The sequence below is a fragment of the Gossypium arboreum genome, chromosome 9 (assembly GCF_025698485.1).
Source record: "Gossypium arboreum isolate Shixiya-1 chromosome 9, ASM2569848v2, whole genome shotgun sequence".
NCBI classification, from domain to species: Eukaryota; Viridiplantae; Streptophyta; class Magnoliopsida; order Malvales; family Malvaceae; genus Gossypium; species Gossypium arboreum.
The window spans coordinates 62,616-117,550 of record NC_069078.1 but is presented as its reverse complement, the minus strand read 5'-3'; the positions used below and the strand labels follow the sequence as shown (position 1 = coordinate 117,550).

At 33.9% G+C, this 54,935-nt stretch overlaps 4 protein-coding genes and 1 long non-coding RNA gene across 5 annotated transcripts; 2 read left to right on the top strand and 3 right to left on the bottom strand.

Annotated features, from left to right (window-relative positions):
- The first annotated feature begins 10,366 nt into the window (after positions 1–10,366).
- LOC108454240 (inactive TPR repeat-containing thioredoxin TTL3-like) lies at positions 10,367–14,073 on the top strand. The gene is made up of 7 exons (XM_017752630.2): positions 10,367–11,444; positions 11,958–12,153; positions 12,245–12,426; positions 12,511–12,844; positions 12,937–13,141; positions 13,217–13,323; positions 13,412–14,073. Exons 1-7 carry the CDS (start codon positions 10,585–10,587, stop codon positions 13,562–13,564), a joined length of 2,037 nt encoding a protein of 678 aa, XP_017608119.1. The 5' UTR covers positions 10,367–10,584; the 3' UTR covers positions 13,565–14,073.
- Positions 11,007–11,698, bottom strand: LOC128280933 (uncharacterized). Its single transcript, XR_008271151.1, has 2 exons — positions 11,314–11,698; positions 11,007–11,203 (listed from the first exon to the last, which is right to left on the bottom strand). It is a non-coding gene; the product is annotated as an uncharacterized LOC128280933 (long non-coding RNA).
- Positions 14,074–35,162: 21,089 nt separating the features above from the next.
- LOC108456514 (uncharacterized) lies at positions 35,163–35,859 on the bottom strand. The gene has a single exon (XM_017755073.2). The coding sequence runs from the start codon at positions 35,742–35,744 to the stop codon at positions 35,331–35,333; it is 414 nt and encodes a 137-aa protein (XP_017610562.1). The 5' UTR covers positions 35,745–35,859; the 3' UTR covers positions 35,163–35,330.
- A 1,131-nt stretch (positions 35,860–36,990) lies between these two features.
- LOC108456234 (uncharacterized) lies at positions 36,991–37,808 on the top strand. The gene is made up of 3 exons (XM_017754833.2): positions 36,991–37,141; positions 37,210–37,251; positions 37,327–37,808. The coding sequence occupies exons 1-3, from the start codon at positions 37,055–37,057 to the stop codon at positions 37,609–37,611; spliced, it is 414 nt and encodes a 137-aa protein (XP_017610322.1). The 5' UTR covers positions 36,991–37,054; the 3' UTR covers positions 37,612–37,808.
- Positions 37,809–41,245: 3,437 nt separating this feature from the next.
- LOC108456860 (phosphoenolpyruvate carboxylase 2) lies at positions 41,246–47,223 on the bottom strand. Its single transcript, XM_017755581.2, has 10 exons — positions 46,628–47,223; positions 46,169–46,560; positions 45,922–46,006; positions 45,040–45,262; positions 44,697–44,800; positions 44,493–44,580; positions 44,133–44,287; positions 42,748–43,746; positions 41,860–42,246; positions 41,246–41,740 (listed from the first exon to the last, which is right to left on the bottom strand). Exons 1-10 carry the CDS (start codon positions 46,793–46,795, stop codon positions 41,444–41,446), a joined length of 2,898 nt encoding a protein of 965 aa, XP_017611070.1. The 5' UTR covers positions 46,796–47,223; the 3' UTR covers positions 41,246–41,443.
- Between the last annotated feature and the right edge of the window lie 7,712 nt (positions 47,224–54,935).

Sequence of the window (54,935 nt, the reverse complement as noted above, 5' to 3'; positions counted from 1 at the left end):
TCATTTTCTTTTTATGAAAAGTCCCTACATTCCGTTATTTCAATCCTCTTTTCGCGTTTTGGTAAGTACGGTTAGTGTATTATTATTTTTGGAATGATAAATCGTTGTTTATTGAGTTTCGATTGGTGTTTAGGAGACAATCAGAGGGTTGAAAATCTTTAATTGACGGTAATTATGCGGAATCCCCCTTGTGCGATCAGAAGTAACGTTGTTGTTAGTTTAGAGTTCCATTATCTTATGCGTTGTCGTTTAAGTATGGCTATAAGTGACTAAATTGGTGAATTATTGGTCAAATATAGGTTCTGGTTGTGTTGGAGTTACATTGGCTGCAAAATCGATATATGTGTGTACCCGAAATGCAGGAAACGGGATTCAGCGAAAAGCTGAAAAAGTATTTTGTCGACGCTACACTAGCGTATGGTCGTCCATGTGGTAGGCCGTATGACGGAATACGAGCGTGTGATCGACGAGCCAGGCCATGTGCGTAGGACACGACTGTTTGATGGTCAGGTGGACCGTGTACGACTCTCGGGCTCAACCAATTTGGGTCGTGTGGGCTACACGAACTTGTGGGCCCACACGGGTAGACCGTACGGGTGTGTGAGATTTTGGGCCAGACCCTGTGATCCACACGGCCAAAGCCAATTTGGACCGTGTGGGCCCATACGGGCAGGTCACATGGACGTGTGAGCCCATGTTTTTGAAAAGTTTCTTAAGGTTGCACAGGTCACCCAAGTCGACTATGAACCTACTATAGGGTCGGTAAGCATTACTTAGACCCCTAATTGTGTGAATTGTCTATATGATATCTAAACTGGGTATGTATGCTGATTTGAATGTATAGACTGTGACTGCATAATGGCATGACATCTTTCGTATGTTGCATTGCATCAGGGCGGGTTGTTGTTATTTGGAAGAAGTGTCTGAAAGGCTATTAAACCTGTTATCTAGCAGCTTTGCTGCAAATTTCAGATCATGTGTCGCATTTCGATACAACATGGTGTGTAGGGATGGGTGGGTTGATTTAATCCCCATATGGTATGTAGGGATAGATAGAGATGGTGAGTGGAGGCTAGTGGGTAGGATTTTGATTTCCTGGTATTGTATATTGTATTTGAGATGGGCCCAGGCCCTGACATTATATCTGCTATTGTATTTGATTGGGCTAAGGCCCAAACTGAATTTGTAATGGGCTCAGGCCCAGCCTATATTTAACTGTATTCTGATTTGTATCTGTATGTATGTTTCTATGAGGATTACACACTGAGTTTGCAAAAACTCACCCTTTTTATTTAATCTGTATAGGTAATCCTCAGACTTAACAGATCAGTACAGCGAATGACTCGACAGTGGCCACATGTAAATTTTGGTCTGCTTCCGTTAACTTTTTAAATTTTATTACTTATTTGGGGTTTTTGATGTAACTTTTAAACTTTGGACTGTCTGGTTTTGAGTTTTGAATTTTTAACTGCTTTACGGTTTTAGCACAGCTGGACGGTAAAAACTCGATTTTGCTAAAAACAAAGGTTTCTTCAACATGAACAGTTTCCAAAAATAAATGTTTCCAAAGCTTCCGCTAAAAAGATAAGATTTTAGATATAATGGGGAACATGCGTTTTACTTCGAACTAAGATAAAGGCTAATTTAACTGGAATAGTTTTAACTAAACAAATTCGTTTTCGACTTCCATTCTATGTGACATCACCAGATTCGGCCATAACGTCTAGGCTGGGTTTAGGGTGTTACATAGATATAATCCCAAAGTATCATGTGTGTAGAGATTAAGGAAAAATAATGATTAAAGGTGGAAATGTGATATTATATGAGTGGAAGATAAAACGAAATAAGAAAAATTAGAAAAGGGAAGAAGGATGTAGAGAATTTTTATATTTTCAGCGAGATGGGCGACAGCAAGCTAAGGAGAAAGAGAAGAAGAATGAAAGAAAGAAAGAAAGAAAAGAAAAGAAAAAAGAAGAGAAGAAGGGAAAAAATTTCATAAATTTTTCTTGAGTTTCATACGTCAAAAAACCCTGGCTTAATTACATATTGTGAAGTGTTATGAGATCATTTTTTACCATGAAAACTAATTAGTTAAAGGAAAAAGTGAAAAAAAAAGCATAGGAAAGTTAAGAGAAATGTTAACTTCAAGTGAAAAAAAATAGATAAGTATTAAATTGAATTTATGTTTGCTACTTTAATTTAGATGTTTGAGTATTTAAATTTAGTATGAAGTAATATTTTACTTTGAAAGTATATTATGATGAATGAAGTTTAGGAGTTGTGTGATTAAGTTAAACTACTGTAATAATTATAACTAAATAGCGATAAGTCATGAATGTTAAAATACAAAATGAATACAAATGATAATTAAATATATTTATGAAATAGAATATGATTATGATTACTAAATATGGATACTAAATTTAATGGTGAATATATATATATATATATATATATATAAGCATGTTAGTAAAATAGGAGAGAAATGAATTTACATGTGCATATGTATCAAAAAGAAAATAAATAAAAGTTAGTATATGTTTATATGTAAAGCTAAATGTCAAGGAACCAAAATGAATAAATGGAATAATACATGATATGGTTATGGTATGACGAGGGATCAGGGGTTTGGTTGGGAATAGGGTTGATGAAACAAGGATTATAATGGGTGAAAGGGATACTGGAATTCTATTTATGATATGTTCATGCTCTTTGGAACATGGTATACAAGTTGGATACTAGAGTTTTGTTGTAACAGCCCATTTTCAGTGGTGTCAAAAATAATGGTTTCGGGACCATAATTCTGACAAGTGAGTTATTATTTTATTCTTATTTTAATGTCTTCCGAATTATATTAAGTTCATATTAAAATTTCGTTAAGGAATTTTAATGTTTAAATACTTAATTAGGTAAAAAGGACTAAATCGTAAAAGGTGTAAAATGTTGAGTTCTCTTAGTTAAATGGTCAAATGACTATGGAAAGGAAATCTAAAGGATTTAGTTAGTAATTATACCATCCTTAATATTAGTGGACAAATATGGACATGCTTTAGTTGATTTTAAAGTTAATAACTAAGGTTAAAATGGCAATTTAATAAATTAACTTAAACTAAAATAAGGTAAAATTTTGTATCATCTTCCCTAATGGTTTTCTCCACCAAAATTAAGGGAATAAGAAGCTATTTTTGTGCTTTGAAGTTTCGGCTAGTTCAAGTGCTTGCATGGTATGTGATTTTAGTTCCATTTTTAATGATTTTTATGTTCTCAAGTCTGTTTTAGCTTAATCTAGCTAGTCCGGGGATTAATTTGAAAATATGTTAAAGGTTTAGGGACTTAAAGTGGATTTTCTTGAATAGGTTTTGATGTTAATTGATAGATTATTAATCTTTGTTGTGAAATAAACATGTTTGGTTAAATGATTTTTAATGAATTTTGGAAATAGGGATTAAATTGTTAAAGGTATAAATCCTAGGGTTTTTTTGTGAATTTTTGATAACTATGAGTTTCTTTAAGGTCTCTTGCAACACGATTTAGGTGGATTTAAGTTAAAATGGTTTGATTTTAAGTTTTGAGCTTAAAGACTAAATTGTGAAAAGTCAAAGTATTAGAAGCAATTTTGTAATTTTGCATAAATATGAATTATGGATTAAATTGAATTCTAAGAAGGAATTAATTGAATGAAATTATTTATTTAGATCAAGATAAACGGCAATCGGACTTAAATCGAGGAGAAGCTCAAGCTTCAGATTAGTTTGATATTGCTACTACGCCTTTAACTATCGAGGTAAGTTCGTATGAACTATAATTATTTTAATGTTAGTTAAATTAACTATTTACTATGTTGTTGTGATATAAATGAATTGGATAATAAATGTATCAATGATATGATACATTGATGGATAAGAGTCTCGGTTGAACCTTATGAATTCTTAGGATACAAATGACATGTCATTAGGGGTTTCATGTTTCAGGTGCTGGATTTGAATGTCCTACTGATGGATGAGGTTCTGCATTTGTTGCGGATTCTCCACAACTCATGTGAGCAGCATCATATAGCTGACATTCTGACCCACAGCTCGTGTGAGTAGGCCCATTTCACAACTCGTGTAAGCATTGATGTAAAGGAAAGGTTGCAGTTATATGTTAAGGCACACTATGTGTGAGCTTTCTCAAGTATCCGATGTAATTCTAGATGGTTCAATGGGTAAGAAAAGGGACGGAATGGTAAGTATGCAAATGGATTGAATCATGACTTTATGAAAGGATTTATGAGCTAAATGATGTTAGTACATATGGAAATTTACATATCTTATGGTTGATTTCATTTGTATTATGGACAAGTATTCTAACTTGTGAATTTGATGATGTTGTATAGGCTTTTATTAAGCTTATGGCATTGGTAATGATTTGTACTTAATCTTTGAATTGTATAAATGAAATAGTAAGTTAAGTTTAAGTTTATACAAGCTTACTAAGCACTCGTTGCTTATGTAGTTGTTTTCCATTGTTTTATAGATTATCGGAAGCTCGATTGGTTGAAAGCTAGTCGGAGATCTATCACACTATCCAACAATCGATTCAGTAGTTTTTGAGCATTTTGGCCAAGGTTAATAACGGCATGTATAGTTTTTTTTTGTTTTTTTTGTATTGATGGTTCATGTATGTATAAAATAGTTGATTTAGTATGCTTATGTCTTTGAAGTTTATGTTTAGTTGATGGACTTGTAAAGCTTGTTAAGTAAGGTCATCTTGTTAAGTAAGGTCATCTTGACTACTTTTAGGTAATTGAAATTCATGGTGTTTTGGTATGCTTGTAATGAGTTGAGACTAGTCATTTGTGACTTTTTTTGTACATATTTGATCTAGGCCATTAAGCTTGGGAATATACCATGTTGACTTGTTTTGGTATGTAATGTTTTGGGATATTTGTGGTGCTTTTGAATGGAATATTGGTTAGGTGATTAAGGATGTCTAAAATGGCATGTTTATGTATGTTTGAGTGGTGTTTGAACCCCTTGAATGTGTGCCCAATTGGTTTGAATGGTTTGGCATAAATTAAACTTGAAAAGGTTTGATTTTAGGTAAATTTTGGATTCACACGGGCTATCACACGGCCATGTATCATTTGAGATTTCTTAGGGTTCCAAGTTAGTGAATTACATGGCCTAGCACACGGCCTGACACACGAACGTGTGTGGCAACTCAAAGAGTTACATAGCCTAGCACACAACCTGGCACACAGGTGTGTGGGGCATCTCAATGAGTTACATGGGTGAGGAGACGAGCTCGAACACAGTCGTGTGTCCCTTGTTCGAAAGTTACACGGCCTAGGGTGGTGTCACACGGCTATGTGACCCCTATTTCAATTTTTTGCAACTTTTTCCTAAACTTTCTGTTTTGTTTCAAATTAGTCCCGAATTGCATCAAAGCTATTTTTAGGGCCTCGGGGGCTCAATTTAGGGACAAAATGCATGTAATTGATTGGATTATGATATGTTTAGTTTATTTAAATGTTAAGATGTTAAATGTTTTCGATTGTATGGTAATGCTCTATAACCCTATTTTGGCGATGGAGACAGGTTAGGGGGTGTTACATTTGTTATCAAAGTTCTGTTAATAATTTATACCACATGGTGAAACTTATATTTATTTGTGCCTTGAAAGTTCACAGGACTAACACTCCCACCATGTTTAATTGCCCATTCTTTCACAAAAGAATATTATGATATCTTTTGTACAATTATCAATTTACGTAATATTCAAAGTCATTATTTTACTTTTCTTTTATAATGATAGTTTCATATTTGGCTACTTTATTTATTTATTGATACACAATAAATTAATTTCACAATCCAAATGTATGAAACTATACACCATGTCTTTTTACCAAGTAAGCTGTTGTAAGGAGGCATGAAATCCCTTCGTGAAACAAGACAACATATTTGCTATTTATCATAACTTCTCAACATTGTTAACATAAAAAGACTTAAAAAAAAACCATATACATATAAGGGTGTTTCATATATTTTAAGAACATAATCATATTAGAGGACCACCAATTGTCCAATCTTTTGACATTAACGTCATGTTTATATATCCTTTTATCATGGACATTATTAGTGTAACAACCCGATTTTCAGTGGTGTCCAAAACAGTGGTTTCGAGACCATAATTCCGACAAAATATTTCGTGAATATTACTTAATTAGTATAATTATGAGGTCTCTAGAGTCATATTAAATTTTGGTTGAAAAATTTAATTGTTTGGATAGTTTAATAAGTAAAACGGATTGAATTGTAAAAATTGTAAAGGTTGAGAAGTTAAATTAAAGGGGTTAAAAAGATAATTAAACCATGGAATTGAGTTAGTGGATTGGAATGATGATTTTTTTAAAGTAAAAATGGTTTAATTAGGCTTAAGCATGGTTAATTAAGAAATTATTTAAGAAAGTTGAAATAATTACAAAAAAAACCTAGCTATATAAAACAAAATTAGAAAATTAAAAGATGAAAGCTGATGAAATAGTTGACCTTCTTCACGGAAAATGTGAGAACTTTAGGGTTTTAGTTTCCAAGCTTTGAATCTTCAATTGTAAGTGAAATCTAGCCCGTTTTTAGTAATTTTTATGTTTTTGAGTTCGTATTAGCTTGATCTAGCTAACCCGATGATCAATTTGTGAAACTTTTAAATGTTATGAATGTTTCCATTGATGAGTTGAGCTATTCTTTGAAGTTTATGATGGAAATATGAGACTTTATTGTTTGGGTGGACTATTTTGTAAAGTAATTTTTAGTGATTTTGATATTTAGGGACTAAATTGATTCAAATGATAAATTGCTTGTACTTTAGGTGAAATTATTGCAAATAGGAGTTGATAAGAAGATAGGGAACAATCAGCTAACATGGGTGTTAAGGAAAAATGGATAATTTTCATGATTAGGGCCTAGGGATTAAATTGAATAAAAATGAAAGATTGAAGGGTAAATATGTAAATTTACAAAAGAGATTCAATTGCATGAAATGGGCCTTGTGACACGGCCGTGTGTCACCTGATGGTCCTTTGTATGCAAGCCAGTGAGTTACACAATCTAACACACGACTTGATACACGAACGTGTGGGACAACTTCAAAAGTTATATGGCCTGGCACATGGGCGTGTGACACGGCCGTGTGACCCTACTTAGAGAGTTACAGGAGTGAGAAAATGGGCTGGGACACAGCCGTGTGTCCCTAGTTCGAAGCTTACATGGCCAAAGACACATGCATGTCTCTCAGTTGTGTGAGGCACATGGCTGTGTGTCCTGTATTTTCAAATTTTGCTACTTTTCCCAATTTTTTCTAAATTGATTCAAATTAGTCTTGAATTGTTTGTAAGTTAGTTTTAGGGCCTCGAGAGCTCGTTTTAGGGGCATTATGCATGTATATGAACATTATATGTTGTGATTATAATATTGAATGATCTAATGTCCAAATGTTTCTAATTGTTTAGTAATACTCCTAACCCTAATTCGGTGACGGAGACGGGTTAGGGGTGTTACAATTAGACATTTTCTGACTATGCATGTCTATCATTTAAATGGTTCTGCTATTTTCATACTCATGAGGTTTTTTGATTTATGGATTTTAAAGTAAATTTCAAAAATTTTTACATAAAAATATATGATTATCATGTCAACATTCTCACTAGAAGATATCATATCAGAATAGTGATATTATCGTATGAGTCAATGCTTTCCAATATTCTACTTTTATAAGAAAAATTAACTATGCATATTACATATGACTTATTTCATTTCTTGTCAAAAGCACTACTAGTCCAAATTTTATAACATAGACTAAAAAATGTGTGGTATTATATAAAACCATTTAAGTTATGGTTATTTTAAATTAACCAAGATAATTCACATTATATGATCATCTATATGATCGTTTTGATTTAATGTGTCATTTATTGATCAATACATTTAAATAATGTCTCGTAAATAACATTCAAATGCTAGTTATTAATATCATGATTTGAATAAAACAAATTATTAAGTATATGAAGTTCATGAGAAATAAAGAAAACTTTTGTAGTGAAAAATTCACTCACAATTTGGATAGAATGAATTAATTATTTCAACTCCAACCAAATATCTATATATAGTGTACCAATAAGTACATAAGTGTCTTTTTGAAAAATCATAAACTTTCATATTTAGAAGTTTACCAAATAAACATGATTATTGAAATTTGAAATCACCAAATAAATATATGTTTTCAACTTAAGGCCCCAATTAAAACATTATTTTCTTGCATTGCTTAAAATTTTCCTTAATTTTCTTTCTTTCTTTCTCTTTTCATGATTTTAAAATGTATGCATATCATATATATATATATTATAATTATGTACTAATCATAATCATGTGTATAAAATATCATGTATATAATAAACTTGTAACATCTTCATAGCCGACCCAAACACCAGGTGAAAGCACCGAGATGTTATATTCGTTGCTAAAGCAACTTCGGTGATTTCACATCAACTAATCATTATAAACCTCAAATTATATCAAAACACTTGCAATAACTTATGTACATGTCATATTTTATAACCAAAAAATCAAATCCGTACCCTCTTCAAGCCTTAGTGATGAAATGATATGAGATGTGTTGAAATCCAAAGTTGAATCTAGAGCTTTAGTTCAATCTTTCATGTACGCGTTTAAAACACACCTTAAGCTCATGAAAGCTTAGAAAGTACCCAAGAATCCAAATATCATTTTTTTTGCCTTGAATTCTATATATAGAAAATATTATTAATACTATAATTCCTGAATATATCTTAATAATCAACAGGGTATATTTTGATAATCAACAGATCATTTTGTATTTATAGGATTCATTATTACGTAATTAACAAATTTTATCTTTTCATGGATTGACAGGAATAGAACTTTTACCCATCTATCACTATATTATCACTTCAGGGTTTAACGTAAATTGTTATTAGAATCCTTTAATTGTCATCTCATTATGTAACAAGAATTTTTCTTCAGAATTTGCTTACTATAACTTTTTACTTTATCATTATCTTCTATTATTCAACAGAGGCTTAACACAGACTTAAACATAACGCTTAGGAAATATGGAAACAATATAGTAATGCACTAAAGTGCAATAACAGAACAAAGTAGCATCGAAGTGTTATGTCAGAATAGGACAACAGTAAGTGCGTAATCAGAATAGAAAGCACGCTAAATTTTTCCTTAATGGCATGTTATCTATATCTTATTATCTCATATCTTGTCTACTTGGGTAACCACATCAGAGTCAATTTAATTTTCTCATTTTCAAAACAACATTTGCATATTTTGAACTTATTTCAGTTTAATCCTTTTTATCATGAAATTCACTATTTTTTGTAATTCAATCTCGCTTTCACTTCATACATATATTATTCCATCACACTTTCTTACACATTCTATTTATCAATATAATATTCACAATTTAACTCCAATTTTACACTTTTTCAATTTACTCCTTATATTTCCACAACTTAGAACAATTGTAATTTGAATTACAATAATCATGTATTTTGCATTCTCAGCTACATTCTTCACTTATCAAAATTTTTGTAAACTTTCATAACTTCTCAATTTAGTCCTATTTTGTCATAAAAGTTTAACATTCACTAATTAATCATAATCATCGATTTTCTTTCTGTTACACTTTAATAACATAATTTATCTTAATATATTATTTTCATATATAAACTTTTTATGTATTTTACTTCTATTATTTCATCCATATATTTTCTCGGGTTTGACAATTTAGTCCTTATCATCATAAAAATTTCATATTTTTCCACAATTTCACTTTTATAATACTTTATGCATAGTCCATCATCTCATGACACATTCGTTAAACTTTTATCATAATTTCGTATTCACATATTAAATTGTTTTACATTTTATTTTACTAATTTACCATAAAACTTCGTTAAGTTTACATTTTAATCCTTAAATAACAAGAGAATTTATAGGTACCAACCTTTTCCAAATTCAAATAATTTTCTCTCCTTTTTCCTCATCACTTGATTCACTTTCTCAATCTCTTTCTTCAATATCATATCAAAATATAAAACTTTACATGAGTAATCTTCACTTTAACATCTTTTTATACTTCTTTAACATGAAAACAATATAAAACTTTAACATTTATACCTTGTTCTCTTATAATCAAGCTTTATATTTATATCAACTGTTGAGATAAATAAACTATTTGTAATATTAGATTTATAATTATAATTTATATATAATTAATTAATCTTAATTTAATTAGTATCGATATAAAAAAATATCGTTTATTAACTGGACTTGGCATGACATGTCACAGTGGAGTGACATTCATATTTAATCTTCCCTTTAGATCCCTTCTCTGCTTAATGTTTGGTTTACGTAAGTGTTGGTGTTTTAGTATACCTAATCTAAGACATTAATTCAACATTAAACACAAGAGAGGGATAGAAATACTAACTACTTCCTTTTCTTCTCTCTTAATTCAATCCAGATTCCACTACCAATACCCATTTCTGCTGCTAATATGTCTGGACGACAAAGCTTTGATTCCCGAACCACTCGCCACCGTCACTCACTCAGTTTTGCATCTACCGACCACACTGAAATGAACAAACCTGACTTCAAACAACTCGATCTGTTGGCTTCACCTGTTTCACCATTGCTCCCTACCCGTCTCTCTGCCAACAACAATGGAAGTACTTCAGCCCTCACTACAACATCTGGTAATAGCTCTACCTCATCCGCCGGTTCCGTTTCCAGCAAAAACAGTACCCATTTCTCAGGGGAGTTTTCGGACAAAACTACATCTATACCCGGATCTGTCTCAACAAACCGGAATCTTAGGCCCGGTCATAGGAGATCCGTCTCTGCTGGGCCTCCTTTAATCTACTCTGGTTCAAGCTTCAGTGGAGCAACCTCATCATCTTCTTCTTCTTCTTCTTCATCCTCTCCTGTTTGTTCTATCCCAACCACGACAAATATTTTACCCAGTGGTAACATTTGCCCGTCTGGGAAAATCCTAAAAACCATGGGCTTACGTACCTCTAACAAGACCGATACGCTTGGTGCTGGCAAAGGAAACTATGGACATGGCAGCATAATTCGCGGTGGTGGCGGTGCTAAATTGGGGACTACTGCTGATCCTGAAGAAATGAAGAAAGCTGGTAATGAGATGTATAAAAGAGGAAATTTTTTGGAAGCATTGGCATTGTATGATAAAGCAATATCTATTTCACCGGAAAATGCTGCTTACCGAAGTAACAGGTCAGCAGCGTTGGCGGCGGTGGGAAGGTTGGGAGAAGCCGTCAAGGAGTGTGAGGAGGCTGTTAGATTGGACCCTGGTTATGGCAGAGCTCATCAGAGGTTGTCTTCCCTTTATCTTAGGTGAGTAAGTTAAATTTTCTTATTTAATTTATCATCTTGATTAATGTGATGGGTGGCTTGCTTTATTTATGTTCTCTTCGGTGTTGCTGTGGATTGGATCTGTTTAGTTTCTGTGGGCTTTTATTTCTCTCTCATTCTACCATTCGTCCTTGTTTGTTCTTTTTCATGTTCATGGGTTGTGATTTTCGATGCCATCTCTTCTTTCAACTCTCTGTTCCAATGTCCCTGCTATTACTTTGAGATTGCTTTGTCTCTTTGTTGCTAGCTTGTCAAGGTGTGCTTTTCATATATATGATAGATTTTAAGGGATTGTACTTTTTGTTGTCTATAATCATCTTATTATTTGATTGATTTAGTCCTTTGGCTTCTTCTATTTGAACCATTCAAGTTCTTACTACATCACTTTCCTTTCTCAATTTCCACTAAAAAGGAAAAAAGCCCTTTGGATGGATGTTCAAATTGGCAATGGATTTTGGACTGAATATTAACAATCCTCAAATTTCTTACTTCCAGGTTAGGTTTTCCTGATAATGTTAGACGCCACCTATGTTTTCCAGGGCAACAATCAGATCCAGCTGAGTTACTTAAGTTGCAGTTGTTGGAAAATCATATTAATCGATGCGCAGATGCTCGAAAGATTGGTGATTGGAAGACTGTAATAAGGGAAATTGATGCAGCAATAGCTGTTGGTGCAGACTCGTCTCCCCAGGTATGGCTCCTGGCCTTTGTATATTTGCACTAGCTAGCTGCTTATAGAAATTAAGTGCAGAATTTCTGAGCCTGTTGAAATGAATACACAGCTCATTGCTTGTAAAGCAGAAGCCTTTTTGAAGCTCCACCAAATTGATGACTCGGATTCCTGCTTATCGAACATTTCGAACTTGGAGAAATATACTCCCTCTTCACAGATTAGGTACTTTGGCATGGTGGCTGAAGCTTATGCCCTTTTTGTTCAAGCTCAAGTTGAGATGGCATTGGGAAGGTGAGCTTTGAAAGATGAAGTTACGATTTTTGATTTGGTATTGTTGTTAGGGTTGAGTGAAAATGCATTATAGATTTCTTGCAGATTTGAGAATGCAGTTTCTGCAGCAGAGAAGGCTAGACGTATTGATTACAACAATGTTGAAATTGCAGTGGTATTAAATAATGTGAAAATGGTAGCAAGAGCACGGTCACAAGGCAATGACTTTTTCAATGCCGGAAGATATGCTGAAGCCTGCTCTGCTTATGGGGAAGGGCTCAAATATGATAGCTCGAACTCTGTTCTATACTGCAATAGAGCAGTTTGTTGGTCTAAGCTTGGACTCTGGGAAAAATCTGTAGAGGACTGCAACCAGGCTCTTAGGATCCAACCAAATTACCTAAAAGCCTTACTTCGAAGGGCTGCCTCGAACGCAAAGGTGAAATGACGTTTGTATGGTTACCTTTTGGTATATGTGCTTTCATGTTTCATTTCTGTTGATTAGGAACTGACACATGAGTATATGTTTAGCTTGGACGGTGGCCAGATGCTGTGAGAGATTATGAGCTCTTGAGAAAGGAACTTCCTGGAGATAATGAAGTGGCTGAGTCTCTGCATAATGCACAGGTTGCACTGAAGAAATCCCGTGGAATGGATGTTCTTAACATGAAAATCAGCGGTGAAGTAGAAGAAATTTCTAGCCTAGAGAGATTCAAAACTGCAATATCGACACCAGGTGAGATTGATATGCCCTTGTGTGGATTTCATTTCCCCAAGTCGGGTATCTGATTTACAAATTCAAAACTTTCAGGGGTATCAGTGGTCCACTTTAAAGTGGCAACCAGTGAACAATGTGAAGAAATATCCCCATTCGTAAATTTGCTTTGTGTTCGGTATCCATCTATACGTTTTTACAAGGTAATTTTGTTCTTTACTTGTTGAACTCATTCTGTCACTGGCATTCTAAACCAACTCTATGCCATGTCTCATTGTTTTGTGATTGAAGGTGGATGTAGAGGAAAGCATAGCAGTGGGAAAAGCAGAGAGTATAAGAATGGTCCCTACTTTTAAGATTTATAAGAATGGAAACAAAGTGAAGGAGATGATCAGCCCTACCCATCAGTTCCTGGAGGACTCATTGAGGAACTATATTCTATAGAGAAAAAAGTAAGAGTAAAATGAAATTGCCTTTTCTTTGTGGCTCAAGTCACCCCCACAAACAGCATTGGATGATAATTGTCCAAAGTATTAATTTCCATTTCATTTCATTTTATTTTTTTTTTTGGGTTGAAGATCGTTGTCATTTCTCGATTCATGCTAGGACCAGCAGTTTTACATGTGACATAATCGACTACATAATTGTTTCATAGAACTCCAGGGAGGCCAAATAAAGCCTCAGACTCTGTGAAAATAGCTTCTTAGTTTTACATTTATGGAATTGCGTAATGCTTTTCTATATCTTTGATTTCTACTTTTGACCTGCACTCCCACTAAACCTTTTTACTTTTAAGAGAGAGAGTGATGTCCCCCATGTCTCCTATGACATGAAAAGGTGGGATAAAGTGTGGAATATAATTATTTTGTCTCTCCAGTTGGGTTGGCTGGTTGGTGGCATTGTATGTCTGCTGGATTCTAGGCTGGAAAGAAAGCTTTGTTATTAACCTTTCATTCTAATTTCTTTGCATTATTTATTCCCCTAATTTGACTCAACCTTTTGTTCTTTTACATTTACTGTATTTTGTTTTCTCTACTAAAAAGGGATAATTTAGTATTTGTATATTAGATTAAAGAGAGAATTAATTATTTTTGTTAAAAATTTCATCCATTTGTACCGTAAAAAATTGGTTTGGTTGACGGGTTATCAGATAATAACACGTGACTTGTTACGTTTACGTCATGTTGATATATAATGATTAATTTTAATAGTAAAAATAGATGAAAATTTTTCCAAAAGATTTTATTTGCTTTTTGATTTAACATATAAAATTAATTTATTTTTTTGACTCCTAATATAGTGATTTTTATGGTTGAAAACTTTGTTAATATTAAAGCTTCATTACATTACTTGATCAAGCAATGGGATCTCTTAAATTGGAAGGTTTTGAGGGTTCCTTATTATATCAACATACAGAGTTAAGCTGGTATTTGTGAGACATCATTTTTAGAACAAAATCGTGGGACTTTTATGCTGAAGCAGAGAGATTTTTATAAGTTTGGAGTGTGATTGGCTGTGTGAAAAAGTGGGAGAAAAATAAATTGAGTATGGTTGGTTAAAAAGAAAAGCAAGAGGTCCATCTTCCAAATTGGAAAAACAAGAGAGATGAATATATTAGTTCAAAATTATGTATTTTTCAAATTATTTTTCAACTTTATCAAATAATAGATAAAAAAAATATTTATTTTTTTCATTTCTTCTATCAAGCTTAATTTTTATTCTTTCTCTGAAGTAGTGTTGCATGGTGGGAGCAATCTCTATAATCCAATCCTCTGGTGTGATGTTGATTTTGAATATTTTTTGTTGGGCTTAATGGAGATGTCAAGCTTTAACGAGAGAAGTTGTGGCACCTTGGAAATATAAAAATATATAAATTTTTTCAGCACGTTTTGAATTCTAATTCGTGCAGTTTTGTAGTAGTTTTTGTTAAAATTTATATTTTAATTATAAAATAAATAAATTGTACTAAAATTATTAACATATTGAATTTTAATTATTTTTATAATAAATTTACACAATTTTAGTTTATTTTTTTACAATTTTGTACAAAGCGTGAAAATTAGCTCGACAGACACCTCGAGAGGCTTGAACCGTTGCGGCAGTGTTGTGCATCAAGTGATCAAGAGCAAGGCAAATAATATTTTCCAACCATGGATGGTCCAAAAATATATATTAAAAATATTTTATAATGAATTTTGATCTAAAATTAAATGGGTTAAAAATTAATTATAAACCTAAAGATAAAAAGAGGCCCAATTATGTTAAAAAAAGAAGACTGATCTACTTAGCAAATGGAGCAGCCCAAATCGTCCATAGAGCTAATCCAATCAGTTGATTTTAGTTGATTTCCACACTTGCACATTTCTATCATTCCAAACCTCAATCTTAGATCGAAAAATTCTAAAAATTTTCCATTTTAATTACTCTTTAAATTTTTAAAATTAACAAATTTATGTTATCTAAATAAGTGATTTAAATTAATTAATATTTTATATAATTAAGTTACTTAATATTTAAAAATAGAGCTCACATGATATTAATATTTATTGACCTAAAACAGTTGTTAAGTTTACAAGATTCAAAGTATCAATAGAAGTGAATGCAGAAGTGGGCACTCTGCAGTAACTGGGACAACCATAATGAAAAAAAGGGGACCTCAAAGTTGTTTACATTGTTCAATGTCTCTATGTTTATAGAGCCTACCTATAATCTAATATTTTCAAAATAAATACAATTAGTGATTTTAGTTCTAACACACCCTAATGAAGATTCCTTACCTCTTGTATTTTAAAGATTAGATCTTTCACCATTAAATTCCCCCTATAAACTTAACCCGTAAAACTAACCATACAAAGGTTTTACAATTCAAATACACTCTCACAAATGATATTCCTTACTAAAAAAATAAGTACTCTAAAACAATACTCAGTTCAAAACCTATACAAATCTCTCAATTATATAAAAGTTATTGAGATTTACTAACATATTTTCTAAAAATAGTTAAAATAGCTAAATACAATATAATATTCAATAACCAAAGTAAAACGAATTGTTGACAAATAAGTCTTTAAGTTTCGACCTAATCTAACTTCCTTAGTCTAAGGGATTCAATATAAACAATCCGATCATATCTTTTAAATATGTTTCTCCAAGTGAATTCATATTCATTGATGGACTTGAATCGTTCTACTGTATCAACACAACCCAAAGATTTGGTTCAATAAATTGTCAATCTTCCAAATATGACATCTTGTTTTTTTGTCACAGTGGTAAAAGAAGTGGCACACCCACTTTGACAATTTTTTAAACAAAACAAATTTAAAACATGAAGCTTAATCAACAATCAAACAAAGCTCCCCTTCAACATAATTCCCATAATCTAACAATGTTTGAAATTTGCATTAGTAATAAAAACACCATAATTATAGCTAAGTAAGTTGTGGCTCAAGTAAAATCATTCATTCAATAACTTGCAGTTCATCAAGGTTTAGAGTTCAAATTACAAAAACCCCAAAAACGATTGAAAGAGATTAACAAATTAATAAAATAAAGGCAAATACAGCAACAACATCAGTTTCCCCCTCAGCTAGCACAATTATCTCCCCCCTTTTTGCCAATTCAATTTTTATAAAGAAGAAAAAGGATATCAGTATAGAGGGCCTTTTGTCTATCTCTTATCTTTGAACAACCTTGGCTTCTACTCTAAATTTGGAAATATGTCGATCATTGGCTTTGATATAGGAAGTAAGCTTGTTAGTTATCCTCTTTTAGATTCTAGAAAGAATAGGCTTGGGCCTAAGGAAGTAGGCACTTTTCGCTTCTTAGGCACTTCTTGTTGATCATCTTTTTTAGTATTCATTGGTCCATACCTTCCAACTACTTGTATGAAAACTTGATCTTAGGCATTGACTTCAGTGGCAGGGAAAATGCAAGGGTCTTGTTTGAAAAGGACTTGAAAAATTAAGGATGTGTTATGTAGTTATGATCACTAACCCGAGAACCAGATAAGGTTTGATTCGCCTATTCGCGACTCGACTACGCCCTACCAGATGGATGCGTACAAGCCTTATAGTGAGAAGTTAGCAAGGGGAGCTCGTGGTTTTAGCTCGCACATGCCAGGGGTTACTCGCAAAGGGAGCTCGTGGTCTCAGCTCGTATATACCTAAGGAATTCGCATATAGGGGCCACGAAGTCCAGCAAGCAGCCCAGGACAGTACATGTATCCAACATGAATATAGTCTACTAAGAACATCAGTTCCATGAACCATAACCATGTATATAAATATTCGATTATCCCCTATAATAAGACACAACGAAAAATTACTCAGCAATTGGTACAGTGAGCATGGATAGATTTTAAACCAGCAGATTTCTTTCAGTTTGAGAAAATTTTTTCACAAAAATTACAATGGCTCACCCAAATGAAAACTTCCTTGTTAATCTTTCATCCAGACAAGTTGTAGCCTTGGGTTCCGGTGGTCAACTTAACAGGGCAGACCTGTTTGCCAACTGGTTTGTCGATCGACCAGAGAACTTTGGCAGTGCGGCTTATCAGGGAGTTTTTGGTCCGTTGGACTTGAACATATCCTCTGGTCACGGTCTAGCACTCCCTTCTAACCAGGAAACATTGCCACAATAGTTTCTTGCTCTTCAGGAGTAGATGAAGTTAACGAGAGAACAAATGGCTACACAGGATGCATGGTTCGAGTAGCAACTGACTTTCCAACAAGAGTTACTAAAGCAGAACGAGGAGTTAAGAAGGAAGGTGCATTCTGACAATTATTATTTCTACAATAATGTGAATACGCAGAACGAAAGTTCAGGCATGCATGCGAAAGAATAGAAAAACGAGATAGATGAGTTACGATGAGATGTGAGAACGTTGCACCCCGAGTCTCAAGACATGGATTGACTTTTCTATTCTAACAATCTGTTGGCCCTTAAGATAGCAACAATGAACTTGCCACGTGATTTTAAGGTCTCAAAAGACATGTTCAAAGGGATGAGAGACTAACGAGCCCACCTGATGTAGTACACTGATTATATGAACATGCTAGGAGCATCAAATTCGGAAAAATACAAGGCTTTTTCCACGACACTTAAAGGAAATGCGAAGGATTGGTATTTGTCCCTTCCTCAAAGCTCAGTTTGAAGTTTCTCCCAGTTGGGCCAAATATTCCTAAGAAGATTCAGGGCCTATAGGGCGATGATGAGCATGCTTATGGGGTTGATATCTGTGAAACATAGAGAAGGCGAGTCTCTCCAAGACTACGTGAAACGGTTTCATGTAATGAATTTGAACATGAAAAACTTAGAGGATCAGTGGGTTATCGATGCTTTCATTATGGGGGTACAGAATGACCATGTGTCGTACTCCTTTGCTGATATTAGACCCAGAGTTTGGTAAACCTGTACGAACGAGCCCATAAGTTCGCAGAGCTAGAGGAGATTAAAAGGGCGTCGTGTAGCATCTTTCAAAGAGAAGGCAGATAGTTTAGGAATCGTAAGAGAGCTCAGAACAAGTAGGCTCCCTAACCAGTTATTGCAAGCACGAGGTGATAGGCAGCAGAAAGCACAAACGCAAGGTAATTCTTTCAAAGCTCCTCAAAGGTCTCAACCAGAACATACCAGGAAGTACATTCCCTAGGGTAGGTTCAAAGTTTACACTCTTTTGAATGCTACCTATACTTACATTTTGAACTAGGTGAAGAGTCTCAGTATCCTGCCCAAACCATCTCCAATAAGGCATAGGACAAGAAGGTCAAATTCAAAAGACAAAAGTGCCTTCTATAATGATGTTGGGCATATGACTGAATATTGTTTCACTTTGAAGGATGATATTAAAGAGGCAGTGTGAAATTGTGAACTCATAGAATTTGTTGATCAAGGTACTTACCAGTAGGTTCAGGGTTCGCGTGGTGATCCTTAGGGTAAACAAAAGGCCAAATGCACCATTCATGTGATTATAGGTATAGATGAATATTGGTAGGTTATAATGCAAAGAGAAAGGCTCACATAAGAAGTGTAATGTCTGTTAGCGCCCCTAAGAGTTCATGTTATCAATGAAGATGGAGTGTTGAATTTGGTAATAATGATGAAGAGTTTGTCTGTGATAAAGACGAAAATGATCTGATGGTTGCTTCTACGATGATCACAGGTTTTGAGGTCAAAAGGATACTTGTAGATAGTGAGAGTGTAGTGGACGTGCTATCTTGGAAAGCATATCAAAAAATGGGGTTGAAAGAGTAAGCTTTATCTAAAGCAAGCACGTTTTGGAAACAATCTAGTCAAGGTGAAGGGCTTTATCACTTTGCCAATCACCTTGGGGGATGGCAAATATACGACTACGAAGTACGTTCAGCTTTTTTTGTAGATCATCCCATGGCGTACAATGTCATCTTTGGGCGCCCAATAAAGAGGATGACAAAAATGGTAGCTGTAATATACTGATTTTGGGCCTAGTCGGAATAGTGGTTTCGTGACCACAAAATCCGAGATATAAATATTTATTTTATGATTATTTTAAGGTCTATGATATGATTGCATGATTGTGTGAAAATTTTGTGAAGAAATTTTATGCATAAAGTGCTTAATTTGAAATTTGGGACTAAATTGAATAAATTGCAAAACTTGTGTTCTAGAAGTATTTTGCATAAAATTGAATTAGATTATTAATTAGAGGTCCTTAAAGAGTAATTTTACCAATTTCTAAGTCTATGGACAAAATTGGACATGGATGGAATTTTTGGAAAGTTTAGTAGTAAGGGCATTTTGGTCATTTAGGGTAAAATGAATTAAAATACAAAATTAAAAGCCAATTTTGCTCATCTTCAACCCCATGGCCGAATATAGCAAGGAGAAACCATGGCTAGGGTTTTCAAGCTTCCAAGCTCGATTGTAAGTCCGTTCTACCCTCGTTTTAATGATTTTTACGTTTTTGGAGTCCCTAGCTCGATTTAGCTTATGCTAGCAATAATTTAACCTAGGTTTATATTTGGAAAAATACCCATAGGTGAAATTTGTGTATTTTGGTGTTTTATGATAGAATATGAAGTTTTAGATTATGTTAGACAACTTGTGCTACTCGGTTTTAAGTGAAAACGAGCAAAGGGCTTAATCGGTAAAAATACCTAATAGTCATAAGTACATGTTAGAGTGAGAATTTGATGTTGCCATAGAAGGAAAAATGATCAGCATGTCATAAAACATAAGAAAATAGGCTGAATTTTAATTTACGAGCTTTGGGGCAAAAGTGTAAATATGCAAAAGTTTAGGGGCAAAATTGTAATTTTCCCAAAATATGATTTTGGGTCAATTTGAATAATGTGAGTCCTAATTAGACTATATTTTAAATGATAGAGCAAGGTAAACTGAAATTGGGCTAAAATGGGAAAATACCAAGTTGTGGACGAAATGGTAAAATAGCCATTTTCATACATACGAGGTAAGTTCATGTGTAAATAAAGTAGCATAATTGTTATTTTAAGTTATTGATGTTAATTATATGCTATGCTGAATTTTATTATGAAATGTATGCTTTGTGGTTAATTTCAAATAATATGTAAATTATGTGAACTACTTGTTAAATATAATTGTTACCGAGTATTGATTTCGGCATTCTACGGAAGACGGCAAGGATAAGTGTTCAAGGAAAAATCCCGTTTGAACCTTAGGAATAGATTAGGATACAAGTGACATGTCACTAGGATGGTTGAGCATCCGAACTCGTTGAGTTGAGTCCAAGTTCACTTATGGATGCGAATGTCCGAACTCGTTGAGTTGAGTCCGAGTTCGTGAGATGTAACTAGGCATCCGAACTCGTTGAGTTGAGTCCGAGTTCACTTATGGATGCGAACTCCCGAGCTCATTGAGTTGAGTCCGAGTTCACTTATGGGCGGGTTACATGGTAGCTTGGCTACATATGTGGCACTTATGTGCAAACTTTCCATGTATCCGAATTATATTCCGATGTGTTCAACGGGTAAAGTTCTACTTAAATGGAGGAATACTCAAGATGAAAGGGACGTATTGGTAAGTGTTGTGAAATGGATACTTTGAACAGGTATGTACTTAACCCTCGGGTTGAAAACTCGATATAACAACAATATGGTAAGATGATAAATGAAAAGGTGATATGAATGTCTTGGTGATGATTATGCAAATGATGTTTTATGTTTGCTTATATGGTTATGTTACTTGCTATTTGCATGTGAGCTTACTAAGCATTTATGCTTACTCCTCCTTTTCATTCCTTGTAGTGTTGACAAGCCAGCTCGGAAATCGGAAACGGTCGGAGGCACGCCACACTATCCGTATACCATCTTGGCATAATGGCTTGTATATTTTGAGTATGGCATGTATAGCATTATAATCATTTTGTATATATGGTCTTATGATATGGTTATTGAGTGGTATGGAAATAGAAATGCTTGGTAATGATTAGCCATTGGAATGGCTAATCATGATCATATTTGGTATTATGTATGTCAAATTGCTAGCTAATCCATGGAAACCATGAAATAGGTAAAATTTACCATAAAATAGATTCAGACAACAGCAGTGACATGAGTTTGAAAAATCACTAAAAATAGTAGAAATGGAATTAAATAATGAATACATTATGGAATCGAAGTTTGATGAGTCTATTTTCATATGGAATAAGCAAAACAGGTATATGAGCTATATTTTATGAGATGTTTAAATTTTTGTGAAACAGGGCCAGAGCGATTTCTGGATCCCCTGTTCTGACTTTGGAAATTCACCATAAATTTTACAAAGATAATTAGAAGTCATGATTTATATGTACAGATTCCTTATTGAGTCTAGTTTTATTAGAGATAAACGGCATAGTCATTGAAGCTCTGTACAGGAGATATCTGATTCGTAATACACTAAGGTCAGAGTAGTTGAACCCTGAAACAGGGAGACTTTAACTAATAAACTGTACTAATTGGCCCAACCAAAATTCTAGAAAAAATTAGTAGATATATATATGAGTCTAGTTTCAGGAAAAATTTACGGAATTGGATTTCGAGTTTCGTAACTCGAGATATGATTTTTAAAGCGACTGTGATGCAGTTAGCCAGCTTGTCTGGAAATTTTAAAATGAATTGTATGAGCTGTTTAATTAATGAATTAAGTCCGTTAACATCTCGTGTTCGACTCCGGCAACGGTCTCGGGTACGGGGTGTTACATTTAGTGGTATCAGAGCAGGTTTAGTCGGTTCTCAGACTAACCTAGCATGTGTAAAAGTTTAGCTATACATGCCACTGATCTGTGATAGTATGATGTCTTCCGACGCGTATAAGTACCGTCTTATTTAGACAGGGTACTCTCCAACCGAGCTGCGCCAACCATGTTCAATGTTAAGTAAAGGTATTTGAGTAAAATTATGATTATGATAAGTCTCGGTTCAGAAAAGTATGAATAAAGGTTTATGATACATATGTGATAATATGTGAGATGAAAGTTCATGTTGTGATAAATATTCATATTTGCTTAATGCTCATATGATGTAGTGTATGTGGCTTACTTGATAAGATGAACGGAATAAATAGAAAGTAGTAGAGGTATGAATAAAGGTCATAATATTATGATACGAATGAAAATGTCCTTGTCTTGATTGGATGTCGAATGTTGATGAATGTTAATGGTATATAATTTTTATGAGGTAAAGGATTATAATGAAATGAACTTATCTATGTTAAATTGTTGGACTGAATTGTATGATTGTAATGATATGTACATGATAATGCACGAAATGAAAGTTGTGATTGTGATGCAAATATTTATGTTTGTTTGGCCTTATATAATGTCATGAGCATGAATTAATTTAATTAATTGAATGGATAAGTAAAGCTGTCTAGAAAACATAGAATGTATGCATAAGTATATTGTCCAAATGGGACAATAGGAAAATTGGTGTAAGCCAACATGAATGAATGACATGATTTTGATGATGTTACTATGATGATGGAAGTTGTGTCATATGTGTATGTATAAGAAAGTCGAGTCGAGGTCCTACAACCCTCCCCTTATCAAGTGGTACTTATAATGGAATTTCATGAGATTTGTATTGAATAAGTTTCTGTTGAAAACCCAAAGAGTTCAAAGGATAGAATAATTATAAGTATGATCCGAGATTGAAAATGAGCTGATAAGTAAAGTTAGAGCCGAAAGTATCGGATTGACGTAAAAATTATTGGAGTTATGCATCGTCCTAGTTAGAAAAGGAATTCTCCTTGGTAAATCGAATTACTCAAGTGCAAGGTCGAGAAAAGTGTAAATCAAATTTATTCAGAATTGGCCTTTTTAGTGAATGGTTTAATATAAAATTTGTGACGGCAGAACTAGTTGGGGAAATGATATTTCAAATGTGAATTATCCGAGTGTGACAGCTTATGACCGGACAGATTTAGCGATCTCTTTTGAGATGTTCTATGTGTTCACCCGTTCTCGAAATATTTCTATGGCTATTGATCTTCAAGAAATTATTGTTATATGGGAATGTCTTCTAATTCGGTGTTGGATGAAAGCATTGGTAGTCTGACTGGTTTATAATTTATATTGCTCTATTTTATCGGGTATTCTATTTCATTTTGTCTGATAAGAATTGATGAGAGAATTCATATGATATTATGATTTTGTTTCTTCTACTTGATGCTTCATCTGATATATATGTATGGGAAGATATATTGATCTTGTTATATTTGATTTTAGTGGGATTAAATGATGTTTTCTTTTGGACTTTCTTTTTGATTTCAGTGGGATTAAATGATGTTTTCTTTTGGACTTTCTTTCTTTGAAGAATTATCAGGGTATTCTGCATTTTCTCTATGAATTTGGTTTTCGATTCTCCCAAGCATAGTATCGTATCTTGGGTTTCTTTATCCCGGATCTCTTTATTCGGATTTCTTTATTCCGGTTTCTCTATCTTGGATTTCTTTATTCGGTTTTCTTGTTATCTTTGTTCCATAATTTGTCAATTACGACTCATGTTCGAAGTACGTTCTTCAGCTCGTGATAATCATGTCAAATATGACTATACTTCTAATTTGATCTTGGTAATGTGGTGATTTTAGTATTGGGATTTTTTCTAATTTCGTAAGGATTTGACATCGAGAAAGGCATAGGTGATAAAAGCGCGAGTTTTAGTCGGTATGGTAAATTATTTATTTTAAAGATTACATGTGACAATTATGTCAGGATTATTTTTCCCAAGTTTGATAATAGAATTTCATTTTGTACGGATAAAAGAGTAAATAGTTTGAACGAGAAGTGTATATTTATTAGAAAGAGTTGAATATTAGTTTAAGTCACTACGAATGATAAGGTTTCCATCTTGTGAAAGCTGAAAAGTTTATTACATGTTGACAGAGTTCGGATAGATGAAAATATTGGTAACCGAAGCGTCTGAACTAGACTAGTCTACATTGAGCAATGACTTTCTGAATTTCAGTAATGTATTATTGTATGAATTGTGATGTGTTTCAAGACAGTGAGGTAATGTGATAGTTTAGAGCATCTGATGTTACATAAAATCGGAGTTGTTAAAGGGGTTAAAGCCGAGCATTGGGATCTATCAAAATTATCCTTGTCAATGTTGATATTGGGATGGAAATGAGAAGGATTATTCTTGAGGCCATATCAGAATTATTTCTATGGCGGAAAAAGGAAAATGGGATGTATCCTATTGTTAAATGTTTGGCGAGATCTATAAATCACATCTGTATTGAATGAATTCCTACTCATCAGATTCATGGAATTTCAGGTCTCTTTGATTGTTGGATTTCTTAGAATTCCGGTCTCCATTAAATCAAGTTGAGATTCGGGTTTTATGTCATGATATCATGGGAAATTAAGAAGGGTTGAAAATTTAAGAACAGTTGAGAGTTGAGACTGTAAGCTTTTAGATCATATGAGAAATTGAAGAGATGTATTGGAGGTACAGTCTAAGTGCAAGTTCTTCGGCACCAAATATGAGATTAAAAGTGAAGACCACTTTTCTGGTAAGATTTTCGGGGACGAAAATCCCTGAAGGGGGGAGAGTTGTAATATCCTGATTTTGGGCCTAGTCGGAATAGTGGTTTCGTGACCACAAAATCCGAGATATAAATAATTATTTTATGATTATTTTAAGGTCTATGATATGATTGCATGATTGTGTGAAAATTTCGTGAAGAAATTTTATGCATAAAGTGCTTAATTTGAAATTTGGGACTAAATTGAATAAATTGCAAAACTTGTGTTCTAGAAGTATTTTGCATAAAATTGAATTAGATTATTAATTAGAGGTCCTTAAAGAGTAATTTTACCAATTTCTAAGTCTATGGACAAAAATTGGACATGGATGGAATTTTTGGAAAGTTTAGTAGTAAGGGCATTTTGGTCATTTAGGGTAAAATAAATTAAAATACAAAATTAAAAGCCAATTTTGCTCATCTTCAACCCCATGGCCGAATATAGCAAGGAGAAACCATGGCTAGGGTTTTCAAGCTTCCAAGCTCGATTGTAAGTTCGTTTCTACCCTCGCTTTTAATGATTTTTACGTTTTTAGAGTCCCTAGAGCTCGATTTAGCTTATGCTAGCAATAATTTAACCTAGGTTTATATTTGGAAAAATACCCATAGGTGAAATTTGTGTATTTTGGTGTTTTATGATAGAATATGAAGTTTTAAATTATGTTAGACAACTTGTGCTACTCGATTTTAAGTGAAAACGAGCAAAAGGGCTTAATCAAGAAAATACCTAATAGTCATAAGTACATGTTAGAGTGAGAATTTGATGTTGCCATAGAAGGAAAAATGATCAGCATGTCATAAAACATAAGAAAATAGGCTGAATTTTAATTTACGAGCTTTGGGGCAAAAGTGTAAATATGCAAAAGTTTAGGGGCAAAATTGTAATTTTTCTAAAATATGATTTTGGGTCAATTTGAATAATGTGAGTCCTAATTAGACTATATTTTAAATGATAGAGCAAGGAAAACTGAAATTCGGGCTAAAATGGGGAAAATACCAAGTTGTGGACGAAATGGTAAAAATAGCCATTTTCGCATACGAGGTAAGTTCATGTGTAAATAAAGTAGCATAATTGTTATTTTTAAGTTATTGATGTTAATTATATGCTATGCTGAATTTTATTATGAAATGTATGCTTTGTGGTTAATTTCAAATAATATGTAAATTATGTGAACTACTTGTTAAATATAATTGTTACCGAGTATTGATTTCGGCATTCTACGGAAGACGGCAAGGATAAGTGTTCAAGGAAAAAGCCCGTTTGAACCTTAGGAATATATTAGGATACAAGTGACATGTCACTAGGATGGTTGAGCATCCGAACTCGTTGAGTTGAGTCCAAGTTCACTTATGGATGCGAATGTCCGAACTCGTTGAGTTGAGTCCGAGTTCGTGAGATGTAACTAGGCATCCGAACTCGTTGAGTTGAGTCCGAGTTCACTTATGGATGCGAACGCCTGAGCTCGTTGAGTTGAGTTCGAGTTCACTTATGGGCGGGTTACATGGTAGCTTGGCTACATATGTGGCACTTATGTGCAAACTTTCCATGTATCCGAATTATATTCCGATGTGTTCAACGGGTAAAGTTCTACTCAAATGGAGGAATACTCAAGATGAAAGGGACGTATTGGTAAGTGTTGTGAAATGGATACTTTGAACAGGTATGTACTTAACCCTCGGGTTGAAAACTCGATATAACAACAATATGGTAAGATGATAAATGAAAAGGTGATATGAATGTCTTGGTGATGATTATGCAAATGATGTTTTATGTTTGCTTATATGGTTATGTTACTTGCTATTTGCATGTGAGCTTACTAAGCATTTATGCTTACTCCTCCTTTTCATTCCTTGTAGTGTTGACAAGCCAGCTCGAAATCGGAAACGGTCGGAGGCACGCCACACTATCCGTATACCATCTTGGCATAATGGCTTGTATATTTTGAGTATGGCATGTATAGCATTATAATCATTTTGTATATATGGTCTTATGATATGGTTATTGAGTGGTATGGAAATAGAAATGCTTGGTAATGATTAGCCATTGGAATGGCTAATCATGATCATATTTGGTATTATGTATGTCAAATGCTAGCTAATCCATGGAAACCATGAAATAGGTAAAATTTACCATAAAATAGATTCAGACAACAGCAGTGACGTGAGTTTGAAAAATCACTAAAAATAGTAGAAATGGAATTAAATAATGAATGCATTATGGAATCGAAGTTTGATGAGTCTATTTTCATATGGAATAAGCAAAACAGGTATATGAGCTATATTTTATGAGATGTTTAAATTTTTGTGAAACAGGGCCAGAGCGATTTCTGGATCCCCTGTTCTGACTTTGGAAATTCACCATAAATTTTACAAAGATAATTAGAAGTCATGTTTTATATGTACAGATTCCTTGTTGAGTCTAGTTTTATTAGAGATAAACGGCATAGTCATTGAAGCTCTGTACAGGAGATATCTGATTCGTAATACACTGAGGTCAGAGTAGTTGAACCCTGAAACAGGGAGACTTTAACTAATAAACTGTACTAATTGGCCCAACCAAAATTCTAGAAAAAATTAGTAGATATATATATGAGTCTAGTTTCAGGAAAAATTTACGGAATTGGATTTCGAGTTTCGTAACTCGAGATATGATTTTAAAGCGACTGTGATGCAGTTAGCCAGCTTGTCTGGAAATTTTAAAATGAATTGTATGAGCTGTTTAATTAATGAATTAAGTCCGTTAACATCTCGTGTTCGACTCCGGCAACGGTCTCGGGTATGGGGTGTTACAGTAGCTGCAACGACCTTTCTTAAGATCAAGTTTCCAATAAGAAAAGGGGTAGGGTTCTAGGGATCGGATCAGAGAATTGTGAGGCAATTTCACATGTTATCTTTTAAACAGGAACGAGAGCTTGCAACTGGGGGACATACTTCGCAGGGGGCAGAGTTAGTGAGTTAAGCCTTGGACTTAGACAACTTGGATACGTGGGATGAAGAGAATGCTTTGATTGTGTATTGGTAGATTGGTACTTAATAGGTGAACTTGATAAATGGTATGCATGTTATATTTTGGCAAGATAATGGATATATGTAATTGACCATTTAGGTAGTTTTTTTAGAGGTGATTTTGGCATATTTTTAAAATGATCATTTGAGATGCCCAAGAGCTTAGGATTTTTGGTAATGAAATTGCATGATATAGACTTGGTTGTGATTGGTTTGAACGCCTATTGATGATATGGTCATATGTTGTTTGGTATGTGTAGGTTGATATTACATTGGGTGAGAATAAGGCTTGGAAAATGGCCTATTTTTGTCCACAAGGGCAGAGATACGGGTGTGTCTAAGCCTTGTGTGACATACGGTCAGGTGACACGGCCATGTGTCCTCTTATACTTATTTAAAAACCAAGTCAATAGCTTCACACGGCCTAGCACATTGGCCCTGTGGCACAAGCCAGTATACCCTCCAGTTTTTACACGGCCTGGCACACGAGTGTATGGCTTGGCCTTGTGGCACAAGTCAGTATACCCTCTAGTTTTCACACGACCTAGCACACGAGTGTTTGAGTGTAACACCCCTTACCCACATTCGATGCCTGAATAGAGTACAAGGCATTACTAGACTCACACACAACAAATCATACAATTTCAAGTCATAAATTTGCGTCTAAATTAAAACCATTCACACATACTTATAACGTCCCTATACGAACCTATGAGGCCCAAAACATGTTTTGGGAATGGTTTGGGACTAAACCGAGAACTTTAGAAATTTTTTTACAATACTTAGATTTTTTTGCCCAAAACAAGGGTCACGCTCCCATGTATTTTGGGACACGCCAGTGTGGGCAGGCCGTGTGGTCACACATGCTGTGTCCCGACTTCGTGTAACTCTCTGACTTGTAACCCATGAACAAATTAAGATCACACGACTAAGTCACACGCCCGTGTGCTAAGTTGTGTGGAAAATTAATTTTTATAAAATAGGTGTGAACTTCATATGGCCAGGGCACACGCCTGTGTTCGAGGCCGTACCATCCACACGGCTAAGGCACATGCCCGTGTCTCTGCCCGAGTGCTTAATTCTGAGCATTCTGTTTCCCAAAATTAAGGTGCAAGGGGCACACGGCCTATACACATACCCATGGGGCAGACCGTGTGCCGCACAGGGCCTAGACACATGCCCGTGTGTCTATCCGTGTGGACAAAAAAAGGCTATTTTTCAAGCCATTTGCCACTCTTATTCACACATACACTTACACCAAATCAAATATACAAAACATGGCATACTTAGGCAACCAAACATCTATAATCATGGTTAAATCATATCAATACAATACCATCCACTATCATACTCACAACATTTATCATGTTCCAAATTAATCATGCTAATTTCACATATACAAAGTATCATTAAACTACTTTCATGACACCTATTTGTGCATAAGATTATCATCTCACCAATAAAGTGTATTTCCAAACATTTCACATTCATGCTAAAAATCACACTCCATCATACACCAAGCATACCATGACCATAACACCAAAGAAATTGGCACATATACATATATAAATGGGCTTACAACCATTTTAGCCAAAATAAGCCAATTACATGGCTAAATACCAAATCAACTTAAACAAATATAAGCCAATACATTTGGCCAAATCAAATGACACATATAACAAAATGACCAAGTCCCTATACATGCCATACTTTCAAAATACTAAGATCATCAAATACCCAAAATAACAGTTTTGATAGTGTAAGGCGAATCTCCGACTATCTCCAATCCGAGCTATCTTGGCAACACTATAAAAACATGAAAAATAAACGGAGTAAGCTACATAGCTTAGTAAGCTTGTATGCAAGAAATAAACAACTTACCATACGTGTAACATTCAAATAATATAACATAATTAAATGTACATTTACCATAGTCTCATGATCATAACTTATTCCATCACAAATCTTACTTCATATTCATTATTTCAAGCATTCAATGGATATGAGCTTTATGTACATACCTGTACTATCTAGAAATGAAGTTACACATAATCTTATCTTTGATATACTCATGAGCCATTCGAAATAAAAATGTTGGATACTTGAGATTCTTGCACACTAAGTGCCACATATGTAGCCAATGCTACCTCAATCTCATATTACATAGTTGCTCGCTATAGAACTATCATCGAGCCTGCTCACACAATCTGTCAGTCAAGACGTAGCTACGCGGTGCTGCTCACACAAGCTGTCAAGTATCCGCAACATATGGCGGTATATTTAGCCACCGATAGGACGTACAAGACCAGCACTCGGATCACATAACCACATAACACATAATGACCCTAGTGACATGTCACTTGTATCCTACCCTATTCCTAAGGTTCAACGAGATTTCTCACTCGTTGATTCATCTTCGGACTTGTTAATAAGATTAAGCTCATCCATATTTATCAAACATACAATTCATGCAATATTAAAGCAATAAAATACAATCATATTAAAGCTTATTTTTAACATACGAACTTACCTCGGTACAAAATGGCTAATTGTTCTATTTAGTCCACAACTTTGTTCTTTCTCTGGTCTAGGTCAGAACCTCTTCTTGATCTATAATATCAAATTTAACTCATTCAATTATCACATTATTCAATTTAATCCCAAAAACAACTTATGGCAAAAATTACATTTTTGCCCTTAACTTTTCAACTTTTTACATTTTAGTCCCTAGGCTCGTAAAATAATTTTCATTCGATTTCTTCATTATCCAAGCCTAGCCAAATATTATTAGTACACATATCAGCCCACATTTTTCATTTATTCACATTTTTACACATATTTTACAACTTTTACAAATAAGTCCTTATTTGACATTTTCATCAAAAATACTTGGTAAATGTTGTTTATCTAACACCAAACATACATTTTCTACCATTAGCCATCAAAATACACAAATATTCAACATGGTTAAAAATTTAGACTTCATCTTTCTTTCAAATTAGTCCTTGAAATAGCTAGATTAGGTTGAGACAACTTAAAAAACATGAAAATCATTAAAAACGGGGCAAGAACGGACTTACAATCGAGCTTAAAAGTGGCCAAAACCCTAGCTATGGAGACTCTTCAAGTTCAACACAAGGGGGATGAAATTAGAAAAACGAACATCTTTTATTTGTTAAATTTTATCTTTATTAGCCAAATGACCAAAATGCCATTCATTTAAAACTTTGAAATTTTATCTAACCATGTCTATTTTTGTCCAACTTAAAGTATAATGGTATAATTACCATTTAAGGATCTCCAATTTAAAATTTCATAGTAATTAAACACCTCTAGCTTCTAGAACACATATTTTGCACCTATTGCAATTTAGTCATATTAGTCAAATTGGACACTTTATCGATAAAATTTCTTAACGAAATTTTCACACAATCATTCAATCATACTGTAGACCCTAAAGAAATAATGAAATTAACATTTCTACTTCGTATTTGTGGTTCTGAAGCCACTATTCTGATTTAACCCAAAAACGGGTTGTTACAGTGAGGCCACTTCATAGGGTACATGGCCTGGCACACGAGCGTGTGACTGGCCATGTGACCTAAGTCAGTGAGTTACACAGAGTATGACATGGGGTCAATGAGTTAACAATGAGTAGCATAAATTGTAGAAAGTGATGAAGCATGGATTGTACCTTTCTCTAGCCAGGTCAGGTGCACATTATTAGTGATTGTAGTAGCAGTTTGGTTCATGGTCTCATCAGACGACCATGTTTTAACAGTAGCAATTTAGTATATTCTTGACTACTGATGGGTAAACTCATACCACCACCTCTTACAACCATATTTTTGACAAGGGTTTAACAAACCTTACAAATTATATCAGCCCATTGTTCTCAAGAATTGTGTCGATCTCATAGTCAGTAAAACTTGTTTCATCAATGTTTTGCTCTTTAATATAACTTTTCTTTGCTAGAGACAAATACCTTTTAGAACAAACAAGGGATAAGAATACTTGGTTCCTCTTTTCCATCAGTCTTTCCTCTTCTTTTCTGGAAGCATCAGCAAGCAGCTTTGGCACTTTAGCTTGTTTCATTTTCTTGTTCCTCTGTTGTGCAGAGAGAGGAATGTTAGGGCGCTCAGTTCTGGTACTCCTTGTAATGACATTCCTCAATGGTACATCTTCATCAAAGCTTCACTCAGTGGATAGTTTTTGAATAATTTGTCGAATCATCATAGCTATATGTGATAATCTTTCTTTTATTGCTTGGTTTCTCAACAACTAGAGCCTTTCCATTATATTTCTTCTTGGCAACTGTTATGTCGGCAAACTTCTTTGTCATGATAGAGCGAGTTCTCCTTCTAGTGGAAGGGGTGCTTCCGAAAGTGCATGTGATAATAACTAATATAAAATTCTAATCATATCAACTCTTTTTGAGACAATGCCTAGAACTACTCATAGCCCATCCCCAATCCATAAATAGGAGAATAATGTGCTTCAGCGCACTTGAACCTACATCCTCCTGCATTGGCAACAATGCTTATACCAATTGAGTTAAGACTCAATCAACTATTATATTATTTAAACTTAAATTGATTAATATTTAAAAATAGAGTGCATGTGATAATAATCAAATTCAAAGTTAATAAAACTTAAATAAGAAATTCTAATTACTTGAATAAAATAAAATTTATTAAAGGAAACTTTTCAATATTTAATAATATATAAAGGAATAATTATATATAATTTTAAAATTCTAAAAAAACTATTGATATAAATGATAAAGAATTCTTTAGGTTTAATAGCATAAAAACTTTTAAAAGACTAAAATTTTTAAATATTAAGTCATTAATTATTAAAATATTGTATAAAATAATATTAAATGATTAACAACACAACAGTCAACTTTATAATTATAATTATATTTTTAGCTTTAATATCTTAAGCTTTTGATATAATTACATTTAAAAATATTTTATCACCAAATTATTTAGTGACCAAATATTTTCAAAAACTTGCAAGTACTCAAAATATGTTTCAAATGTGTTTCAACTTAACCAAATTTTTTTAGTCAATATTGAAGTGTTTTAAGATTTATAAAATATTTTAAAGACATTTTGGTAGCTAAGTATCAATACTAGGGTCTAGGTATCGAAACTGATGGAAAATAATTATTGAGTGATGAATGATAATTGTATCTCTTAATTTAATAATACATTTTCCCATACAGTTGTATCTTTTGAAAAATGCATCTCTTGGTTTAATATTGAATTTTTTCATTCATTGTCTCTATTCACTCATGTCTATTAATTTTTCAACAAACCTCTTCATTCATTTCCTCTTCTCTATATAAAACCAAGTTAGGAGATTTCTAAAACATATCATCAAAACTACCAATATAAAAAATTCTTTCTAAATTCATTTCTCCTGGTAATAGAGAAAGGCAAGATTGTATTCGATTGATCACTGTTGTTGTGCTCCTACTGTGATCGTTTATTGTTGTATCTTGAAAGACAGACATCCAACGTAGCTCAAAGCACCAAGGAGAGGACGAATCTGTTTTAAGAAAACTGTTTATACAAGCCTCGAAAAAAATTCTTTTTCTAATTTTTAACTTTGTCCAATTACAGGTATTCTGTTGTGTTACTACTTATCACTATTACTGACATATTAATACTATATACGATATCAGATATTCGTACAGAAACATTACAAGTCAGAATTATAATGATAAGCTCATTATCAATACATGTTATATATGTATCAATACCTACCTGGTCCATTGACTAGTTTTAGTCAAAGGTGTCAACACTTCTTTGGTATGTATCGATACATTTTATATAAGTTTTGTACGACTCTTTTGTAGGTTAAACCGATAGAAAGGATACAGAGGCAAAACGGGGAAGCAAAATGAAGACTTGAACATTATGGCAAAGAGTCTAGGCTGGCCTTATAACTTCCTTAGGGAAATAAATTATTTTGGGATGATGTCTATCCCCATAATTTCCTCGATGAAATCAATTATTTTTTGGGATGATGTCTGGCTCCATAATTTTCTCGGGGAAATCAATTATGCATGTTGATGGCAAGACTGATAACTTTCTCAAGGAAATCAATTAATTGATGTCCAATCATAATGTGCACATCCAAATTAATTCACTCCAAACTTCTTTGTAGCTTGAAGAGTCTCCTTACAGAAAACTCTTGTCAAGGTCTTCCCCATGTCACTTCATAGCATATTTCAGACTCCAGGAGGGAACTATTGTTATACCATGCATGCAATATCGTGTCACGAGTCTGATGCCAAACAAGGTATTGGAGTTGGAAAGGACCAATGTCAGACAGGACTAACATCGTCAAACCATGGCATAGAGCAAATAGACGAAACAGAGAGAAGGAGCCAATCCCAAGGCACCTTGGAACTTAAGAAGGGGAGAATTATCATGTGTGAGAGAGGAGTAAGCATTAAAGGGCACTTTGGGAGACATTTTTTGGAACTTGGTACTTCATTATCTTCATCCCTTTTGCCATCTCTGAAAATACCTTCAACTCTAAACTAACTTAAGTACTAAAAAGCGATCGGAGTGCCTATTCCGACGCCCCCTTAGCACACCTTTCATTTTACAGATCTGTCCATCTCTCATAATTCCCCTTAGCCCACATATTTACCAGCTTGAAGGAGACACTAACAGAGGTAACAACAATAAGAGATTGGACTGATTTTTGCTAAGGAGACTGGCATTCCAGCAGTGACTGTCGAGACAGATTGGCTGCAAGCATTTAAAGAATTACAAGTCATATGGTACAACATCAAACGTAGGGAGCCTCATTGATGAAATTCTGATCTTGGGAAGCCAGATGAAATGTTTCTCATGGTCATTTGACAGAAAAAAAAAAATGGGAATAAGGTGGCAGATATGTTGGGTCAATACGAGTTATCTGTATGGTTATAGGAAGGTCCTTGTTTCTTAATGGATAATATCCGAGCTGATTTTTGTGAAGCTGCAATGAAGCATTTTATTGATCAGAATAACATTTTATTTTAATATTAACCAAACAAGATTTAGGATACATTTTTCTTTTCGTAAAGCAAGATGTTATTCATCACATTCCCATGTTCCATTAATACTGAAGAAAGACTTGCAAATAAACCTTAATTTGACACACCACTTAAATGAATGGATCACTGGCCAGCAGCAAAAGCCTCGACGGGGAAAGTTTTGGTGATACCAGCAAGACTCTTGAAATGGATCTTTTCTGGTTGTTTATCATCAATGGTGATCTCACTCACAGGCGCCCACAACATCAACTCCTTGGCCTTGACTCCCTTGAGTTTCTTGATCCTTTTCTTCTCGACAATGCCATTGATGTCAGTGTCATAACTCACCAACTTGCTGATCATCTTGAACTCATGCTCCACCTTCTTCTCTTGCACAATCCACATGTACCCAGTGTCCTTCACGTAACCCACTTCAACAACGTTAGCCAAAGGGAGAAGCCCTTCAGGAAGCTCGAACTCCTTCAAAATGGAAACTGCCATTTTCATTCCTTCCACTTGACCTATCTTCACGATGCCTCCTTCCTTTTTATCTGCCATGTTTGCTCAATATTAGAAACAAGTATAGTTAAAGCTTGGATTTGTGGAGGGAAAAGGGGTAACGACTAAGTCTAATATATACAGCTTTGGAGGTAAATGTGGGACAAGATTACTGGGGGGAGAAAACCAAGTTTAGTTGCATTGATGTGTTCGCCATCCTCTATATTTTTCATCAGCTAATGATAATGAAAATTTGAAAATGGCCTTTGTTCTTTCACATTATTTTCCTCACCTTTCTGTCAATATTCTTTTAATTTATCCATACCACATAAATAATATTAAATTTTAAGTAACTTAGATTAATAAACCATATCAAACTTCTCATTTAATCCGCATCCATTTTATAATAATAAAATATTTATAACATTTCCTTAAATATTCATCGATAAATAACTTATCTTGTTAAAATCTTACTAAAATAATAATTTTATAAGAAAAAAATCTTAATAGAAGAAAAAGAATACATATATCTATAATAGACATAATATAATACCTTATATTTTAATTTAAAATGGTTGGATATAATGGAACTTTTTTTATATGTATTTGAGTGATCTCTAGGCATGTAGTTTGTATGCCATGATCGGAAGGACTTTGGCAACAATTTTGAAGTGTTTTAGGTTACTCCATAAGTGACGTCGTGACTTAGGAGTCTCCATGTTACGACCTCGGCTCTATCACATTGCGACTTAATTAGATAGTCAGTGGTACCACGATGTTCCCTGCTTTGGTGTTGCAACCTCTTACTTTGTTTCAACCTTAAACTGTTTTATGTCGTTTTAACTTTACAAGGCTCATTTTAGGTTCCGACTATATCGATTAATTCTAAATTAATTTAAAATTATTTAAAATTGTTTTTAAACTTTCAATTTGTCTAAAACATATTTTAATTATTTTATAAAAATATTTTAAGGTTTTAAATCTTAAATAAATTTGAAATTTCTTACTTGTATATGCTCGATGGTATCTCTCATCTATACTGATTATCGAAACAGATAAAAGGTGTTACAAAAATATTTGTAAAAAGGATTTTAAATAAACAAATCTTGTCATGAAATCATCTAAAATGTATTAATTTAGTTTTATTTAAAATTGAAGAGATGTTGATTAATAAAAGTTAACTTTTTTAATAATAAATATGGTTTAAATAAAAAATTTATATTTTATTTGATGAGGTGAGTTTCAACATTTAATGAAGAAAGGTGTAATATTACACGTGATCAGCACGTGATAATGATGTATCCTTAAAATGCCCCAAGACGAAATTGATTTGATTTTGAAAGAACAAAGCGCGCTCATCGTCATCTACAATGAAATCCAAGTTATCTGTAGAAGACTACATCCAGTTCCTTTCCTCTCACAAGCAACGCCCTCTCACCATCAATTTCCTCAACCAGGTCCGTCCATCAACTCATATTTCATTTCACCTTTTCAATTTTCATCTCATTTGTTTTCTTGTTCCTAGATTATCTCCATTCACGGTTTTAAGAAACTGACGAAACACAAGGTAATAATTTCTCTATTCCATTACTTGATTTGATTCTTAGTTTCTGTGTCCCTAAATTGAACGAAAACTGAGTAGAAAGAGTTGAGTGATGCGGTGGAGACGCTTGATCTGATGGATCTATCACGTTCGACGCTGAAATCGAGCATATCGTCGAACGCGTGGTTGACAGAGAAGGAGGTAATTGGAGACCTCAATTGTCTTGAGTGGCAAGAGTGTTGCGTTACCTCCATCCAAGCCCTAAACTCTTCTCCCTTACCTGATCAACAATCCAACCCTAAACCCCAAGCCAAACGGAAGAGAGGTAATACCGAAGGCGCTGATTCTTTCTCTTCCGGTTTGCTTTCCCTTCAATCGTCTTGAATTTCTTTGGGAATTCCAAAATAGAGTAAGTGCAGTTATGTCTTTTGCACCATTAAGGAGTATGTTTTAATTACCGATTCTTCATACATAGCTCTATAGTTATACTCCACCCAATCTTACACTTGTACACTAAGTCAAGTCGCCAAATTTCACTAAATACTGTTATATTATATAAAATAAAAGATTTCTTTTCTCAATGATTAATTGTAATATTTGCAATCTTTTGTTTTCAATTTTTTTTTTCTTTTTAAATCAGAAATTAGGTATAATTACATATTTATGCTCGCTATATTAGAATTTATTATTAAAAACTAAGAATATTATAATTTTTTTTGAATCTGTTAAGTATTTTTCTGTCTCTATTATATGATTGTGTTTGCCTATTTATATGATATAAGTATTGTTCAATAATATGACGTACGACATAGGTTTCATACATATAACATGTGTTTATGTAGTCTCATATGTAATTTCATGTGTGACTTCGCAGGAGAATATAGGTACCTATTCTGCAAACACCCGTTATTATGTGAGCTCAATGAAAACTAGCCCATCTAACTTGAACCCATTCGGTCTTGGGCTGGTGATAATAAGTATCGTAATAGAATCCAAAATTAAAATCATGCATCAAAAGATATTAAATTTATAAAACAAATTTATTTTATATAAAATAAGTAAGTACTTATTGTATGTAAAATTTATTATTCCATGATATTATATGAATTAATAGAAATATATTTTATTATTCATTATTAGAATATGTTGATAATTGAAGAACTTTTTATCTTTCTTATTAAATTTATAAATTTAATACTCATTTTCTAAAATATATATTTTAAAACCTAAATTTATTATACTAAACCTAAACCCAAATAATATACTTATTATTACCTAAACTCAAAATAAATTAATTCTAGCCTAAATCTCAAATTCAAAATAAAAAGAAATTAAATTAAATACCCAAATACCAATTGTAAAAGTTAAAGTCCAATTCAAAATCTAGTTTAATAAAATAATATTTTATTAAGATATTAATTTTTTAGTAATATTTCATATATTGCTATATACTAAATTACAATAAGTATCAATGTTGTATCTTTTTACTATAATTTATAATATAATAATATTTATATATATTAATACTTATAAAACATATTATTTCATTATATATTACTATATCGCATACTATAACAATAGAGTAGTACATAATATATTAATTATTATCACATATTATTAATTATTATTATTATACTGATTAAAATATGCTTTAAATCTTTATACTTTTCTACATTTGAAATTTAACTCTCCTACTATATTATATAATGTTATACTAATAGTTTTATATCATTCAAGTTTTCAACATGATACTTATGAGCCTTGACAAAAAGGGAAGCTGAAAGATTATGATTTCCAAGAGAGCATCGCTTAGAGGAAGCTCAATCATGCACTATTTAGTTATTCTTTCAATCACGCAACAATAGAAAATGAATAAATTTTTAATTTATTTAATGTACAATGACTAATTTACCTATTTTTAATAGAAAGGGCAAAATGTAATTCAACTCCCAATACAAAAACCTCCATTAGTACTTTTACCCATTAAACATTTTAAAATTTAAAATTTTTGAATTAAAACTTCAAAAAAATTTAATACCTCAAAATTTGTCAAAATGTTTCAAAATTTTTGAATTTTTATTTATTTATTATAATATATGTTTTATATACTAAATTAAATTGGTACATTCAAAATAAATTTTATCATTTACAAGTTACAATAAACTAACTTTACTAAATACCAAGAATATAATATAATTTACCTTTTCTATAAAATAATATGACATCATTACAAAATAAATAGTATAACTTTATATATGTGGCTAAAATTTAGGTTGGGTTTAATATTTTTGGACCTATATGAAATAAAATTGATTTTGTATTTTGTTAAATGTTAAATTGAAATGATGTTCAAAAGAAAATAAGAATATGTTTAGGTAATTTGATAAAACAACATTTTATCTATCATTTCAAAACCTTGACTTTAGATGGAGTAATTTGATGGGTAACCAGCTAATTTATGACAACCAAAACCAAAAATTATGAGTTTTTCTATTTCATTTTATTTACATTAAGAATCTAAAGAATACAATGAGAAGCAATTCCACCATTTATCCAAATCAACACTTCAAGAAAAGAACCCCATCATTCATTTTTTTCCAAAACAAGGAGAAATGCATATTCCATTTTTAAGCAATTGTTCAAGAAAGGCATCTCCATTTCTTCTCACAATCTTAATTGCACCTTCATCACACAAAATATCTAACCATATATATTATTTTTAAAAACAGTCATCCAACTATGGGTTTTTTTCTTTTTTATCACTCAATTATGAAAAGTTACAAAATAGTCATTCAATTATTCAATTTTGTCTTTTTTGATCACTCAACTATCTTGGATATTTGAGTGTTTCCATTTTTCATGTTAGCCAACTAGTGATAAAATAAAATAAAATAAAAAGACAAAATGAAATAATTGAATAATCATTTTGTAACTTTTTATAGTAGGGTGACCAAAAAATAAAAAAGTTCCATAATTAGGTGACCTCTACTGTAATTTACCCTATTTAAAAATATACTTTTAAGAATATGTGCCATTCCGCTCATTGAAGCTTTTATATATATGTGTGTATATATATATATATCAACTAGAAGTAGGATTTAATGTCAAGGCGGACAAAAAGGAAGATGCCTAAGCATCACACATATTTCCCATTACGTCCATGTGTGAAACATTACAGCCACAACCATCCATTACGACCGATTGATCAAATACAAGAAGATGAAGAACTTGTTTGCTCTGGTTGTGGCCTACAAGTTATAGGCTCAACTCTGATGTGCACCAAGTCTGACTGTGATTTCCTTCTTCATAAATCATGCTTCAAATTGAACCCATTGCTGCTACATCAATCCCATCCCAATCACTTTCTTCAACTTCTTCCAACCCCTCCTCGTAATGCTAATTTTTTCATTTGTGATGCTTGCAATGACTATGGTACAGGTTTTGACTACCATTGCTCCTTGTGCAAGTTTAATCTCCATGTGGGATGCTCTCGGCTGCCAAAAACAGTGAATCATATGGATCATCAACATCTACTCACTCTCTATTATTCATTCTCATGCATCGACCATAACATTACATCCTTCGTTTGTGATGTTTGTGGCCAACATTTAGAAAACAAACTTTGGGTTTATTATTGTGATAAATGCGATTATGGTATCCATTCCCGATGTACAATTCCTCATTGTACTGATCACATGTACGATTCCGTTTAACTATGAAATACAACTTCTTATTTACATCTTATGATTTTCCCAAATTTTAGTTACCTTTTTTATTCTTGAATAAGTGATCTATCTTTTCCTTTTAGCTGGTGAAAATTCTTATTAAATATTAGGGCTTGATGCAGCTGTGTTAGATTATTTATCGACCATTAATCTGCACGTTAAGCACAAAACTTGAATAAAACCACATTCCCAGAGCAAATAGCAGGGTAGACAATTTATAAAATAGTTATTGTATCCCTGTACAGAGCCACTTAATTTTATTTGTTTTAATGGATTTCGATTTTGGGATGAAGTTGTTGAATGGGAAATCATGTTAATATGTATTATTATAGAGATACCAGACTGACAACACTTAGTAATATATGAGCCAAATATGAAATTAACCCAACCGATAATAATAGTAATATAAAAGGTTTACTTGACGCAAAGCAACATCCATTAAAAATAAACTAAGGAACATAACAACACATGGAAACAACAATCCGCAAGTTTTAACCAGTGTTTTGCATTCCAGCAGCAATACCCTTCATGGTCAAAATAAGGGTGTCTTCCAGACCAGGAGCATACTCGCTTGTAGGGTTAAGTTTCACAAGCTCAGCTGCCGCCTTGCTTGATTCCATGTATTCCCTGGATAAGTGAGGCCTGACCTTGACATGATAATCAGGGTCACGGATCCTTTTCAAAGTGTACGCTTGGCACACATTAAGGGTTGTGATGTAAGCATCACGAAGTCGGAGCCTCTGCCTCAGGTAAGGGTCACCTTCAAGAAGATCTCTGTGTCCAGCAACCTACAAAAAGAGTTAAATGCTGGTTAACTAAGCCATCCTATAAAGAGGAGTATTGCTTTGTACGCTCATAAAAATTGATTTCTATAGAATCACTCTAGTCATCAACCCTTTTGTATTACCTGGAGAACAAGTCGTTTAGTGTCTTCATAGTTAGCTCTCAAGTTCTCTCCAAAGGGCCAGAGTTCCTTTGACACTAGCAGCTTGTCATATAAGGCAGCGATTCCAGGGTCTCCCTTGGCAAATACCATTTCAATTAAGTCCATTGTGACCCTAAAGAAAGGCCATTGGTTGTGCATCTCCTGGAGCATGTGGAGATTCTTTATATCCTTCTGAATGACGTGCTTAAATGCAGCCCCAAAGCCAAGCCACACAGGTAAATGAAATCTTGTTTGAGTCCATGCAAAGATCCATGGGATTGCACGGAGTGATTCAATGCCTCCACTTGGTTTCCTTTTTGATGGACGGCTTCCAATATTCATCCGACCATACTCCAATTCTGGTGTTGCCTGCAGTTGGTTAATTTAAAAGTTAAATTGAAACCACAATTGCGTTGCCTGCGACTGGTTAATTTAAGAGAAGCTCAAATAAAACCAGAGTTGGGACAAGCATCTTGTTACTAAAACTTCAACTATATGAAAAGATAAACATATGTACAAAGTTTAGCAGTTGGCAGGATACTTCAAAAGCAATAAGTGCGATAATTTTCATGCTAGATTCAAATGCTCATTAAACTTGCTTTCTCTAGTAGATGACTAACTAGATCCTTTGACAATGGTATTCTTTTTGGGCAGTGGACAAGCACTTAATGGACTTTTTCACATGAGAATGGTTCATGTATCATATTCAAAGCAAATTCTTGTAGTCTGATATCAGCTGTGGGCGATAGAGATAAGGCATCAAAAAGAAAAAAACCAAAGGTTACGAAGTTACAATTGAAGTTTGTAGCAAATATTATACTGAATTCAATTGAAGCCTCAAATAACAGATTATAGTGGTGAAATACTTACTAGGCGGAAGTATTCAACAAAGCGAGGTTCCTGGAAGACTACAGAACGGTATTCCTTTGTTGCAACTACTGCCATTTCATCCATGAGTGCACGCCATTCTGGATTTGGTGAGACAGGGGGATGCATTCCATGCTCAAGTGTAGCAGCAGTAAAACGTTGAAGCGTCCTGAAGCACAAGTGCTCCTCTCCAAATGATTGTTCAATAACTTCACCTTGAACTGTTACACGAAGTGATCCATGAATTGTATCGGGTGGTTGAGACAATATAGCAAGATGCGTGGGTCCCCCTCCTCTTCCAACTGTCCCTCCTCGGCCATGGAACATTGTAAGCTTAACACCATACTGCTTTGCCACCTTTACAAGTTCCTCCTGAGCCTTGTATAGCTGCCATGCTGCAGAAAGACGGCCAGCATCCTTTCCTGAATCTGAATAACCTATCATCACTTCCTGTTTCCCATTGATCCGGTCTCTGTACCAATCTATAGAGAAGAGACGAGCCACAGCAGCAGGAGCAGCTTCAAGATCAGCGAGTTTTTCAAACAATGGAACTACCCGTAATGGTTGCTTTACATGGCATTCACGTTGTAAAAGCTCAACAGCAAGCACATCAGATGGGGCTGTAGCCATTGAGATTATATAGGCACCAAAGCTGTCTGAAGGCAGTTCAGAAATGACATGAAATGTGTCCAATACATCAGCAACTTCTTCTGTTTTGGGAAGATCAGGGCCGAATAGAGGGCGCTTGCCTCTGAGTTCAGATAAGAGCCATTCCTGTCGGCGTTCCTCAGGCCATTCTCGATAAGATCCAATATCCAGGTGCTTTGTGATAGCATCAAGGACATCAGTATGTCTGTCAGATTCCTGTCGGATATCAAGTCTCACAAGTGAAAGCCCAAAGGTAGAAACTTGCCGTAAGAAATCAAGAAGGCTTCCATCAGCTATTGGCCGATCACCACAAGCACAGAGTGATCTATAGCAGAGTTCAAGAGGCTCCAGAAACTATAGGAATGCAAAAAAGAACCAGTCAATATCAAGGAAGAAATAATTCTGTCAGACTAAATGTTAAGTTCATATCACCATAAATGGTATAACAATCATCAAAAGAAATTTAGAAGGAATAATCTTGCTTCATGGTTGTATCTCAATGCGATTTCCTTCCACTTCCAAAATAACAAGGAATGAGGAAATATCAAGAACAATACTGCTTACTTGATTTCCCCATAACAAAATTCTATGGGATGAAACCTTCACCAAATGTAGTCATAAGCATTGTTAATTTGTTATAAGCTTTACTTCAACAAATGGGAAGAAATATGCAACAGTTTGAAATTAACTAATTCAGCAGTAACCCAGCAAGTTCATTAGATGAGGTTTAAAGTAGAGACCTGCTCCACATTGGTAAATGCTGCTTCTTCAGCAATGTCAGAAAATCCATTGGCCAACAGGCTACGAGCACGTTCACGTGTATTATACAGCTTGTCCCTCACATCACCAAGAATAACGCGATATGGCTCATTTGGAGGAATCTGTTTCCAAAATTCTGCACTCAAATTTTTTTATAATGAGCACAAGGGTCTACAAAATATACCCAAACAATAAATCAATGTTATGGAGCTAATACATATATTCTTCATGAAGCAATTGACAAAAGCATGTACAGCTATTATTGATAAGTGATAACTCAAAAGCAAGTCTAAAAGGAAATCTTTAAAGCGTGTGTCAAGCGTAAGATCAATGTTACATACCTATGTAATGCTTTGCATCCTTTTTGGAGGACCTATGGAGTTCATCTGCACGAATACGAAGTTCATCGCTGCAACGCCACATTGATAACTGAAAATAAAACCAGGGCAAAAAGAAAGATGATGAATCAGAATTGTAATGGTGAACCTTGATTCACGCCAACTAGAGGAAAAAAGAGTCGGCAGCAGGGAAGTTCTCTTTTATACCTCAAACATAAGATCCTCTATTTGGGAGAAGTACAAGTTAGCAGCCATCATTCTAGCTAATAAGCAGACATCTCTTGTAACTTCAGGAGTTACCCTGGGGTTTCCTGTAGTCCACATCAAACAATAACTCCACTCAGATGTCTCAGTATATGAGATAAGGTGAACATTTCTAGGTTTCAACTTAATAATAAAAAACCATAATTTTTGACAATCTATTTTTTCTTCACATGCCTACACCAAGTCGTATAAGATTTATAGTTGCAATGTTACCATCTTTAACTAACAAACCATTACCAAAAAGGAAGACATTCTTCAGTAAAACATATGTGGAAAAGAAATATACCATCACGATCCCCTCCCATCCATGAAGAGAATTGAATAAGAGGGGCATTGTATGGAACACGTTCATTTATCCCTATGTTCTTCAAAGCCGTGTCAACACGACGCAAGAATTTTGGTACACCTTTCCAGATTGTCTCGTGGAAGTAGCTCATTCCTGCTCTCATCTCATCTTGTGGGGTGGGAGGATTCCTTCGGATCTCATCTGTGCGAAAAGCAGCTTGAATCTATGTGAACATGAAAAGAAGAGTTGTAAGCTCGGGTGTTTCCTAGAACATAGGTGTCACGTATTGTTTTAGCATTCAGGAACATAAGCCAAAATTCACAATCATATCCAAGCTCAGATATGAAGCATAAAGAAAGGTTCGAATAGGAAGCTATGTGCCTATGCCATTAGTTTTTCTTTTATACAATAAATGAGCTACCCAGATCATAGAAACCTTAGTTAAGTTACATGCATACCAAGAGAGGCAGCTATATTTCCAAGGATGAGTTAATTATTTTAGTGCATAACTTCATCTTAATTATTTTAGTGCATAACTTCATCCCATTGTTACATTGCTTTCAGAAGGTGCGCATCATACATTATTGTAAAAGCATGGTCATTAAACTCCATAAATGCATAAGTAATAGCAAAAGAGAAAGAAATGACAGCCAGATGGTCGGGGTGGGGGTGGAACTATAATGACAAGCAAAGATCCAATTCTAGTTATTGGTGGTGAACACATATGCATATATACTATACATGCATCTATGAAGACTGACCATTGCTGAACATCAGATGTCAACATTGAAGTAGACAAAGTTATGGAGTAAATGAATCAAAGTAAAATAAATTATCATGTTTCATGCAAATAAGCTCATTGTAATCTTTGCATGTTCTTACCTCCCTTTGTAGTGCCTCATCAAGTTCCTGCTTATCATCAGGTGTAATGTCTTTAGCATACAATTGTGTCAAACAATTACGTATCCTGAAAGATTGAAAATGGAATTCTCAGTGAATTAAAACTTGTAACAAATGACATCATCAATCTAAGGATTCAATGATAGGAAGTCTAAGCGCCATTTGCAACAAGTCAGTTGAGAGCAAAAGGTTATCCTCTTAAAGGTAAGTAGATAAGTGGAAGACAAACCTTCCGTGTTTTTGAAGTAAAGATCTTCGAACAGACTGTGTAGGATGTGCAGTTAAGACTAAATCTACAGTCTGATTCTTCAAAGCATCAAAAACTTCTTCAGGGGACTTGTTCAACTGCCCCACAAGCCGCTTGAACGTCTCTTCAATATCTGATTCAGTTGTTGCTGAACTCTCATCAGCAAAATCTCCTTTCTTCAACTTAATCCTTCGTCTATATGCAATTTGAACCTCCTCGGCCAAGTTTCCCAAGTTAAGCATGTGGGAAAATGATTTGGTAACAACAATTGAGTCCCCAGGATCCAAGCTTGTAAGTACCTTGCCAAGCTCCTCCAATATTTTAGGATCATGCTTTCCTTCGTACTCCGCAGAAAGCTCGTAGCATTCTTGAACCTAATATTAACCACATAGTTGAAGTAAGATTATGCAAAAATTGAATGAAGTAGTGGAGAAATAATACCGTTTCTCTGATATCCTCTCCATGCAAATCCTGAAGAATATCAAGAAAACGATCCAGTAGCAGAGCATCATATTCAACCAACTTATCATCCTCAGAGACTTTCCCAGGTGCTAATAGCCTTAGTTGTGCATCTATTGAAGCCATCTTCTCTACTTTTCTACCTGCCATCTCTGTCTTTTTACTTGACTACCAAAGCCAAAACTTTAAATTATGAACCAATGAAAGGCAGGAAAAAGAAAGGAACAATTACGGATGAAATTTATTATTTTGCGGTGTAAAAGGATAAAAATAATTTGTGGCGAAGAATCCGCCGAACCCAAACCCAAACCCGGAAAACAAAAGATGAATCAAATCCTATCTCTTTGGAAGTGAATTCCGTGATGCCCCACACCAAGAAATCGCTAGAAAAACAGATAAAATAATGGGTAACTTATGACTGAACACCAGAAAGTGAAACAAAGATTATATCACGAGACAGACACGGACACTCAGCACTTACATCGCTTCCATATTTATCGCACAAAAAAGGCCACTGTTCTTCATTTTTTTCTTTTTTATATCTTCTGTTTTTTTTCTCAACCACCTAAAATAAAATTAATAAATAACCAAAACATTTTGTATTTATAAAATTATTTCAAATGATTATATATAAAATTCTCATCAAATTGTTTTATTTAAAATATTATATAAAACTATAAAATTATTAAATCGACTTATTGTTCATTTAGGTTAAAGAGAAAAATCACAGATTTTAAATATAAACCGTAAAACGGATATAGAATAACAAAAATAAGTAAATGTGTTTTTAGCATAATTTTAAGGTTATTATTTATTTTATAATTTTAAAAGTCGGTATATTTTCATGGACGTGACATATTAGTCTATTGAGTGACTAACATGTGGTATTTTTCTGTTGACTTTTGACTAAAACTTAGAGACCTCTTTATAATTAGTCCAAAACTTTATAAAGAGGTCCCTAAGATTTAGTTAAAAGTCAACTAAAAATGTCATGTGTTAGCCACTCAATGTGCTACGCTAGCAATTCGTTAAAAGAAAACAAAATTTTTAAAGGTAATGATTAATTCACATAATTATCTTATTTAGAGTGACTAAATTTAAAAAAAATTAAGTAAGAAAATCATTAAATTCAATATTAAATCACAAAATCAAAATTAGTGACAAAATTTAGTAGAATTTAAAATTGTGATAAAATTCAATCACATAAAAATAATACAAAAATTTAAACATATTTTCAAAGTGTAATGACAAATAATAATCAAAATAAAATATACTAACAAAGAAGTATGGTGGTAGATTTAACCCTTTCGTTGTAGTTTATATTAATCATACTTTAATTGAAATGTTTATGGAAAAGTGGTTGGGTTAAATTCTTATAAAATTTTAAAAAAAAAATTATAAAATAATCTCTTGATAAAGGATGGAGAAGGATTTTGTGATTTGGTTTACAAATGGTGGAGCTAGTAGCAAAAATCACACTTTTTTTTTTTAGAATTAGTTTATCATTACTTTTCAAAAATGATTTTGAGTAGAATTTAAAATTTTCAGCTTTTGGCTAGAAAAGTGCTTTTGTAAAAGATTTCTTGTTTCAATAACATTTTTAAAAAACTCAAAAGCATCTTGTTTAACAATGCTTTTATTTCAAAAGTGATTTTTATTTAAAAAATATTTCTTAGAAGCAATGCTAAATTGGTCCTTACTCGTACATATGTGTTTTCCAAATTCTAAATTAGGATAGCATATATAGGATACATGTTAGGAAACCAAATGTCATCTAAGATACTCTTTTGTTTAATGGTTAGAAGTGTCACTCTTAACCTTAGAAACTCAACATTGCCTTGTCTAATTATTAAGCTACTCTTCTATATCAGCTCTTTGGTCTTAGTATTCACATTAATGGTGTGCTTGATTATGTTGTCATCAATAGGATTCATCCTTCCCATCACTTTTTCGAATTGAGATAAAGTCTTGATTACTTTTGAAGTTCTAACACATCCTGTCATATTAAAATATAATAAATATAGATCTAATAACAATGAATATTCAAAATATAATATATATTTTATAAAAACATATTTTTAATCCGTTCATTGTTTCTTCCACATATTATCCAAATAAATATTTGAACCCTTGACTACTCCTTAATGTAATATTATCACTATCGTATATGGCAATGGAGAAATATATATTTAAATCATGGGTATATATATATAGGGTATATATATATATATATATATATTAGACCAAGCATAAATTAGAATTTTACATTGTTATACTTTCACCTTTGCATGACACATGACAAAACATTGAGCAAATTGTAGACAACACTCTGTTTGGAGTGGTCAGCATACAACCCCCTTGTGAGGAACTGTTCGTGACGACCCATCATATAGGATGGTCCGCCGATAACACCCTTTTTTTCCTATCTGAATCAGCTCAAAGACGACCCACCCTTACCTCCACGAAGATCACTAAAGTGTAACCACATCATATGGCCTTAAAGATGGAAATGTCAGAGCAAGGCCACATAGTGCACTCCTTGACGACAACTGACCTATGGTCCTACCATTTAACCAGCACGTACAATCTTACAAGACACTGCATTGTCATCTATGTGACATTACATGACAAGGGGTGACCCCCTATATAAGCTTAAGTGCATGAAGGACCAAGGGTTGACTTCCCTTATTCTGAAAACCTTACACAAAAACATTAGTGGTTTCTTCCTCCTCTTTCTTCTCTCTATCATTGCTCCTTACTTTAGCTCTCTACCTATCATAGGTGAATCAAAAATCCCTTGCACTATTTTCTCATTTTCCTTGTTAGTTGCTTGTATCAATAATTGCTGTAGTAAGCATGGATCGAACCACTATGACTCACTTTTCTACTGTTATCCCTGAGAATGTAACTAACCAAAACCCAGTACTCTCTTCAACCCCAACAAAAACCCAACCACCTCATTCAGTTACTCAGCAGCCTGTAATATCCGTAACCCATATCCATCGTCGGAACAAGGTTACAGAGCATTATCAGAGTTTACAGAACAAATACAGTTAATTCATGTAATTTATTATTCATATCCGAAATTAATTATATTGTCTATTAAATGGGTCCTTGAGGCCCAAAATACATGTTAGAATCAAATCAGGACTAAACTGAAAACTCAAAGAATTTTTCACGAAATTTTAAAATTTTTCTTAAGTGCAAAGGACATACGCCCGTGTGGGTAGACCATGTGGCTCACACGGCTAAGTGACACACCCGTGTCCTAGGCCGTGTGGGCATTCATTGTGAAACACACGGCCGTGTCCCAGTCTGTGTCCACACCGTGTAACTCTCTGACTTGAGTCACATAGCCAGCCGTGTAACATCCCCTAACTCGTATCCGTTGCCGGAATAGGGCTACGAGGTATTACCAATCAATCACAACACAAAAGCATACATTTAACATACATTAAGTATTTCTATATAACCATCAATCATACATAACCACATTGTCCCTTAAGAAGGCCTACGAGCCTTAAACATGCTTTAAAGAAGGTTCAGGACTAAACCGATCACATATGCAAACTTTGGAAAACTTAAAAAATTTTCATATATATAAGGGTCACACACCTATGTGAACAGGCTGTATACCTCACACGGCCACCAGACACGCTTGTGTCATAGAACGTGTGAAAACAAGGCATACAAACTGACTTGTACCACATGATTGAGAACATGCCCGTATGCTAGACCGTGTGAAATCTAATGGGAGTTACTGACTTGGCCACATGGTCTACCACATGCCCATGTGTCTAACCGATGTACCCTTCAAGATGGCCACAAATGCCCATGTGCCAAGGCTGTGTGTCTCACACGGCCACCAGACACGCACGTATGTTTAGGCCGTGCACAAGACTGACTTAAACTTGAAGGACTACCCCAGGGGAAACATGGTCTTGTAACATGACTGTGTATCGCACACGGCTGAGACACACGCCCGTGTCTCTGCCAGTGTGGACAAAAATAGGCTATTTACAAAGCCAATTTGCCACCTTTTTTCTCATGCACACCTAACAACCAAAGTGGTATCATTTCATAACATTTATAGGCAGCCAAACATGCCAATTCATTCACATAACAAGCCATCTAACCACAACCATTTCAATTACTCAATTCTATATTCAAAAGCATACCAAATCACTAAACCAAAATCATCACAACTTACATAAGTTCCAAGTGCATTAACTTATTATCTTATCACTTACTTTATATCACAAAACATATCATTTTAACATCTTATACTCAAGCCACAACATATCATCTTTCAAGTATTAACTCACCAAATAACAAAAATATACTTGAGCAACCAAATCACTATACCAAATAACCATAGCAAGCATGTCACAACATAAGGCAATACATACATCACAATATCACTTGTCAACACATATAAATCAAGCCAACTTCAATGGCCATACATACCAACATTTACAAGCCAAATCTCATGGCTAATGATCATAACTCAAAACATACCAAGATGGCACTAGTCTATACATGCCATATACTATATATACAAAGCTCCAAAAGTACCAACAAGATGATCGATATTGTGATGACATTTCCCGACGACCCCCAAGTCCGAGATAGCTTCGATAATCTATAAAACATGGAAAGAATACACAAAGTAAGCTTTAAAAGCTTAGTACGCCATATACAAATAAAACTATCATATGAACCTTTGCATATCAATTCAAATATGTTAAACATAACTAATCATACACAAATTGTCAAACCTTTCTCATTGAACACATATTTAATGTCTTAATCAAACTCATCATTTACTTCACTTCTCAATACTCATATGAATCTCGTACGTGTCTAAGTCACTTAGCTCATTCACATATTCCTCTCAACTTAACTTTGCCCGTTGAACAGTTCGGAATCATTAAAGATACTCGAAAATCACATAAGCTCGTACAATGCCATATCCCAGATATGGTCTTACGTGTTATTACATATCGATGCTACTGTCCTGGACAGGGCCTTAAATGAAATCGATTAACGATACCGATGTCCCAGACATGGTCTTACACGTAATCACAATACAATGCCAAAGTCTCAAACATGGTCTTACATGTAATCATATCTCGAAAACCTAATGTCATGACATTCATATCTTATACTATTCCTAAGGTTCGTATGGTACTTTCGGATGTCGTAACTTCATTGATTCATGCTCGTATTTGCTCATTTGACATTCATAGCAATTCAATGATAATAAAACATATATAATTCAATTCAAAGACATTTATTTACATATAAACTTACCTCGTAGTCAAAATAGAGGGACTAGATCAACTATTCAATAACTTTGGATTTCCCTCGATCTAAATTCGATTTCTTTCGTTCTTGATCTATATACATTCATTCAACAACACATTCAATTTAGTCCACAAACACATATTTGGGCATTTTTTCACTTTGGCCCCTAAAGTTACACATTTATTCAATTTAGTCCCTATTTCATAAATACACAAAATTCACAAAATTCAATATGGCCCATGCTTAGCCGAATTCTCTATAGCTTCATAATAGCCCATATTTTCATTTATTTCACACTTTTAACCACACATTTTCATCTTTTCACAAATTAGTACATTTTATGCAATTTCACTAAAAATTACTTTGCAAAACATGATAATCTATCAACAAATACTCATTTTTCATCATCAAACATTCAAGAACACATGAATTCATCAATGGAACCTTTCAAAATCATCAACACTTTCAAAAATTGAGGCATGGGCTAGCTAGTACTCAAAGCAATGATTACAAAAACATAGAAATCATAAAAAACTGAGCTCAAAACATACCTCAATCAAGCTAGAGAAGTGCCGAATGTTTGAGCCCTAAAATGGCTTCTTCTTTCTTTTATTTTTGGTTGATGAATGCATGAAATGATCAACATTTTGTTTTGTTTTAATTAAAACGTATATTAATTACTATTTTACAAATTTGACCTTGATTTAAAACATTAATAAACATTAAATTTATACCCATTTATGTCCATTCCCACTATCAATGGTCTATTTATAACATAAGGACCTCACATTTAATAAGCCATAGCAAATAGACACCTTTATCATATAGAATGCAACTTTTGTATTTTACGTGATTAAGTCCTTTTTTTCAAATTAACCACTTAAACGATAAAATTAGCTCATGAAATTTCCACACATATATATTCACATGCTGTAAACACCGAAAATAATATTAAAATAATTTTATAACCTCAGATTTATGGTTCTAAAACCACTGTTCCAATTTAGCTAAAATCGGGCTGTTACAAGCCACACGCCTGTGTGCTAGACCGTGTGGACAATTTAGTTTTCGAAAATTAGGTACAGGATTTACACGACCAAGTCACACGCCCGTGTGCTAAGCCGTGTGCCACACACAGCTGAGACACATGCCTGTGTCTCTGCCTGTGTGAAAATACCTGGGCATTCTGTTTCTGAATTTTAAGGATGTAGGGGACACACGACCAAACCACACACCCGTGCGCATAGTCGTGTGTCACACACGGCTGAGATACATGACTGTGTGTCTGCCCGTGTGGACAAAATAAGGCTATTCCTAACCTTATTTGTCACCCAAACTTGTCTTCCACCTACATAAATGTTCCAACACACATGCACCAACCAATCCAAGACATTGAAACCAAGCCAAAACCAATCTTATGTATGATATACTATTACCTATATTCAAGTATTCATTTAACCTTTTTGATCAAACATTCATTTGAATATGCTTGTACCTATTTTACCACGTCATGTATACTCATATCAAACATAGTATAATTTCATACATATACATTAACCATACTATCACTAGCCAGTTCAAATGGCTAGTTACAACCAAAATATTTCATCATTTGATCTAACTTAGCCTATATATGGCATTATACTGAAAGTAGTTTTACTAGTTATACCAAATTGAACTGAAGGATAGTGTGACCTTGCTCCGACCACTCCGATCTGCTCCAACATTTACGAGCTTCCGAGTAATATAAAATAGAGAAAATAAACAGAGTAAGCATTTAATGCTTAGTAAGTTCGTATAACAAGAATTTAACTTACCAATCATGTTCATTCAATGTAAGTATACATACATGCATCCAAAACATTTTGACCAAATGCCTAAACACATGCTTTCATCAAACAAGTTAGTCATGAAATTCATATGATTATCATGAAATCAGAGATGAGCTCATTGTGCAACAATTTCCAGGTATTTCAGGGATATTCGAGATAATTCATTTAAATCTTATATTTTCTCACATCAAGAGTTTTGTTCGTCCAATTATTGAAATATCGATGGATACCCAGGTTGTACAGTCGAGGTGTACCAAACAATGATCTGTCAATTTATATTTAGGGGTGCTTATTAAAGTACATAATCGAGAAGCACTCTCTCGAGCATTTAATAGGAAACTTATGTGAGCCATGTAACGGGATGCTTATCCGGCCTGTATAACGGGAAGCTCATGAGAGTAATAATTGGGAAGCTTGTGCGAGCCAATAACAGGTAGCGGGAAGTTCCGGATAGCCATATATTGGGAAGTTCAAGTGAGCCATTATCGGGAAGCTGACAAAGAGCCTGTAATTGGGAAGCTCATGAAGAGCCATCTAACGGGACGCTCATAAGAGCTGTGGTGTGTCTACAACACATGCAGGATCACAATCGATTGGGATGCTCCAAAGAGCTATTAACAGGAAGCTCGCAAGAACCATATAACGGGAAGCTTGAGAAGGTTAATAACGAGATGCTTTTTCGAGCTGTGGTGTGTCCGTAACATATGCAGGACCACAACCAATCGGGAAATCCTGTATCCATCGAATATCATTATTCAAACAGGATTTAACATTTACCGAGCTTTATCGGATATGTAATCAATTTCATGTATATGAAATTTATACAATTCACATGCAAAACATATAATTTAAACATATAAATATACATAATTTAGTTACACGAACTTACCTCGACACTTGCTAGTGTATGAAAATTAACTAATCCGGCACTTTTTATTTTCCTCGATCTAGCTCCTTATTTGATCTTTCCAGATCTATACGAGTAAATTTAACTCAATTTAACGAAACTCATATTCAATTTACTCAAATTCACATTTTAGGCAAAAGTACCATTTTACCCCTATACTTTTCATTAATTCCAATTTCGTCCCTAGGCTCAGAAAATGAAATTTATGCAATTCAATCCTTATTCCAAGCCTAGCTGAATTTTT

Excerpts from the sequence above, each read along its gene's own strand:
- LOC108456514 (XM_017755073.2), bottom strand. The coding sequence starts at position 35,744 with ATGGCAGATAAAAAGGAAGGAGGCATCGTGAAGATAGGTCAAGTGGAA.
- LOC108456860 (XM_017755581.2), bottom strand. The coding sequence starts at position 46,795 with ATGGCAGGTAGAAAAGTAGAGAAGATGGCTTCAATAGATGCACAACTA. Across the intron at positions 46,561-46,627 it reads GAGAGGATATCAGAGAAACG|GTTCAAGAATGCTACGAGCT; the intron begins GTATTATTTCTC and ends GGTTAATATTAG. Across the intron at positions 41,741-41,859 it reads CTAAACGACTTGTTCTCCAG|GTTGCTGGACACAGAGATCT; the intron begins GTAATACAAAAG and ends CTCTTTTTGTAG.
- LOC108456234 (XM_017754833.2), top strand. The coding sequence starts at position 37,055 with ATGAAATCCAAGTTATCTGTAGAAGACTACATCCAGTTCCTTTCCTCT. Across the intron at positions 37,142-37,209 it reads CCATCAATTTCCTCAACCAG|ATTATCTCCATTCACGGTTT; the intron begins GTCCGTCCATCA and ends TCTTGTTCCTAG. Across the intron at positions 37,252-37,326 it reads AGAAACTGACGAAACACAAG|AAAGAGTTGAGTGATGCGGT; the intron begins GTAATAATTTCT and ends AAAACTGAGTAG.
- LOC108454240 (XM_017752630.2), top strand. The coding sequence starts at position 10,585 with ATGTCTGGACGACAAAGCTTTGATTCCCGAACCACTCGCCACCGTCAC. Across the intron at positions 11,445-11,957 it reads TTGTCTTCCCTTTATCTTAG|GTTAGGTTTTCCTGATAATG; the intron begins GTGAGTAAGTTA and ends TCTTACTTCCAG. Across the intron at positions 12,845-12,936 it reads GGGCTGCCTCGAACGCAAAG|CTTGGACGGTGGCCAGATGC; the intron begins GTGAAATGACGT and ends GTATATGTTTAG.